This window comes from Ambystoma mexicanum, chromosome 12 (genome assembly GCF_040938575.1).
Source record: "Ambystoma mexicanum isolate Mex_15411 chromosome 12, UKY_AmexF1_1, whole genome shotgun sequence".
NCBI lineage: Eukaryota > Metazoa > Chordata > Amphibia > Caudata > Ambystomatidae > Ambystoma > Ambystoma mexicanum.
In genome coordinates this window covers 975816731-975888819 of record NC_090936.1, presented here as the reverse complement: position 1 = coordinate 975888819, position 72089 = coordinate 975816731, and positions in this window count along the sequence as shown.

Below are 72089 nucleotides of genomic sequence, written 5' to 3'. Positions count from 1 at the left end.
ATCCCCAGGGCTGGTGTCTCTATCATCTCTCTCGTCTCCCGTGACCGTCACAGAGCCTTCTAGCTGCAGCTCTGTGCTGCCTGTAGTTATGCTCGGATTGCCAATGTAGCCAGGCTTGGCTGTGGCAAGGGGAATGGTGCATCGACAATGCTGACAAAATTCAAACAGTTTTGCACACGCCCAATTGTCTTGTCCACAGAACGTCCAGGGAACAGGTGCTGGCAGCCATTTAACAGCATGCAATTCTTGCAGGTCGTTCAAGGACTGCCAGTAGAGCAATGACTCCTTTGTTCTTAGTTCCCTTTGGGGTACTCTTTTCTTTTGCATATGTTTAGACATTTGACAATGGTGGGTGGGCTTTCCATCTGAAATACCCCTCACAGATTGTACCTAGCCAGTAAGGGTCCCCTCATTGTCGAATGCCCAAACATATGCAAAAGGAGAAAAAGCTCTCTTTTAAATGTTAGTCAAGATGGCTGTGACTGTAACTGAAATACAATACATGTACTCCTCTGCGTTAGTTGACAAATGTTCTTCCCACCACAAACAACAGTACTCTGGAGATTTTTGACAGAGGTAATATTTATACAGTGACCTCAGTAAACTTTTAAAGTGATTTAAAGTAGTGTTGGTTCAGGCTTGTATTATTTTGCATTCTCTGACTTCTAGTTTTCTGGGCAGAATGTGGATTATGAAGCTAAAACAATATCCTTTTGGCTGAACATGTTTCTTAAGAATTGTCTTCATTTCAAATGTGTATTTTGCAAGTAACCTATCAGATTTCTCAAGTTTCTTGTGGCCACACTTGAGCCATACAGTCCTCCTTTTTCCATTTGGATTCTGGGACTTGCAGTGTTTTCTGCTGTTTCCCGATTCGTCCCAATCCAACAAAGGGATTTTTCGAGGAGACTGTCATTTGTTGTATCCGGAAGAAATGACTTGTGGTAAAACGCTTTCCGTCTAGTTCAGGTGGCGGCAACGTGGAGGCTCAGGTTTATCAGACGAGCATTGTTCCTGCCACGACCTATAGCTTGGACCTTATTGTCGAAGTACATGTGGCTTGGCTAGAAAAATTAGAGGGGAAACTGTTAAGGTCTATCGTGGCTGTCCCTAAGACCAGGGGTGTTGCTAGGTCTGGAAAAGACCCGGGGCTACGCTGATGTCAGAACTGTCGGGACTGGGGGCTAGCTAGCCTTTTGGTTGTAGCTCCTGAGATTCTATCCGGGGCTACAACCAAAATATCAGGGACTATAGCCCTTGAAACACTTGTTTATAGTCGCATTATAAATGCCATATCATATCTTAGCCCCCCCCCTAGCGACGCCTCTGAGGCCTAACCGGTAAAAGCGCTAAAACTGGAATTGGGGTTTTGGTCACTTCAGGCACATTGGCTGCTTAAACAGTGCAAACTATATTGTGCCCTGTGATTATGTCCTCTGGAGGACCATAAGCTCCTATGTCTGGTCGCACGTAGCCTTGGTGAAACCTGCTAAAACCCCTTCCTTGTAGCACTGACTAAAACGACTGAGGTACATTTTGAAGAGATAGGCTTCCAGCTCTCAAAGTTAATGGACTTCCCTGATTATTTGAACTTATTGAAGAGGAAAACCGGGTACTGGGATCACAGTAATTCTTCACAAACCCGCTCAGAAAAGACGACATGCAGAGTTTGCAGAGCAGGCCTTTCGAATCGATGGCCCTTGCACCAACATAACCAGACCTTGCTCCCAAAAAGTGAGAGAATTCATTCTATACTTATGTTTAAATAATTTACCAACTTACGAGTATATTGAGAGTTGGTCTGGTGTGGTTCTTGGGAAGTGGCTGTGTCGGCTCTGTGGTAAGCACATAAAATCTAGACGCCATATATTTACTCAATGTACCACTCTTGACCATACATATCATAGGAATATCTAGGTTTTGTCTCCAATTGTGATAACATCCAAGGTGACCAATTTTGATGCTCGTTATATGGGGCAAACTCCCTTGTGATCTGACGGGCAGCCTGTTATGTCTGGAAAGAAGCTGTAAAACGCTTGGTTGGTGTAACATGATGAGAATTGTCTTGGGCTCCCCAAAAAGCTACAGTCAACATGATGGGCCATACTGTATGTGTCTGTTTTAAATTTTTGTTTGAAGTTTTATGATGTAATGAATAGAATGGAATTGTGATCTTACTCTGTTTTATGTAATGTTGCACATCTGTTTTATTTATCTTCTGTTAAGGTTATTTGGTTAAACCAAAATGCACAATAAAAATAAAAATAAAAAGGGTTTGTTCTTACTCATTTGACATTTAGGCAGAAAACTACAAGTCAGGGAATTACGAGCATAAACAGGTCTGGTTGACCTTCTCACACATGGCCATGGGAAACTTGAAAGTACTTCTCTATTAGACAGTATTTGTTGTAGGTCTTGAAATCAAAAATGTAAATATTTCAAACAAGTGGAGTTTAGAAGGCATGTGTTCAAGTGCCTGAACTGTAGAGTGTGTTAAAATCCCAGTTTCATTGTTTAACCACAGTGAGTGATCCTGGCCAAGTAATGTAATCCCTTGTAGTATAGAGGAGTAACTTCAGCAGAGCCATCATTAACTTTGTCCCCATTTTGCTACCAGTCACCAAAGTGGCATGGGCCATCCAGAGTACTCTGCCACAGGAGAATGAGTGAAACTCTTTGCTATTCCCCGTTATGCTATCTTATTGAATCTTGTATAGCACATACTCTACCATAATAACAACAAGTGTATGTGTGTGTGTGTGTGTGTGGTGGGATAAAGGGGCAGGAAGATGACAAGAAAGTAGCTTTATACTCAGTGTGCCATAAATCGATGTGCATGCAGCAATGGTAGCCATTGTGTTAATGCACTTACTGCTGAGATCTATGTTTAATCTGTTGGCCACTGGTTCCAATGGCCTCAAGTTTCATCCTTCCAGGGTCAGGTTTGAATGAGGTCCCTTCCTGTGATGTCACTTCCTCTGATGTTACTTCCTGGGATGTTACTTCCTGTGATGCAAATTAAAGGGCCCTGCAATTAATTTCCTGCACTTGGCCCCACAATTCATAGTGCCAGCCCTGCTGGCACCCCTTAACTGGTGCACGTTTAAGTTTCTCTCCGTTGATGTGCGTGTACTGAAACCGGCTGCCAAAAGTGCACATTTGTGTTCAATTATGTCCTTGCGCAAACATGGGCGGTCTTCTACCTCCATTCATTGGTAGTTTTGGGGGATGCGGGCGGGGGGTGGAACTGGCTAACCCTTCAAGAGATTTGTATAGACCTTAGCTGTGGACAAGCACACATATGTTAGCATATGTTCAAGGTAATGACAAGAGCATGTGCATATTCTGATATAGACTGCTTAGTCTCTCACGCGTTGCCCGCACCCTTCTGCAGACGTTAGTCCTCTGCTCATTACTTCAACAACGCTGGGGGCATATATTGTAGTGGTTGTATGTAACATCAATGTGAATGCCTAGCACGCACTCCATATGTCCACTTCTGTAACAATTAAACTTCTAATTGTTCTAGACATATTGATTTATTTATTCATTGGAGTTTTGCAACTTGCCAACCACAGTCGCTTCGTAGTGCGCCTAAAGCAAAGGGAAAGAGGAGTGGCAAATGAGATGGACAGGCTTTTGAGACATTCAAATCAGGTGAGTGCAAGGGAAAACGCAAGGGAAGAAAAGCAAAGGAATAATAAGTGCAGGGTAGTGAGTGCAGAAGAAAAAGGGCAGAGCCACTGAACCTTAAGGGCAAAGGAGCTTGAGGTCATAAAGAATAAGACCATAATGTTCTTAATGTCTATAAAAGGATCAAACATGTAAATCAGGAAAGTTCCTAAGGAGAGTGCTTCATGAACTGAACTGAAAAGTCGCCCTGAAGGGTTTTTTTCTCCAGAACAGCAGATGGTTGCCCACACATTTGGTGGTGGTGGGGAGTTCATTTCAGAGTGGAAGAACCTGCGCTTACAAGAGTTTTACCATCACTGATGCTGTACAGTATAAAGGTATCATATGCAGATCCTAGGAAGTTGTGATTATTTTGAGAAAAACTGGGATATGTATTGTGTTTCTTCTATAAATGAACAAAGCAGCACAATTACAAGGTCTTAATATTGGCTTTTGTGCTTGTGAAGGAACAAGGCAGATGTGGTTGCAGTCAGGTGCCACGACTACATTTGGGAAGTCTCACAATCTACCTATATGTATAAAATGCCAAAGTATTTTTTTGTACTCAGTTGATGCCATTTATCATTGTTAGGTTGCCCTCTGCTGTCCAAATGGCAGAGTGCACCTTTGGATGCCTTCACAGGGACTCTGCAATGGAACTGAATTGATAATTGCGTGTCTACAAAGACACATTATAGAGGCCTGTATAATCAATGGAACTTAGATACTGATCTTATACCGCGCATAATTCTCATTCCATCTGATACAAATAGGCCTTTCAAATTCAACAGAAGACAGTGACCTATACTTTTAGCCTTTAAAATTACCATTAATAAGTCACATGGACCTATGTCGCCTTCCTGGAAATGATCGGTGGTGGCCATTAATGAGTCACAGGGACCTTCCTGGAAGCGATCAGTGGTATTTTCAATATTTAAGAAGGGGGACAGAAGGGACCCTATGAATTACCAACTGATATTGACCTTTAAGATATGCTAGAATGGCATAACGTTACGCCAGGAATGGCTAGTGCCATAGAATTTGCCTTTACTTTCTTATTTTTGGATTCACTCTCGTCAGGAAGTGAATTATAGTATTAATCTTCTTCACATGAATTCCTGATATAGCATGTTGCAGAATGCTGGTTGTGAATTACCAGTAGTCATTTACACTGATCCTTGGTATAAATCTGTTATACAAATATATAAAGCTGCAAATAAATATGTCCAGAGGTGGTACAGCAATGTAGATGTATGTTATTGTTTGGCTCAAATTGTGACTTAACAATATCTGATACATATAGGCATATTTCCTGCTGGAGTCTATAAGCATTTAAAATCTGGTTGTTTAACTTGGTAAACAGGTTTCGTTTAGTCTTCCAGACCGCTTAGCCTTTTCTGGTTTTCACCTTTGCACTGTTCAAATAATTTTTTACCAGATCTCTTGTTTAGACCCTTTTCCATCTGCATGTTGTAATGTTCCTGCAAGAAATGGCAAGAGAATTTTAGCACTGCTGTATTTGAAGGAGTGAAAATCAAATTAACGTCCATGTATTACTGCAGTGTAATGAGTTCTGCACTCCCACCAAAAACAATTTAATGTGCACAATTTTTGGATGCTATACAATTGTCACTATCTAAGCTGAAAAACCATTACAACTTTGCTTCAAAATAGCAGTGTTAGGTAATTTGGATGCCAGTCTGTTCATTTGGAGGTAACCATGGCATTTGTCTCCAGTTGTCAAACCTTATGGCTGAGTAGTATGTCAAAGAAGGCTTGCTGATCCACTGTGTTGATGGCTGTTCAGAGATTAAAAACTACCAAGAGGCAGGGTGGCCTTAACTGAGGTTGCAGAGACCATAGTCTACCACTTGGATGGTGGCCCTTTCTGTGCTGCATCTGGGTCTGAAGCAACATTTGCAAATCTGTAGGAGGTTATTGGTGTAGATGTGTGCTTGTAGTTGAGTGGCTATGGCTCTTTGGATCTTTTGAGGATCTTACCAAGAGAAGGAAGCTTTGTTATGGGCCGCTAATTGCTGAGGCCATCAGGCTCCAGAGTTGTTTTCTTTTTGGAATAGAAGCTTTCATTTGGCTTTGTGGATAGTCGGAAGCATTCTTTGGGTGAGAGACGAATTGCCAATAGCCAGAAATGGATGGAGTGCTTCTGTGGGAAATGTCTTGAGGATTGAAACTTATAAGGATGTCATCCGAGTAGGTGGTAGCTTCGAGGGATCCTAGAATGTTAGTCATATCCTCGATTGATAGAATTTGAATGGGGCTGTTTATGTAATGCATTTGCATCAATGTTTTGGTGGATCTTGCTGATCTTGTCAGTGAAAGGGTTGTTGATGGAGGTGGATTTCTCAGTGATTTCTCCTGACAATGATACAAAGAAATCATCCATGCATTTCTATGCTGGCACAGGGGTCCATAAGATATTCAAATCCTTAAATTTCATAGATGCATTTTATGGGTATCTAAGTGTGCACTATCAGAATATTTCAACCACTAAGCCAACCTTGACTTTGTGTGTTTCCAACTCTGACACGCAAAGCAAGCAGCAAGCCAATAGATGTTTTTCATGTGAGGCTACGACAGCTAGCCTCCTCATGCACCCTCGCTGATGAAACAGATGAAGTACACACTCAACTAATTCAAGGTTGCTTCTGAAACAAACTTTTCAGACAGATACTCAGAGAGTAAACCCTACTACTCCATTGCATCCAGGAGTCAGGCAGCTTGCATGAACAAATAGAAGTAGGAGTGGAGAAAATGGAATCAGCATTCCAATCTTCGGCCCTTCACAAACTTCACACCCACACAAAATTGCAGACATGGAACACCATGGAGCACGACTAGGACACTGAGGGAATACACCAAGCCACCAAACCCATCTAGATCATGCGACTATTTCTGCGCTCCACTGCTGCATGAAGGTCGATGCCTGCCATATTGCATTGAATACTACAAGTGTGGCAGAAACAACCACTTTGTTAAAATTTGCTGTACAAGCACATTCATGCCCCCTTCGTGATCCGACTGACCGTTACGCTTCAGGGTCCTTTAAGTGAATTCGACACAGCTATCTGACCGAGACGACTCAAAGGTTGAACACACAGTGTTCATGATTTCCATTTTTGGTCATAAACCGGGTAAACACCTCCATTCCATGTGCAGAATACTCATCTAAAAAACATGGGTACCGGTGCTCATTGATACAGACGCACCTGTAAATGCCATGAGTAAGGCTCAATTTGCCCATTTAAATTTGTGACCTTCTCTGAAACAAACTAATGTTCACATATACACTTATTGAGTCAACACTGGGTGTTACATAGACTACATTGCAGCATAATGATGTCCAGATGTTGGGTAAAATATATGTCAGACCAAAAAACAGGACAAATCTTCTTTGCTGCAAGTCTGCCAAAGAACTCAAGCTCATTCACTTCACATTCAGAGTGCATGCAGAAGAAACAGAGTAACTCCTCATTTAATTCAGAGACGTATTTGATTGTCTGCCTGCATTCACATGAAGTCTGCCTGCACATCAACAAAACTCTCTGGCCAGTCGCACTCAAACAAAGGTGCATACTGTTCCACCTACATCCAAAAGTGGCAGAAGACCGCCAAAAACTGGAAGAGGCAGAAATAATAGAGAGAACTCACGGTCCCATGCCCTGGGTATCACCCATTGTAGTGACAAGAAAAACCTAAGCGAACAGACCAAGTGTGCATCTGTGTTAACATGCACTTGCCCAACAAAGCAGTCAAATGTGAGCGCCACCCTCCAGTCACCCTTAATAACCTACCTTAAATCTCCTCCTGCTTGATAAGCGTTTCTTTCACCTCATCAATTTCCTTTTATCTCCTGCTAGCCCCTCCTCCCCCCCTTGGCTACCTTGCCCTCTCCTCCCTCATCACTTGCCCCCATTCGGGCTCCTTCCTCACCTGCGCAGGACGTACCTCTGGTCTGTACCCCCCCCCCCAAAAGGCTTTTAAGGCTGGCAACCTTATTCGTCTTGCCACTCTCAACTCTCGCTCTGCTGTCAAACACTCCCCTGACATCTGCCACCTCTTGGAAGAACTTGACCTTGATGTCCTTGGTCTTACCCAGACAAGGTTCATGGTCAGCTCTGTCCCAAGCTTTGACACTGTACTCCCTGATGATTACAAGATCCTCTCCGCACCCAGATCCACCGGGTCCGGGGGGGGGGGGGGGTGTAGCCCTGATCTTTCCTGAGTGGATTCCTACCTCTATCATTCCCACGCAGACTTACTCCTCTTTTGAATGCCTTGTCTGCAGGTTTTCTCTCTCTCCTAGCCACTCTCTTACCGTGGCTACTCTCTACCAGCCCCCTGGTCAGATCACCTAATTTCTCTCTGAGTGGGCAGCCCTCTCCTCTTCCCTTCTTGCCGCCACCACTCAACTCCTTCTTCTTGGAGACCTCAATATTCATCTAGACTCTCCTTGTTCCTCGTCTGTACTCTTCCGTGACCTCTGTGATTCCCTCTCCCTTTATATCCTCCCCTCTGGCCCAACTCACTCTGCAGGGCATACTCTTGATGTCTTGATCTCCTCTAGCCCCCCTCTCTCCATCCCTCTGACCACTCCTCTCTCCTGGAGTGATGACTCCCTCCTCTCCTCCCATCTCTCCCTTTCTACCACCCAGGCCAAGCCAACTCCAGCACTGCCACCTACCTTCTTGGACATCCGACCCATGAAGTGTGTGTCAGGTGAGGCTTTCGCCGCCACCTTCTCTCCCCCTCCACCACTGGCTAACTCACATCCTGACACAGCCCTGTCTATGTTCTACTCTTCCATTTCTGATACTCTTGATTCTCTTGCCCCTGTCAGTGTAGGGTGGCTGAGAGAAAATGGAGGGCTTTGTGTTCTTCCTCTGACAAACTGGCCTGTCGCCTGCTCCAAAGGGAATACTGACTCTCTGCCCACACGAAGAAGAGAGCCCACATCCAAGCCTGTGTCTCTGTGGCATCTAACAACTCGACTAAACTCTTTAAAATCTGTAAGGAGCTGGCCAATCCTGCTGCAGTCTCTTCCTCTCCTGTCGCCTCCCAGGCCCACTGCACGGCCCTTGCCTCTCACTTCATCTAAAAAAGAAACGACATCCTGTCCACCCTCTTGTACCCTCCCCTTGTCCTCCCCTTTCCTTCTTTAAGCTCTGGCCCTCCTACAGCCACCCCCCCACTCACCTCTTTGACCTTTCCTTTTTCCCCTGACAAAGTCTCCAGACAAGTCTGATCTATGAAGGTCTCATCAAAACTGGTTCTTCCATGCTCCTCCAAAACCATCAAGGACCACATTAACACCCTTACTCCTGCCCTTTGCAGATTTCTGCAAACGCTGCTTTGCCTCAGGAGCCTTCCCCTCTGAAGCACTTTCTTGTGCACCATCTTCTCAAAAAACCCACAGCAGACCCTTTTTGCTCGCAGCTTAATCTTCATTCTCACTCCGTTGGTTGTCTCCATGACCATCAGTCTGGCTTAAGAGCAGCCAAGACCACGGAAACTGCTCTCCTGGACATCCATGAAGATCTGCTCTCCAACCTTGACTCTAACATCCCCTCTGTCCTCATCCTACTCAACCTCTCCTCTGCCTTCGACATGGTCAACCATACCATCCTGCTCATCCATCTCCGTGACAACCTGGGTATCATTGATCAGGCTCTGGCCTGGCTTACCTCTTACCTCTCTGATCGACCCTCCCTGGTCCAACTTGGGTCCATCCTGTCAACTATCTCCCTTTCTACATGTGGTGTTCCCCAGAGGTCTAACCTCTCACCCAGGCTTTTCAAACAATACCTGGCAACTCTTGCCCACCACATTGCCATTTTTTGCTCCAATTTCCAGTGCTAAGCCAATGACAATCAACTCATTTTCAGGCTTCCCTCTACCACCTCTTCTCATCTCCGACTGCCTATCTGCCAGTTAGGATTGGTGTGCCGCCAATGATCTCTGCCTGAATGCCAGCAAGATGGAAATCCTCCTGATTGGCATGCCATCACCCTCCTTTCCTGTCACTCTTTGGCTGGCCTCCCTTTGCCCTTCTCCTATCCCCACCTGTGAGGCTAAATACCTCAGGCTCCTCTTTGACACCACACTTTCCTGATCTGCCCACATCTTCAATGTCTCAAAAAATGTAACTTCCTACTGCGCCTCCTTAGAGGTATACTACCTTTCCTCTCCTTCCCCCAGAAGGTCAATGTCTCTCGAGCCCTGGTTCTCTCTAATTTGGACTATTGCAAAAGCCTCTTTCTAAATCTACCTGCTTCTACACTCTGCCCTCTGCAACGTATCCAGAACAGGACTGCGAGATTTGTCCTTGGCCTCAAGCCCTGGGAATTGCATCTCTCCAGCCCTGAAATCTCTCCATTGGCTCCCAGTGGTTGCAAGGATTTACTTCAAGACCCTTTGCATTGTCCACAAGGCTTTCTGGGGCCTGGGCCCAAAATACCTTCAGCTCTCCCTCTGTAAATACCTTCCCTCCTAAGCTCTTTGCTCCTCCACCTCGAACTCCCTCAGGGTCAGTTGTTTTTCTAAGAAACGAGCTGGGGGTAGATCTCTGTCTTCAGCTGGGGCCTCCCTCTGGAACAGCCTCCCTGCCACTCTTAAAATTGAGGGGAACCATCTCCGATTCCGGAAACACCTCAAAACCTTCCTCTTTGCTTCTCCTCTTCCCTGCTGTTCTGTTTTGTCTCGGCATCGTGCACCTCGTCACCCTATGACTTTCGGGCCCAGGTATCTGCTCACCCTGCAACTCACCCGCACTGCCTCCTGGCAATCCATTGCACTGGGGCCTGCATCTGTAACCCTACAGTCCCCCCACCTCTTTTTCTGCACTTATGTGGCACACCCTGTCTGCTGCCTTATACCTAGGACTTGCCACTTGCTGGCTGCACTACCTCTGTTTGTTGCTCTTTTTTATTTATGCTTTATTGATTTTCTCCTTGCTCAGCACTTTTCCTCCTCCCCACCCCATGCCCTTTCCCCTTCTCCCTCTCCCATGCACTTGCATGTTCTCAATGTCACTGGGCCTAGTAAGATCATTGTTGTTCTCCCTTGTTCCCCTACCTCGCCTTGTCGCACTCTGAAACACTTGTGTATGAGCGCAATATCAAAAAAATATCAATATCAATATCAATATCCCCAGAGATCCAAGAAGTGCAACATTTTCCAAGCGAGATCTGAGGGGAGGATACCACCAAATGCCCTTGCATGCAGAATCCAGGTACATCACTAGATTTTCTCACATATCGGACAGCACTGATATAAGAGACTATGCCTCGGCTTATTTTCAGCAACCAGGGTTTTCCAAAGTACTATACAGCGTGTGATTGCAGAGATCCCAGGTGGCATTAATGGCAGTGATGACATTTAAATTTTTGCATAAAATCTTGCGGAACATCATCACAGACTAAGTGCTCTCTTACAAAAACGTAAAGATCATGGGTAAATAGGGACAAGTTCGAATTCCTAAAGGGAAAATTAAAATTGTTTGGACTTGCCATCCAAAAAGAAGGCATGTAGGCAGACCTGCAAAAGGTAAAAGACATTAAATCAGCACCTGCTCCACAAACCAGTTGGAGCTTCCTTGGTATGATCAACTATTGTGGGCGGTTTATACCTCATCTCACCATGCAGTCAGAACCCCTCCGGCGGCTCACCAAAGCAGAAGAAACATGGGAATGGGACGAAGTGAAACACATTGCATTTGATGCCATAAAGAATGCACAGGCTGAAGACACCACAATGGCCCACTTTGATCCAAAAAAGCCCACTGAACTAGTGGTCGACGCCGGCCCCATGGCCTGGATGTAGTTCTGATGCAAAGCTCACCTGAGTGAGAGGTTCAGGACTTTGACCTCACCATTGAGTACAACCCGAGAGTTGGAACCCAGCTGACTTCCTTTCCTGTCACCCTCATGCAGCGACTGCCAGCACATCCTGTGTGGCATCTTGCCTCAAAATGCAAATTAACATGGTGGTGGAGGAGCACTTCCCTTAGGCACTCTCCTTGGAGGAAATCAAGGAAGCAACACTACAAGATGAATGCTTCTGTGCTATAAAGGATGCATTAGCAACATGTTGATGGAATGGATTCATGAGCTCTCCACAACACTGCAATGAATATGCCCAGTTCCACCTCTTAAACCTACTTTGCCACAAGGGCAAGTTTTCAACATCAGAGGAAAGTCTACTACTTAGGGGATCTTGCATCGTTCTCACTGCTTCCTTCACCAATCACATTTCTGGCTCACGTTGGCCATCAAGGCATCTGCCAAACTAAATCTTGACTCCAAGAGAAAGTGTGGTGCCTAGGCTAATAATAAGGGGTAGAAAAGCATAACTAGCTTGGTACATTAGATTCCAAGCAATGTGTGTGGCCTTCCTCAAGCTCCAATATGATCCATGCTCAGAGGGCAAACTCCCTGGGAGAATGTGAGTGCCTATTTTGGGCCTCTTCCCAATGGACATTACTTGCTACTGGTAGTGGATGTGTTCTCTCAATAGCCAGAGGTGGAAATTATCAATTCAACAGTGGCAAGTGCAGTAATCTCCTCAAAGATGGAAAAGATATTTGCTGCTCACAGACTCCCTGCCCCAATCAAAACTGATAACTGCCTTCTCTTCCAAGGCACAGAGTTTTTGGACTGTGAAAATATCAAGCACCACAAGATTACCCTGTGCTGCCTCCAAATAAATTGGAATGCACACACTCAATGAAACTCTCAGAATTGCCACAGAATGCAAGAAAACCAATTATTCCTATTCCTCAGGGTATATAGATCAACAACGTACATGGCCACTGTAGTTCCAGCCTGGAAACCAGCACAAATGGACACAAACTGTGGGCATCAAGAAGGGAGAAATAGAATACGGCAGAAAGTGAAAGACAAGGAATGAAAGAACCAATGCTTGGTATCAGAGACACCGTCCTTGTAAAGATCTCTAGGCCACAAAGACAATGGCCCTCATTACGACACTGGCGGAAAGGGTTTTACGCCAGCGTAATGCATGGCGTACCTTTCCGCCTTACTACGAGTTCCCGTAGCGCCATGGTGGTTTTTTCGCCTGGTTTTTCCGGCCGGAAAAATCCATGGCGCTACGGGACCTGTTGTTAATTACGCCACCGTAATTTACGGTGGCGTAATTAACGCCTTCCCCACTCCCATTATACCCTATGGGGCAAAAATGGGAATGGGGAAGGGTAAATGGGGATTGGGGACTTACCGCCCCGCCAAGGTCGGAATGGGGCGGTAAGTCCGCCAACCCCCATGGCGGAGTTGGCAGCTCTGCGCCATGGACCATGGTGCAAATTGCACCATGGTCCTCCGCCAGGGTCGTAATGAGGGCCAATGTGCCTTATTGTTTAATGGGTATTAGAATAATTGTTCGGTTTTCTTTGATGAATGTTACATTTGACTGAATTTGGCCAGTAACATTTGATTGAATAAAACCTAAAAATTAGGCTAATACATACCAAACACGTGGAGCGGGGTTTTCTCCACTCCCTATGTTCGGTATGTATTAGCCTTTGGGGGGTTACGGGAGTGTCCCCTGCTTCCTTAATATTGGAGGCGAGGAACTGAAAAAAGAAGGAAAAAAAAGAAGAAAAAGGGGCCATGCAGTGTCGGATCCGACCTGCATTAGAGGGATAGATCTGATGCTGCAGGGCTGAAGTGGACCAGGTGGCAAGTGAAGTTTAAGTGGGGAAGGGGGATGGTGGGTGGGTTGAGAAGTGATCGCATGTGGGCTGTTTTTTTTTCGAACAGTTTGCCGCAATCACTTCTCACATGATCAAACACCCCCAAAACATTTAATCCACTTCCACTAATCATCAGAACGGAAGCAGGTTGACAACCCAGAGTGGTTATTCCTGTGTAATCAAGAATTTATCGCAGTTCAAGCATTTTCCAGGAAGCCCATCACAGGACCAACCTAACAGAAAAGAAACAGGAGGTGGAGAACAATATGCGGTGGATTATAGAGGAATACCATCAGACAACGCGACAAATTATGATACTACAAAGAATCAACCAAGGATCTCCAGAGATGCCTGCTCATGAGCTCTGGCTGCCGGATCCTGTGACTCAAGATCATCAGGAGCATCCTAATGATCCTCTAAGGTCCAGGTGATCCAATCACCAGGAGATCTTGCCATTCAGCTGGAGGCCCTGCACAGAAGGCCACTCAAGAATCATATCTGGCCCCTAGAAGATAGGACATAACACCAAGGATGACAAAGAGCCATTTCTGTTCACTGAAGGCGCACTACCTGGGCCCTGGATCAGCAAGAGACTATCAGTACAACCTATGAAGATTTCTGGTCATGATCTCCTACAACCGAGATCTAGAGAAAAGACTGTCAGTGAGAGAGAATGAGAATGAGTGAGAGAGAGAATAAATAAACACTTGTTTTTACACCAAGTCCTTCAGTGGCTGAGTCTTCAGTCTGAAATCTAAAGTCCTGCATACTTTTGGTCTCAGCTACTTCCATTCACACACATTTCAGCGTGATTCAGGATTTGGCTGTTTGCTGTAGCCACATGTCAGCAAACCGGGGAAAAGGAAGAAAAAGGAAGAGATTCTGGGGACAAACAAGCAGCGGTTGCGGCTAAGTTCTGCCACCGCCCTAAAAGCAAATTCACATCCTGGGCTAATCACTGCAGGATGGAGCATCTCTTGGCCAAGGGATTGGCTGGCGGAGATGGAACAGCTGCATGGGCAAACTGCGCTAAGGCAGGAGCCTAATGCCAGCCTGCCTTTGTAGATTTGACATAGAGACGCTTTGGGTTATTCTGGCAGCCGTGTAGACAGTAGACAGGCCACGGTGGCTGCTGATCTTAATGGAGACGTACACTGGCCAGTGAGGCCCAAACGCCCCTCTCCCATAGTCTAACCCAGGGGCGTTGCTAGGTCTGTAAAAGATCCGGAGCTATGCACATTTTTGGACTGTCGGGACTGGGGGCTAGCTACCCTTTTTGGTTGTAACCCCTGAGCTACAAACAAAAGATCCAGGGCTTATAGCCTCATCAGCCCCCCCCACACTAGCAATGCCTCTGGTCTAACCTAATCCTGAGTGCACTAGGAGGTGAGGAACAGGTGTGGCAAAAGTCAGGGGCGAGCCAGGAAGGGGTTTGTGGAACAGGAAGGGGTTGTGCTAACAAACATCAAGGGGCAGGGCTTACCCAGAACTTCAATACAGCATGCAAACCACCCTACCCCCATCCACCTTGTTTGCTCAGCTAATAAAGGAAGGTGAGGTGGAGGAAAAAGTAAGGCAAGAGTTTATTACATGATTTTGGGATTTATACTGTGCCTCTCTGTTCCGTGTATTGTCTCCAGGTGCTCTGCCGGATATGGAGTGAGGGGGTGGAGAATGTTAGTGAGGAGAGTGGGAAATGCAAGCAAGCGTTGCTATTGTGTGGATCCGGGCAGACTATAGTAACCTGAGCGCTGTGTGCAGGTCAGTTTCTAGGTGTTCTGTATCAAGAGCATGGAGGTGTTTGTGTCTGAAGGGGAGCCTGTGCTTTTCTGGGCTGCATTTTGCGAGGCTGTGGTATGTAAGGTGCTTGTGGAGGTGTTGTAGTGTTCTGATGTTTGTAGTCTGTTGGGAAGGTTATTCAATTGCCATGTATGGTTGGCTTAGTTTGTATGCTTATTGTGGGTTGGAACATAGTTTTAACGTTTTAGGGGGGGAAGAGTTTGTCATAGGCCTTGATGGGCAGGTTGGTGCGGGGCACAGACAATACCGAAACCATATATAGCAATCCACTGCATAGCAATGCGTGGCAAAGGTGTGAAAGTAACCCCAAACAAAACTTGAAACAGCTAGACAGTCAACAAGCCAAACCAACATGGTGTCGTCCTCGCACTCCTGCAACTGTCCTCTTGAAGACTTGTCTCATTTAGCATTCTCACATTGCCACTGTCAAATCCTGAATGTCTCGCTCTGCCTCTCAGTCTTTTTCTCTGTCACTCTCTCTCTTTCAAATAGCTACTTCGTAACAAGGATCTGGGAATTGGCAGATGATGGAAGGGGTGGTTTGTTTTCCCCACTCAGTACCATAGACTACATCCTAACAGTAAAGGGGGGCAAGAACCTTTGGTTCAGAGAAAGGGTTGCTTTAGATATGAGAACCCCAGGCACCCATTTCACCTTTCTTGGTATATTTGTTGAAAGGCTGAGAGCCAGCCTATACCTTACTGTAACTTGCTCAAGGGCTCTTCTCAGTGGCAAGCGGACTTTTGCCTGTCTGGGCAGTGAATGGCATTTGTCCGGTGATTGGGGCTGAGGCCAGAATAGTTATCCATGACATAATCATATTTGAAATGTCTGTGGAAGTTATTTGAACGAAAATGACTTTTGTTTTTTTCTCCCAAGGACATTTCTGGCAACCCGCTCACCCCCAAACCTCTTACTTACCTGTTGGCGGCACACCTCGTTGTGTGCCGCCGACTCCATCCCTCTGCATTTGCCCTTTCCCTTCACTTGCGTGCAGGGGAACCAATGCTGCAGGGTCCTGTTTTTTCATTTTTTTTTTTACTTTATACTATTGGGAGCAAGAGACACACCCCCACCCACCACTTTTGCCCCTATAGCGAACATGGGTTGCGGGAGACACCACCACAACCCATGCTTCCCTTGTTCATTATAATGGTCACAAATGGTACAATTGTTTAAAATGTTCAACTGAACGTCATACACAAGTGTTTTAAGGCGGGACGAGGCAAGGGAGGGGTACAAGGGAGGAAAAACAACAATCTTACTAAGCCCAGTGACATTGAGAACCCGCTAGTGCAGGGGAGAGGGAAGGGGGTAGTGCAAGGGGCAGGGGAGAAGTGGAAAGTGCTGAAAACGTGATCAAAACAACGACAGTAGTGCGGACAGCAGGTGGCAAGTGCAGGAATTAAGTGTAGACAGCGGGTGTCAATAAGTGCAAGTAAGGGGGATGTAGGGTTGCTGATACAAACCCAAGTGCAAGGGTTGCCAGGAGGCAGTGCTGGTATGCAGCTGGGTGGGCAGGGATCTGGGCCCTAAGTCAGTGGGTAACCAGGTGCCTACTGCAGAAACAGAGATCAGCAGGGGAGAGGAAGAGAGAAGGCAGAAGCAAAGAGGAAGGTCTTGAGGTGCTTCTGAAGTTTCAGAAAGGAAGGAAGACTGTTCCAGAGGGAGGCATCAGCAGAAGAAAGAGATCTACCACCAACTTGTTGCTTGGACAAGCGAGTGACCCTGAGGGAGTTGGAGGTGGAGGAGTGAAGAGCTCAAGTAGGAAGGTATTTCCGATGGGAGAGTTGAAGGTATTGCGGACCCAGGCCAGAGAAGGCCTTGTGGACAATGCAAAGTGTCTTAAACTTAACCCTTGCAGCCACTGGCAGCCACTGAAGAGATTTCAGGGCTGGCGAGATACGATCCCTGGGCTTGAGGCCAAAGACAAGTCTTGCAGTCCTGTGCTGGATAAGTTGAAAAGAGCGGAGAGTAGTAGCAGGCAGATTTAGAAAGAGGATGTTGCGGTAGTCCAGCCTAGAGAGAACCAGAGCTCTAAAGACAGTGAGCTTGTGGGGGAAGGAGAGGAAAGGAAGACTACATCTGAGGAGGTGCAGTTGGTAATTTGACTTCTTAGAGACGTCAGAGATGTGTGGAGAAAAAGAAAGCGTGGAGTCGAAGATGACCCCGATGTTCTTAGCCTCACAGGTGGTAGCAGGGAGAGGGCCAAGGGAGGCTGGCCAGAGAGTGACAGGAAAGGAAGGTGCAGAAGAGCCCATGAGGAGGATCTGTGTCTTACTGACATTAAGGCAGAGGTCGTTGAAGGCACACCACTCCTGGATTGCAGACAGACAGTCAGAGATGAGAGAGGTAGAAGAGTGGAGCCTAGAAACGAGCTGAGTGTCATCCGCATAGCACTGAAAGTTGGAACAGAGAGCAGCAATGCAGAAGGCGAGGGGTGCGAGGTGTTGGTTGAAAAGACAGAGAGAGAAGTTAGACCCTTGGGGAACACCAGAAGTGGAGAGTGAGATAGAGGAAAGGAAGGACTCAAGTTGGACCTGGGAGGGTCGGTTGGAGAGGAAGGAGGTCAGCCAGGCCAGGGCCTGACCAATGATACCCAGGTTCTCAAGGAGGCAATTGAGCAGGATGTCATGGTTGACCATGTCAACGGCAGAAGAGAGATTGAGTAGCTTGAAGACAGAGGAGAGATTAGAATCAAGGTTGGAGAGCAGGTCTTTATGTATGTTTAGGAGAGCGGTTCCCATGCTTCTGGCTGCTCTGAAGCCAGGCTGATGGTCATGGAGACAACCTACAGAATCAGTGTGAAGATTAAGCTGAGAGATGGCCAGCTTTTCCAGGAGTTTGCCCAGGAAAGGAGTGATAGAAATCATGTGATAGTTAGCTAGGCAGGAGGAGTCGGCTGTGGGTTTCTTGAGAAGAGGGTGCAGAAGAGAGTGCTTCAGAGGGAGGGGAAGGCTCCAGTGGCAAAATAGTGGTTGCTGTTACGGTCACCTGATATCCACGGGGACGCCACATGATGCTGGATGGAGGCTGTGCGCTGTCCTGGACCCCTTTCTGCTTGTTTGTATGTTGGCTGATGGACAGGTCCTATGACCTATGTTCTGAGGGCCTAGTTACTTCACTGGTCCTGTGCCCTTGTGTCTGGTCCAGGCCGGCTGTGACACTGACTTGTTTAATGTGCTCAGGTGAGTGTCTTTAGTCTTTGTTCCTTCTCCTGTCTTCTTTTCATTCCCTGTGCTTTTCTGTGTTCTTTTCCCTTCTTTGCTCTTAATGTCTCATTCTGTCTTCACAGAGATTGTTGTTGTTGCGGAGCTGCAGCGCCGGATGGTTAAGGCTGAGGTAAGTATTTTAGCGCGAAGCGCGGCACTGCATGACATGAGCAAGAGTGCTAACCTGTATTCCTTTCTCTCCTTCACGCAGGATACAGTGCGCTGATGATCCAGAATGCAGTTTGTGACCGGGTATGCAGGTAAGTGGTTAATGATGTTTTTCGAGCTTTTTCATTCACTGTTGAAGATTAGCGCAGCGCGATGTTAGAACCCACTGTTAATGTTGTCCTTTACTTTGCAGGTTGCAGAGCACTCCGGAGATGGTGAAGCCATCGAGCGCAGACGGATGAAGAAGCTTTTACTCATAGGTAATTGTTCCTCGCTAATGCTGCTCTTGTTCTTGCAGGCCGCAGAGCGCTCCGGAGATGGGTGAGTCACTGAGCGTGGACTGATGCACGGATGGATGTTGGAGCTGCTACTCACAGGTTAGTGTTTCTTGATAATGCTGTTCTTGTTCTTGCAGGTTGCCGGTGGACTCCAGGGATGATGCTGCAGATTCAAGCCGCCGGAGAAGCAAATAAGCTGGAGCTGGACACGGTGAGCGTTACGCTGCAGGAGTGCAGAATAACGCAAATCGTGAATCCCAGTTCGGGCGTTGTTTATATAGCCAGCCACAACTGAATATTCGACCACACCCAAAACACTAGCCTGCATGCTTCAGTTCATGGACCGGAGCTGCAGGAAGGGCCTTCATGTTGGATTAAGGCCCAAAGTGGGCTTGCCTTATACTTTATAATGAGCCTGGCGCCAAAGGCGCCAGGACTGTCTCCAGGTCTGCTGTTGATGGGTTCTTAAACCCCTTGGAGTCACTGTGGGGGGCTGTAACCTCACTGTTGTCAGGGGGATGTTGCAACTAAGGGGTTCAGGGATAGGGGTCATGACAGTGGCAGAAATCGGCCATGGCAGGAGCGAGTGTGTCCATTTATTTATTTATTCCTATACTTATGGAGCGCAGAAAGCCTGCAGGCATCAGGGCGCATAACATAAATCATACACATCAACTGACAAGACAGAAAAAAAGATAAACACAAATGGCTGGGCAGGAACAAAACATAGCTTGACTATCAAGCAGTAGTACAAAAGAAAAGAAGCAGAAAAAGCAGAATAGTAGGACAGTACAACTACAGATATATAATGATACTGCGCCAGTTGGCTACTTAATTCAAGACAATTCTCATGGTTGTAGGGGAACATATCTGTTGTTAGGGTGAAATTCTACTCAAGTACATTGGTAAACTACTGAACCCACATCCTGCAATGATGCAATCCATGTTGTCGGTTGGGCACCACTTGCCAATTTGAGTTCTACAGAGAACTTTCAGATCCTATGTTGTCACACAGTATTGCTTTGGCTTGGCAACATTTGTGATAATAAAGTTTCTCGGGTCCAGGACGAAACTCCTCAAGCAGGGGTCCAGAATACTGGCCATTTTGGATTTCCTTTGTCGAGGGTCCTTACAGGGTTGAGAGGCGTCCAACGAAACTGACTTTGTATGCGGCATGGAGACCTCTTGTGATGTATTGCCTCCCTGGCCAACCGTGGGAGTGACAATCTTCGCCTGAAAAGACTCACGAGTATGGCAAGCCTCTACCAGGACTGTTTGGCAACCATTTTGGTATTCTTAGAAGAACATGGGGTTTGTGTGGCATTATCCCTTCTCATGGTTCCCAAAATATTGGGCTTCTTTGGATTAGACAAAGATGAGGTAGAGATGTTAGGACCTACGAGTGCCATCCCTCTCCGTAAGTCCCTAAAATGCGAACAAGCCACAAGGTCCCGTAATAGATGTTCCTGATGTAGCCGCCATGGCTCTGTATTCTTAGAGTTTGCCATCCCCTTTTCCATGTTACACACTACATTTTGACCTAGTTGATCCTCTTTAGGTTTCGGCTGCACTGACACGCATTGGACTCCCAGGTGACCCTCTGAGTGGTCCACTTCCTTGTTCATAATGTCAGACTTGTTTATCCCTTCTTTAGTAACTACAGGGTTAGCTGACCTAGGATGTGCTTGTGAGGGCATTAATATCTGAGGGTCTGCAACATGTTCTTCGAAATAGAGCTCGTTCTGAAGCTCTTTTCTAATATTTAAAAGCTCATAGCAAGCAAGCTGTTCTTGTTGCAGTTTCAGTCTGCGCTTGGCACTTGTGGCTAGAATGTCAGATAGACGATTATTGTTCCTTAGATGTGTCAATATGGTCCTTGATGGTTTTGTACGAACAGGGAGGAACCTGTTTTGACAAGACTTTCATAGATCAGACTTGTCTAGAAATCTCGTCAGGAGAGAACAGAGGAAAGGAAGTGGAAGAGGGAGGAGAGGCAGCTGCATGGAGTCCAGAGGTAGCAGAGCAGAGAGCGAGAGACAGGAAGAGGATGAGAGGACGAGAGGGTGGACAGGATATCATGGGTTTTAGAGATGAAAATAGAAGCCAGGGTGTGCAGAGGGCCTGGGAGGGGACAGGAGAAGTAGAGAATGCATCAGGATTGGCCATCTCCTTTCAGATTTTAAAGAGTTTGGCCGTGTTGTTAGATGCCGCAGAGACACAGGCTTGGATGTGGGCTCTCTTCTTAGTGCGGACAGAGAGTCGATATTGCCTTTGGAGCAGGCGGCAGGCCAGTTTGTCAGAGCATGCACAAGATGCCCGCCATTTCCTCTCAGCCACCCTGCACTTGCATTTAAGGATGATGAGGTCAGAGTCGTACCAAGAGTTGCACTTTGCTTTGGGCTTCATGCAGATGCTCATGATAGGTGCAAGAACATCGAGAGTATCAGAGATAGCAGAATGGAGCATTAAAAGAGCAGTGTCAGGATGAGAGTCAGCCAGAGATGGAGGCGGGGCAGAGAAAGTGGCAGAGAAATCCTCAACTGACACACGCTTCATGGGCCGGGTGACTGAGAAGGTAGGTGGCGTGCTGGAGCTGGCTTGGCCTGCAGAGTAGAGAGGGAGAGATGGGAGGAAAGGAGAATGTGATCGCTCCAGGAGAGAGGAGTGCTGAGAGGGTTAGAGAGGGGGAGGTCAGAGGAGATGAAAACATGCAGAGTGTGTCCTGCAGAGTGAGTCAGGCCAGAGGGAAGACTAGAAAGAGAGCGAGAGTCACAGAAGTCGTGACTCTGCAGAGTGAGTCAGGCCAGAGGGAAGACTAGAAAGAGAGCGAGAGTCGCAGAAGTCGTGAAAGAGTCCAGAGGAGGGACAGGAAGCATCTCGTTAGATGTTGAGGTCTCCAAGGAGGAGCAGTTGAGTGGTCGAGGCCAGGAGGGAGGAGGAGAGGTCAGCCCACCCGGAGAGGAAAGAGGTAGTCTGACCAGGTGGCCGATAGATAGTAGCAATTGTGAGGGAATGGCCAGGAGAGAGAGAAAGCCTACAGACAAGGCATTCAAATGAGGAGCAGGCCTGCATTGGATATATAGAGGCAGGAATCCACTCCAGGAAGATCAAGGCTACACACCCACCAGGACGGTTGGATCTGAGCATAGAGAGAATCTTGTAGCCATCAGGGAGGAGAGTGTCAAAGCTTGTGACAGACCTAGCCGTGAATCATGTCTCAGTGAGACAGAGGACATTGAGGTTAAGTTCTTCCAGGAGGCAGCAGATGTCAGAGGAGTCTTTGACAAATGACCAAGAATTGAGAGTGGCAATATGGAGAAGGTTGCTAACCTTGAAAGACTTCCGGGGAGGGGTACAAATCAGAGGTACACCCTGCAGGGGTGTAGAATGAGCCAGAAGGGTGGCAGAAGAGGAAGGAGGAGAGGGCACGGTAGCCGAGGAGGAGGAAGAGGGGGAAGGCAAGGAAGCCAGAGAGGCGAGAGAGCACAGCGGGAGATGGAGGGAGTTGATGAGGCGTGGGAAGCATCTATCAAAGAGGAGACGTTTGGCCTGAGGACCTTGGACCATGACGGTGCTATTCAGATAGACATTAATGATTACCTTAGAGGAGTTGAAGGGGTCCAGGAGTGCCTCCCGCTGGGTGCCACCATTAATGGGTGAATAGGAGAAAGAATAGAGCACAGAGACCATATGAGGAATGCAAAGGTCTGGAGAAAGAACCACAAAGAGGATGTTCATGAGGGTCTGTCTGGAGGATGCTCTGGTGCAGGTGTTAGCGATAGGGAGACCAGAGTTAGCGACCAAGATATCCTTCTTGAACTTCTTCCGACCAGACTTAGTGAGAAGGTTAGGATAGTCAAAGAAGAAACAGTTAGAGAAGATAGGAGAGACAGAGAGCGCCATAGGTGATGTGGAGAGGGAGATGAGAAGAGGGGGAGGGAAGGGAGTGAGAGAAGAGTGTAGGGGGAAGCAGAAGAGGAGGAACAAGACAGGAAACGCACAGCAGGACAGAGTAGCACAATGCAGTCACAGTGCGCAGCCAACATAAAAAATACAGTACAGCCACAGGGCACAATTAGATTCAAATATTTAGCAAAGGGTAAAACACAGTACAGCCACAGGGCACAGCTAGATTCAAATATTTTGCAAAAGGTGAAACACAGTACAGCCACAAGGGCACAGTTACATTCAAATATTAGCAAAAGGTGAAACACGGTACAGCCACAGGGCACAGCTAGATTCAATTATTAGCAAAAGGTGAAAAACAGCACAGCCACAGGGCACAGCTAAATTCAGATATTAGCAAAAGGTGAAAAACAGCACAGCCACAGGGCACAGCTAAATTCAGATATTAGCAAACAGTGAAACACAGTACAGCCACAGGGCACAGCTAGAATCAAATATTAGTAAAGATAACATTTGAATCTGCAGCTGGAAAGCTTAAATTGAATTTTGCATGCTAAGGTGAAACACAATGCAACAATTTGGGAACAGTGAAAATCGTTTTTGGCATGCTAAGGTGGCTTAACACAAGGCAGCTGGAGGAGGGAGTCGGGACAGTCACGGTGTGGAGAGGATGGTCGATGGCATTAGATTGAGTGAACTGACCTTTGAAAATGAAGAAGTTCAGTGTTCATTGAATTCAGTGTCCCGAATGTATGGAGTTCTCCTCCGCCTCCAAATGCACATTGAGGGGTGGGAGGGGACCCACAGAACCGGCCAGGCAACGGACAGAGCCTTAGAAAGTGGGTTTTTGAGGAGGGGGCTGGCTAAAGCCTGCCAGCCCCCATTGGCCACTTTAGAGTTCTGGGTGGCCTATAGGCTCTGGAGAAACAGGCTGTTAGGCACTTGTGGCAGCCTTTACAGCCAAGCAATGGCAGCGGCCATCTTGGAATTGCCACATTTTTGCATTATTTTCTTTTCTCTATCTTTTATACAGATACCGGCCAGAAGCTGTGGTAATTTCTCCCATACGACTACCTCAGTGTCTGCAATGCACCAACCTCCTCTCGCACATTACGCACAGCCAAAGGCCAAAATGAGATTCCTCCTACACCCACCTGCAACCACTCAGTGATGAAGCCGCACCAGGACTACGGTTTCAGAAAGATAGCTGGTGCTCTTTTCACTGCAAACGTGGGATTAATCGATGTTTATTTCTACTTTTACAGAATTTGGTATGATTTCTTGGATGAGTGTCACAAATGGTGCGTGCATAGTTTTGAAGTGGTTCTGGAAGCTGTGAAGACATGTTTTAGGTAAATGGACTCCTTTTGGTTGCAAGACCCTTTTCCCACTTCTTGTGACACACAGGGCCTTCTTGGTCTCCATCTTTGCCCTTGAGTTCCTATCGCTGGCCTATAACATCTGCACATTTGCTGGCTTCTTTTGGTCTCCAGTTTTACCTTCCTTCTTCATTACCATTTCACCCTTTTCATCTGTGCATGTTCTGACCTCTTGTGACACGCGGGCCCTTCAGAGTCTTCAGCATGTACAAGGTAGGGGGCTAGCTCTGCTGTCTAAAGCCTAATGAGATTATTGGAAAGGAGGGAGCAGTGTGTATGTTTACAGGGTAGCTCTAGGAACCTGATTCTGTAGGGTAGAGTATGTGTAATTTAGGGGGATAGCTATGCTGTCTAAAGATTGAACATGTACAATGCAATTTGAGTGTGATTTAGGGGGATAGATCTGTTGTCTAAATCCTGGCCACTGTCTATGGTGCGGTATTCTCAATTTAGGGGTCAGCTCTACTGTGAAAAATCAGACCATTATGGTGTTGTTTGTTATGTTACAGTGAAGAATGCACAGCACTTCGGCATGTATTTCTTTTTTGGAAGAACAGAAAATGGCAATATTTGAATAGAAATAACTTACATTAATACATGTCCAGATGGCTTAGGCTTTCCTCAGAAGGGTCCCTGCATGATAGCACAAAGATGAGAACAAGTGATGAGTCAGTTTGAGGATGTGAACAAAGTGGCATACAGACAAAGGACAAAAAGAATTAGGAATGGAATGAGCCATCCATTGTGGAACCTGTAAAACATGCCTGAATACTGTGGAAACATGTGACGGGGAGGCTTTCCAAATGCATGATTTAGTTTTGGCAAATCTCATAAGGTTTTTGATCAGTGGCTCCACATTGCAATTCGTACACTTTGTATATCACTATTGCAGCAAGGAGTGCTGTTGCTCCTATTGTAATATACCAGGGACGACTTAGCCTTCGAGGTGGATCAATAGAGAACTTCAAAATGTGGGACTAACGGAAACTGGTATTACAGCGATTAGAAATGGCAGGAGTGCGGCACAGAAGTTCTATATAAGAGAACAAAGTGTCATGAGAGTGGGGGGGTCGACTTGACCTCTTATCCTTGTGACTTCAATAAGTTGAGCATCATTAAATGGAGTAATAATAACCTTTTGAATTAGACAATACAGCAAGAAGTGCTTTATAAGAACAAAAATAGGAACGTTATTTTATTGAACTCAACTAAAGGGCACAGACATGATAACAAGTGTTTAAATTGTGCACTTAATTTGAAGGAAACCCTGGTGACGCTATAAGGTGTTTTGTGCTCTGTTAAAACCAAGGTTGGGGGAGGATCTTTTTGTTTAATGCTTTTTGAATTTGTGCCAGGGTTTTGTATTACTCAAAGGAGGATATATTAAAGGGCTTAAACTCACTCAGGTAGAGTAATGTTTGGAGCACCCGGACCCCGCCCTCTCCCCGCTCTCTCGCTGATGCATGATTATGTAAGGGAGGTAGATGCTCGGGTCAGTGCATGGTAATAGGTTGGGTACCACTATGGTGTTAGTAACCCGTTCCCCAGGCTATACCAGGTGGGAGTAACGGCCCGGTAGCCCGAGTTGATGGGTTACTAACGCCATTAGCACTCTGGGTTGCCAATCCGGTAACCCACGGTGCTGATGTGATGGCGGCGCCTTTTCTATGAATGAACAGGACGCCCCGTTCATTCATAGAAAAGAATGTTTAGAGATGGCCGCCACGAAGCTGGAAGAGGGGTTCCAAGGAGCCCCTCTTCCATTTTCATGGCGGCAGGAAGAAGGAAGACAGAGCAGCAGTGGTGGGCCGCCGCCACCACAGCAATCAGGTTAATGGGGGTGAGAGGGACGGGGAAAATTATGTTAAGGGAAGGGAGGGTGGGAGAAGATGGCAGGGCAGGGGAAGCAATCGCCAGCTTGCTCGGAACACAGCCGGACTTGGATCGTGAGACAAAGCCCACAATCCAAGCAAACTGATTGGTTGCTTCCCCCTTCCCAGTTGCTAATGTATGTAAACGGCGTGTGCATAGGACGGTGAGCCAGGCCGAACAATGGTTACAGGTAGTGCCTTTTAACTCTGAAGTACCCCCTTGCATACTATCTCTTTGCAATATCAATAAGACCAATTCACTATTAACAATCAGTTGTTTTATAAATGTAAAGTGGAAATGGGGTTCAAAATGTCTATTCATCAGGTGGGTGTAAACATGAGGTGAAACGTGGGTGCCAGGTGATAGGCTGAATGTGAAAATTAGAAAGGAAGACTTGGGCATCACGCGGCAGTGCCTGTGAAGCAGCAGACCACACGAAGGTTAACATGAAACTGAATGGATTGCTGGAAAGGGGTTCCACGTCCAAATTGACTAAGGCCGGGGATAAAGGAGGGAGGGGGTCATTGGTTCATGCCCGTCGCCGTAGATATAAAGGTATCACATTAGGATGTCAAGTGGAAGTAACTGATTAAACTGCCTCCTCAGGTTCATGTACTTGGGGAGTAAGCAGGAAGGAATTGTACACTTCTAAGAGGTCATGGTGAGACCTGGGAAAGTCTCAGAGGTCATGATGAGACGTGCAGGAGTGCAAGAGCTCACAACGAGACCCCGGGGGAGTGTAAGGGCTCACAATGAGACCTGGGGAAAAATAAAGTGTAAGAGATCATGGTGAGACATGGGTGTAGGGGACAAGTAAAGTGTAAAATCAGAATAATCCCTCCGGGCAAGTAAAGTGTAAGAGGTGTGGCAGGTTGGCTGAACTCTACAACCTTATATGTGTGGGAAGCGAGCCACCAGGGAATGGGCTGCTCCATTCACTAGCCATTGTGCCTGCCGGAGAGTGGTTGAGGACCAATCCTGCCCGATCACTAACCCCCAAAGACACAACAGTGTCCCTTTAACCCATTAAGTGCCAAGGACGAGCATGCTTGCCCTTTTTGCATAGACTTGCATAATAGCCTGGCACTTAATCCTGCAGAGGGATCATTGCTTAGAACACTACAATGCCCAGAAATCCTTTGTAAGGCTCCCAAATTAGCAAGGAACCAGAAGAATTAACCTGCAGTTGAACTGGGAAAAGATTAACTGCAGACATGACAGTGAACGAGCAAGGAAAGAATCTGGCACATATGCATTGCATTGCATGCAGCGCTGCAGAGAACACACCAAATCAGAGCAGATGTGCAACCATGTAAAGATACTCTACAGGAAGTACAGAATTGCAACATGGTGCTGCATTCCACAAATGCTTCTCAATACTTGCACATAGACGCATTTACGACACGGCTAACTAGGCCCAGACCTATGGAAGTAGATTGCCAGCGTGGCTGCATTTTATTGCAGTTTATTTTCAAATTACTGGTCATTTTTAAACATAAAGCCGATTTTGCTTCTCCAAGTCTATCTGATCCACAACACTTTGGCTCATTTTGGGCTGTTAGCAGTCATTTCATTAAAAGCCTTTTAACAGCCAGACATGTATATATGCTTGATATTTGCAAAAGCTTTACTGTTAGGGTGACTTTTATTTATATATAAAAAAATGTTTAAAAAGGAAACGCATACCAAACCCAGCATGCTTTAGGTCTTTAGTGATTCAGTTATACAACTCCCACAGACATATTTGAAAGATATAAAGCTCTTTGGTCATTCTTATTTTACCAAAATGCTCTTTTATATGCAAAACAGCCAAAACCTCATTGGTCTTTTTAGTGCCACTTCACATTTTCTTTGGAGTTTTTGCTAATCAATACACACATACACTGTGTTAAGCAATCACTTTTATATTCAAATATACATGCATTTTTTTAAACCATTGCAAAAATGAGTGTTTTCCTTCAGAAAAGTAAAGGTTAAAAATGATGCATCAATTAGGCAATATGACCCGAGGAGGGGGGGCATTACTGGTTGGGTAATGCCCCCGGGGCCATAGTTAGAAGCCAGAGCAAAGACTCGAGGAAAAAAAGCTAAAAAAATGGCCGCCAGGGATCAGGGAGAATGGACTACACATAGTCCCTTCACCCTTTCCATGGCAGCCATAAAAAACTATGAAAAAAAAGTAAACAAAAAATGGCCCTCATGAAAGTGGTGAAGGGACTACAAGTAGTCCCTTCTCCCTTTTCCCATGTCGCTCAATCTGGGAAGCCGCACCGGGGAAGCAGAGGCTTCAGATCCTTGTCGGTGAGGTAAGGCCTGGGTGAGGGCCAATGAGCTTGCTTGTAACAAGCTCATTGACCCTCGCTGGGTAGTAATTTACAATATTAAACACATACCTATCTTTAGTCAAGAACAGAGTTCCCACAGGTGGCACTAAAATGATGTTCAGAAGCAAGCACTCTTTTCCTTCCCTAGCCCCTCATTTCACAGTTCTTTGGCTGTCCAAAAGGTGTAAGCATGAAATAGATCAGACGGAAGTTAAAATGGCAAAGAGTGAATCTGAATGTGCAAGTGCATCAAGAAACCCGTGAAAGAATACCCACAGCCATAGAAGCATGATAACAAAAACTATGTGCCAAAGGATCGTACTGTTTCACAACTTTAAAGATGTCCCGTAAAGATATCCATTCCGCGATCTTTACAGAAGCTGCTCAGTGCTAAGCACGCAAATGGCATCCCTGCAGGTTTTATCATGTGTCTTTGATGACATTCTGCTGCACTCTCAGCACTTCCAGGAGAACCACCTTCAACGTATGCCACGCATTGCATAACTGTGATGCTTATAAGTCATCTTTACATTAATTATATTTTAAATACAAGGTAGGTCTTTTACTGCGAAACAGTACTTCAAACAACAACAGGACATTGATATTTCAAGCAACAAATCTCAAAATGTTCCTTTGTATTATACAGTCCAGCCACTGCCACGGAGTTAAAACATTTAAAATTACCTTAAACACCCGATCCATTGCTCAGTTTTACTCTTGGAGTGTTGGATATGTTGAACAATTGCACAAACAGCAATGATGTAAACAGTATGCACCACTTTATTTGTTATAAAAGGAGCCTGCATTGTGCAGCTACAAGGAATGCTGTTACTTCCCACACGTGAATGTTCCTGGTCCCCCTTATTCATTGATTCACTGTGAGAATGCAAAGCCAACCTTCTCCAAATGTCTTTACTGAGGTGTTTATGCCCAGGCAGAGTTTACAAATTTCACTTGTGATTTTGCCATATTTTAATGGCGTTCCAGCCCAAGGGATTGAAGGTACATCGGCTGCAGCAGGTAACTTGAGTTATTACTATAGTGCCTCCCTGCTAACACCAGAGTGGTAACCATGAGAAGGAGGTTGAGTTATTTTTATTCAACATTGTTATAAGCTGTGCCCTTACCACTTGCATTCATTTCATCTGTCAACTTTAACATTTGACAAGACCAGATGTAGAAATGTAGTTGTGTTGCATTTATATTACAGCCCAGTCTAGGTGCTTCTCATAGAGTGACAGCAGGCAATTGGTGAGAGGAACCAGATATTGGCATTGAAACCAGCATTTCTCGATCCAACCATATCTCACTTGTGTCCAGTTGGCAGACAACTTATGTTCTTATCACTTCCTCTAAAAGACTGTTTTCGGACTTAACCGAAAGTAGACAATTAGCCATAACAATTACCTCTAGTGCACTCAACTGTAGAACGCACTGCCGTCTCCAAATCTTGGGCAGCAGAGATCTGAAAACACTCTTTCAACTAACATAACTTAGAAGATGACAGTCTTAAATTAATAGAGGGTAAGTAACAACTTTCTAGTCCCTGCAACCTTAAAAACATCCTTATAATTTTATGGATCCTAAATAGGGGACAAAATAAGGTTGAAGGGGCGCAGTTTGGACAACGCATAGTTTGTTGAAGGAGTAGTATCTGGTGAAGGTGGCGAGTCTGGCAGAGGTGGAGTAAAGTTGTGGGGCATGCACTTATTTGGGTCTACGGCAGCAGAAAGCCTCAATGTGCCACTGCTCGCAGACTCTCATTACAGGCAGCAATAATGACTATCAGGAAAATAACCAATACCGAAGCAGCACTAATAACAATGAGTGGTTAAAGGCTCCGAAGAGAATAACCACTCGAGAATTCAAACAGGAATAGGGACTAAACTACCAGAGGTAAGGTTAGGGGTCCAGATCCAGCCTAGGGACTAAAAAGATGCTGGAAAGAGGAAGAGAAGGAGGGGATCCTGGGAGAGATGGATATGTCTGCTCAAACTACCTCAATACAAATGGAGGGTCCTGGAAGTCAAACCCACGGAAGGAACGTTACTTGGAGCACAGTAGGAATCTTTTGGAAGAAGATCCGCAAGACCAGGTTGGAAGTCGTCCAAGCATGGAGACCCGGGGAGAGCAAATGATCAGGTTGTTGAGAGCCACTTGTCCCACCTTGAGGGAATTGGAAGGCCTAAGCCTCAGGCTATCCACTGGCTATCAACTGGCAAACGCAAAGTAGTGAGAAGCAGGACCTGCCCAGTGGCAGGATGGTGTCATAATATCGACTGCCTGCCAAGTACACTATGGTGCTAGGGGGATGGCAAGTCTCTGCAGTTCTGAAACCTGAAGAACACAAGCTCTCAGGTGGACCACTTGTGAAACCTGAAGAGCCGGAGGTCTGGAGGGACCACAAACATCAGAAAACCCATATGCAGGGGTGGGGATCTCCTTAAAATCTAAGAAAGTGAAGGTCAAAGGGAAACCTATTGTTATCCATGATCAGGTCAAGATCTGGGCGCGAAGGCCTGTTGTGAATCTTGAGAAATTCAAAAGCTATAAAAACTCTTTGATTGATACAAGGTGAAGGAGATGCCTGAAGCAGAGAAGCCCCAAGAAGTCTGAAACTTTTAGAGGACTTGGGGTAAAGGGTGAATTCAGAGAGGCCTGCTGGAAGAGACCGGACTGTAACTGACACAAGAACCTTCGCAGAAAAGTACTTATTTCTTTTTCATATTTGAAGAGTACGTTGTGAACTTTTGCTTTGGGCCATACGATGGACCATTTACGTTATTCGTTTAGAATAACCTGGTGGCTGAGGACTTCCTAAGACTAACGACTAACGTTTTTGTTGCCTATCATTTTGAGACGTTGCTTTGTAAGGTAGGGCATTTCAAGGAGAGAACAGGACATGTTGGTGTAGGCTGAGAACATTACGTTTCAGTCAGAACTATCAGAAGGTGTTGGACACCACTAGAAAAATCTTATTTTATGCTAATACTTCCTGTGCACTGTTTGAGTTGGGAGAAACTCTATTAATTGTTGATTATCCACTAGAAACTATAGGTGTTCATCCACCCACTGATTTGTTAATTAAATTCATTCTTTTAGCACCTAACTTAAGTGTCACATGTTTCATTTTCCAGGGCAACAGAGGTCCAGGGTGGCATATCAGTTTCTAAACCATCAATCTGTCCCACATTTCTAGTACACCAGAAGGGATCCGAACAGATTGGAAATACAAGCAAATTATAAACCTCCTTGTGCAATTTTGTCAACGTGGACGGAACAGCAGGCTTATCTCTGAAAGGTCGTGGAATGTTGGTTATTTGCAACACAGCGAAAATACAATTATTACCCAATGATAAAGGGACTGACCAGTCAAGGTTGTATAGCAATATCTACTTTATTATTGTCACAACAGACAGTGCTAGTACACTACAAAACACAACCTACCATGTTAGGCCACACTACAGAGGTCATGATAAGAGCTAGGTACACGGGAAAAGTAAAGAGCATAAATGAGGCCATAATGACCGCTGAGAACAAGTAAAGTTTGAGGTTGTAATGAGACCTGGGTCAAGTAAAGTGTAAGAGGTCATGATGCGGCCTGGATACGGGGAACAAGTTTCAGAGGTTGTGACGAAACCAGGGAACAAGAGTAGGGCGAGAACTGTGATGAGACCTGGGCACAAGCGAGGCGTGAGAGGTCATGAACATTGAAAATGAGCTGGATTTACAGCTGTGAGTGTGGGAGAGGGATAGCCTGCTAAGTTAAGGTCCTTGATCCACTCAGTAGGGTGACAATTAAACCTATCAAACTAAATTTAGAAAAACTCAGACAGAAAGGTGAAGGGACTCTCTGATAACTCACATTATGTATCCATAGTGGGGAAAGAAAGTGCTGACCGGAACCACAAGGGTACTGTGCAGTCACAAGTTTAGGCTGGCAGGGCTTTGTGATACACGATCTCAGAGAGGCGGTAGGCCCAGAAGGGTGTGGAAGGTGGCCTTGAGCTCCCGCCAGGGCCCCAAAACCCAGGGACTGAATGCCAAAGAATAAAGCAACGATTGTACGTGGTCGTGGAGACCAAGGACCAAGTCTAGAGACAGCTATAGAGTCAAGGAACAAGGCACGCCCCCAGAGGAATAATGATTCCTTATGCAGGGATGCCAGGTCAGTGTAGGACTGAGGCTGAGGAGTCATTGCAGATCACCTGTAAATTAACTCCTGCCAGATAAAGGAGCCATGCACTTCCTCTACCAACACAAATGTTGTCTGGGTCTTATCACCCCCTGGCCCCCTCCCACCAGGTGCTTGAGGAATTAAACAAATATTTTGCTCTGTTTCATTTGTTCGATGTATTTGCCCTGCTGAAGTCCGGATTTGTCAGGGTTGAGGGCAAGAAACTTACCCCACGTGAAGACCACATGAAGGTCTGCTCACAATACCTGCAAAACGCTTTGTTTAAATTTTCTTTTGCAGGGGATATTTAAATCTAGCATTTTAGGTCCAAAAGGTTTGCACCTTGTATACCTTGCCAGCAGTATTATAGGAAACAATACTCTCTTGGGGTGTTTTTCCGGTGTTCGTGATTAATCTTCGTAGACACACTTGTCTTATACTGTTTCTTCGACCAATGTAATGTGCTATGCAGTGGTTTTGCGGTAATGAAGTCATGGTAGGCAAGTTTTTGAAATAAAATACAAGTTTTGCACTGATGAAGACCATATTTATCTGCCAGTGGGCCAAGTGTGTGCTAGCACTGCTGTGCTTCAGGAATCTGTGGAAAGCTCACACACGATAACAATGCTCTCTTCTCCCCGACCTCTCAACACATCCCACAAGAGAATTAAGGGCAGACCCGAGAGTCGCCTGCATGTCCCATAACTGCCCTTTCCAGATCCACACTGCCGAAAGGGGAGAAGGGATCATGGAGACACCAGCAAAGCATCACAGTCACCAGGCTTCCGTGGGCATAACTACCAGCTCTTGCCTTCTCTGAAGGACGTCTCCAAAAAGCATCTTTAATTCTTCACTTTTAACATTGAGGGCTGTGATTAGAAGCAGTTTGTTCGTATTGTGTGCATAACAAGTAAAAAACATATTATATCAACGCACAGAAGCTCATTAAAAAATAACATTGCTGTGGTGGCGTGACGAATCAACTTCTGGGGCACCAGTGGTCCAGGGATGAATATCGGTTTCTAAACCATCAATCAACCCCACACCTCCAGTACACCAGAAGGGATCTGAACAGATTGGAAACACAAGCAAATTATAAACCTCTTAATCCAAGTTTGGTAACGTGGATGGAACGGCAGGCTTATCTCTGCTAGGTCGTGGATCATTGGTTAGTTGCAACACAGCGAAAATACAATTATTACCCAACGACAAAAGGGACTGTCCAGTCAAGGTTGTATAACAATATCTACTTTATTATTATCACAACAGACAGTTCTAGCAACACTACAAAATACAATCCACCCTGTAAAGGAATGCAGCGGACAGACAGTATCAAAGAAGGAAAAGGGATGCACTCTGAAGACTGACAGGAGGGTAGTTGGTATAGTAATTAATCGCAATAGTTCAAGGATACTTGGTTTCAACATAAAGGGACCAATGGATCATAAAATGTCACTAAGGGCCTTCGGAGAAGGACCAGGGGGACAGAAGCACAGTGTACCTTGTTGTTATGAAACCACACTACCGCCCCCTTTGGACGTTCTGGTCCATACAACAACGTGCCAGAATGCTTCCCACACCCTCCCAACATGGCGGACGCCGCTCTCTGATCAGCTGTATAGATTCTAGCTCGGCTAGATAAGTGCCCCACCCCTGCGGTTTGGCGCGTGTCAATCTGCTCACAGTTCCTAGTTCGACTGTTGTTCTTAGCATTCGCTTATAGGAATTTCCCTTGTTTCCATTGTGCCTTCCTGGAATTCCCGACCGCGGTTCTGCCTTGACGCCTTCAGCGGTACTCCTTCCAGGACTGCTCTTCCACAGTTGCCCTCGGACCGCCTTACCTCTTCACCCAGGATTTCCGGAGCCTTCCGGACCCTTGACCGTGGCCGCGCTTCGCCACCTTCGGCGGTCCTCCTTCCAGGACTGCTCTTCCGCGTTGCCCTCGGACCGCCTTACTTCTTCACCCAGGATTTCCAGAGCCTTCCGGACGCTTGACCGTGGCTGTGCCTCACTGCCTTCCGCAGTCCTCCTTCCAGGACTGCTCTTCCGCGGTTGCCCTCAGAGCGCCTTACCTCTTCGCCCACGACATCCAGAGCCTTCCGGACTGCTTGACTGCAACTGTGCCTTACACCCGTCCAGGACAACTCACCTCGCGGTCGCCTTAGGATCGCTCCCTCTCCTCCAGGGCATCTATCTACCTCTTGAACACTGAACTCCAGGCCATCAGTTACCGACAGAGTGATGTCAGAAGAAGCCCGTCCTTACCTCCACGAGACCCACACCTCCAAGAAACACGGACAGCCATAACCAACAAAAAAGAAGCACACAAAGCCAAGTTGTGACAGTTTGACACGCCTACCATCTGACAAGACAACAGAGATGGATCCTACTGTTCAGGATCTCTTACGAGGAATGCAAGAACTCTCCACGGAGGTACAGAATCTTAAGGCAGAAAAGGCAGCCTTGAAACAACTGGTTTTGTCCCGGGATTCGGCCTATCAGGACAGTGCTTCTATGGGTGGAGTAGTGGATAAATACAATGGTTTCCCTAAAATGCTTTGCTCCTTCCTGGACTCCTGTCTGGTACACTTCACCTTCAAGCCATACTACTTTTCCACCCCTAGAGCTATGGTGGGATTTGTCATAGCCCATTTTACAGGCAATGCCCTGGCCTGGGCTACACCATTGGTCTCTGCGGGTGATCCCTTGTTGGACAATTATGATGGATTCATTAAAGCCTTTAAGGAGATGTTTGATCGCCCAGACCAGGTGTATACTGCACAAGAAAGACTGCTGGAGTTCCGTCAAGGATCACAGGATATGTTATCCTATGTTACCAGATTCAAACAACTTGCCAAAGAAGCTGACTGGTCTAATGAGGCATGCTTCACTCTGTTCCGTCGTGGCCTTAAGGATGAAGTAAAAGACGAGCTAGCCAGAATAGCATGTCCAGGTTCCTTCCAGGCCCTCATGGATTTATCCCTGCAAATTGACTTCAGAATTCAAGAAAGAAAAGCAGAAAGGAAAAGAACGCGAAGCTCCCCTCCCAAGATGTCTCAGTCTCCTACCACAAAGGAAAACCCTCCTGCTGAACCTGAACCTATGCAACTGGGAGCTATGAGAGGCCCTATTGCAACCCAGGAGGGAAGCCACAGATTTGACAGTGGGTTGTGCATGTACTGTGCTTCAGACAAACATTTGGTCAGGAACTGTCCCATAGCACCACCAAGGCGTTTGGGAAACGCCAGCTCCCTATCCCGAATGGAGCCCAGTTTTGGGAGACTAAAGGCCGCTCCACCCCCCCCCCCGATCCTGGATCCTTCATCAAGATGTCACCTGGTGGTCCTTGAGGTTACTCTAATCCCTTCCATCGGGGCACCACAGACGGTTCTAGCCTTGGTAAACTGTGGCGCTATGGGTATATTTATGGACGACCAGTGGGCATCCAAGCACGATATTCCAGGAGAACCTAAGGATATCATTCAGACAGTCAAAGGGATCGATGGCTCCCCCCTGTGTTCTGGACAAATCACTCAACAAACCAGGAAAATCATGCTTTCAATTCACAACCATCAAGAAATCATACAGTTCGACATAATCAGAGTCGCACACTATCCAGTGGTCCTGTGCATGCCCTGGTTAAAGAAACATAATCCATATATCAACTGCACTGCCGGCTCTTTGTTTTTGGGTTCAGAGTTTTCCTTTCGCACTGTCTGACATCTGTCACAAAATCAAACGTGTCCAAAGTAGACAAAAGGACTAGTTCTTCTCTTTCCGTTTTCAATATCAATCAAGTACCAGACATCTACCAGCAGTTCTCTGACGTTTTCTCCTCGGCCATTGTGCAAACCCTGCCTCCACACAGACCAGAAGACTGTGCCATCGATACCGAGGAGAATGCTATAATTCCCTTTGGCAGGATGTTTATCCTATCGGTAGCCGAAAAGAAGGCCCTGCGAGAATATTTGGATACCAACCTTGCTAATGGCACCATTCGTCCTACCAAGTACCCCGCAGGGGCATCCTTATTTTTTGTACCCAAGAAAGACACAATGGAGCTACAACCCTGTCTGGATTACAGGGGTCTAAATCAATGTACCCAGAAGGATAGACACCCCTTACCACTGATATCAGACATTTTAGAAGCACTCCGAGGCGCCTTAATATTCACCAAGTTGGACTTGAGAGGAGCCTGCCATCTTGTCCGAATAAAGGAGGGCGATGAATGGAAGACCGCCTTTCGAACACCATTTGGACATTTCGAGCATCTGGTCATGCCATTTGGACTTGCCAATGGCCCAGGTGTGTTCCAGCGATTTATGGATTGGGATTTTTCAGACATGTTGTTCCTCTCTGTTATTGTATATTGGATGACATCCTGGTGTATTCCAGGAAACCGACACAGCATCCAGATCACGTCACTGCCTAGTTACAACGACTCAGGGAACATCACATATTAGCCAAACTCAAAAAGTGCACATTTAATGGTGAATTACCTCGGATTTGTTTTGAACTCCCAAGGAGTGGCTATGGACCCAACCAAGATCGAAGCTATCACATCCTGGCCAGTGTCCTGTTCTGTTAAACAAGTCTAATCCTTCCTGGGCCTTGCAAACTTTTACAGGAAGTTCATTCCTTCTTTTTTAGCCATCATTCAACCAATCGTGGCCTTACTCAAAAAGAACACACCCTTTCTATGGACCTCTTCTCAAGAAGCCGCCTTTAGAAAACTAAAGCAGATGTTCACTCAAGAACCCATTTTGGTACAGCCTGACATTACAAGACCCTTTCTGGTGGAAACAGATGCTTCTGAATATGCGATAGGCGCGGTTCTGAAACAACAAGCCAAAGATGGACTTGAACATCCTGTAGCTTACCTATTCCGGACCTTGCTCCCATGTGAGACACACTATTCAGTCCTAGAAAAAGAATTGCTTGCCATTCGCCAAGTCTTTAAAGACTGGCGTCATCTCCTCCTGGGTGCCACTCATCCTGTACAAGTGTGAACAGATCACAGGAATCTACAAGTCCTTCAATCAATGGAGTGCAGGAACAGTCGACAATCACGGTGGGCCTTCTTCTTTGCTCAATACCAATTCCAGATATCCCACATTCCAGGGACCTCGAATGTCATAGCAGACGCCTTGTCCAGACGTCCTGACTATCCTACTCAGGAAAGGCCCGACCTACCAAAGATGTTTCCCAGCACTGTGTTCATCGCTCAGGCTTCTGACATCTTGGAATCCATTAAGAACGAAACTACAACCTCAGACCTTTGGAAGGATTTTCAAGGACGCAATTCCTGGGGCCTTAAGCACAAGGATGGGCTCCTTTTTTGGGAATCCCAACTAGTCATACCTACCCAGTCGTTACAGGAACGGATAATACATTTATGCCATGACACCTTCCACTCCGGACACCGTGGGGTCAGATGTACCCTTCTCTCCATTCAAAGAAACTTCTGGTGGCCCAAGATGCTGAAAGATGCCCAGATGTATATCCGGGCATGTGCTGTCTGCAATCAGAATAAGACAGATAGCAACAAACCAGCAGGATTGCTCCTCCAACCTGCTCCTCCTTCCCGACCCTGGGAAGCCATAGCAACGGATTTCATTGTCGATCTACCTCCTTCCATGGGACATACAGTCATAATGGTAACCATCGATCTCTTTTCTCACATGGCCCACTTGACGCCATTATCGAAACTGCCTTCTGCTCCAGAGATGGCCGGACTCTTCGTAAAACACATTTTCCGACTACATGGGCTGCCATCTAAAATCATCTCTGATCGTGGACCTCAGTACATCTCCAAGTTTTGGAAAAACCTCTGCAAGGTATTAGGAATCCAACGAGCCCTTTCATCTGGATACCATCGCCAGACCAATGGTATTACAATAAGGGTAAACCAGACCCTTGAACAATATCTACGTTGTTTTTCCACCAAGGTTCACATGACTGGTCTGTTCTGAAGCCAGTCGCAGAATTTGCTTACAACAATTCTGAACATTCCACGATAAAGACCAGCCCCTTCTTTTGCAACCTAGGTTTTCATTCCTCAGTACTTCCTTTGGTACTGCCTTCTCCTAGTCCTATTCCTTCTGTTGATTCCTGGACTGTTCAGTTGGTATCAGTCCATCAAGAGGCCTTGAACCATCTGTCCAAGGCTAGGGTAAACATTAAAAGATTTGCAGATGCCAAAAGACGTCCTGCTCCAACCTATGATGTCGGGGACAAGATCAGGTTGTCCTCCCAATATTTACCCAGACATTTAAGACCAAACAAGCTGGCACCCCGTTACTACAGCTCCTTCATTGTATCCAAGAAGATCAATCCAGTAGCCTATCAACTACGTTTGCCTCCAGCTTGGAGCAGAATTAATCCTGTGTTCCATACCTCCCTGTTAAAACCTTATCACTGCTCTACCAAGAACGCTCCCCATCCTCCTTTTCTACTCGTCCAGGGTCAAATTGAATATGAAGTTTCACGAGTTTGCGATTCCAGATACAGAAGAGGACGTTTACAATACTTGATGGAATGAAAAGGATATCCACCTAGTGATCGTACCGGGTACCAGTCTCCAACTCAATGCCCCCAGACTGGTACAACAATTCCATCAGTTACATCCTGGCAAACCAGGGGGTACGAGGCTTTGGAGGGGGTATACTGTCATGAAACCACACTACCGCCCCCTTTGGACTTCCTGGTCCATACAACAACGTGCCAGAATGCTTCCCACACCCTCCCAACATGGCGGACGCTGCTCTCTGATCAGCGGTATAGTTTCTAGCTTGGCTAAATAAGTGCCCCGCCCCTGCGGTTCAGCGGGTGTCAATCCGCTCACAGTTCCTAGTTCGACTGTTGTTCTTAGCGTTCACTTCCAGGAATTTCCCTTGTTTCCTTTGTGCCTTCCCGACCGCGGTTCTGCCTTGCCGCCTTCCGCGGTACTCGCTCCAGGACTGCTCTTCCACGGTTGCCCCCGGACCGCCTTACCTCTTCGCCCAGGACATCCAGAGCCTTCCGGACTGCTTGACTGCAACTGTGCCTTACACCCGTCCAGAACAACTCACCTCGTAGTCGCCTTAGGATTGCTCCCTCTCCTCCAGGGCATCTATCTATCTCTTGAACACTGAACTCTAGGCCATCAGCTACCAACAGAGTGGCGTCAGAAGAAGCCCGTCCTTACCTCCACGAGACCTGCACCTCCAAGAAACGCGGGCAGCCAGAACCAACAAAAAAGAAGCACACAAAGCCTCAACAGGTGAGCCCTCGAACAAATCATGACACTTGTGCTGTAAGAGTGGGTGGTGCTCAACAGGGTAGAGTCGGTTTCTGGTGCGTTGCAGCTTCTGCAACAGAGTTCAAGACGGGAGACAGCTGTCACGATCCATGCCCCTGACCCCCTCAGGTATAACAGCCCCCTGGCAGCAGTGGGGCTAAAGCCCTTCACACCGGCCCCAATGGCCTTAAAACTCCATCAGAAACATACATGGAGTCAGTCTTGGCGTCTTTGGTGCCAAGCTCATTATCAGTAATAAAGCAATACCAGTTTTGGACCTTAATCCAATATGGAGGCCTATTACACAGCTCAGTTCTTTAGAACCAAGCCATGCGGTCAAGTGTTTTGGGAGTGGCTGGGCCTGGAACTACTTGGCCTGGAACTACTTTACCTAGGCTATTTAAACCATACCCAAACAGCAGAACACACTTCGCGTTATTCTGCACTCCTGGAGCGTAACGCTCACCGTGTCCAGCTCCTGCTCATCTGCTTCTCCGGTGGCCCGATCCTGAAGCCCTAGATCCGGATTCCATTAATAACCTGGAAGAACAAGAACAGGATTAGCGAGCACAAACACTTATCTGTGAAGTAACCAGCCTTGAATCCATCCTGCACTTCACTTACCTCGCCCATCTCCGGAGTTCGCCGCAACCTGCAAAGGTAAATAAACAAGGACAGCACAGAGTCCTGGAAGCACCCTGCGCTTTTCTTACCTCATCCATCTCCGGGTCTCACCGCAACCTGCAAGGGAGAAGGAACAAGGTCAGCATTAACAAAGCACTTACCTGGGCAAGCAGCGCTTCGATCGTTCATCACTCTGGAACATCACCGCAACCTGCACAAAGAAGAGAAGAGAACACAGGTTAGCAATTAACACCAATAAACAGTGCAGCGCTCTGCGCATCAATAACTTGCCATGGTCTTTGTAATCGGTGCGGCAACTCTGAGATCGCAACCATCCCTGTGAAAACAAAAAGAGACATTGTTAGGGAACAGCGTAGTGGAGCAAGACGCAGAGAAGACAGAGAAAACAGAGGGAAAGAAAGAGACAGAATAAAGACAGAAAAGACATTATAACTCACCTGGAAGACAGCAAGCAGAGTCGAGTCACAGCCGATCTGGACCCGACATAAGGGCACATGGACCAGTGAAGCAACTAGGTCCACAGAATGCCCGCACCAACCACGTGCCCCTGCACAGAGACGCAGGATGGAGAGTTCAATGCACAAAAACCTAAGGTGAGCAAAAACCCCAAAGGAGGGGATTTGGACCAGAGGGAGGTGGGAGTCCACCCATCACAGAACCAGTATCTAAACCCTCCATTCACCTGTTATAGGCGCTACCCAACGTCTGGCACATAACCAAGCAGAGAGGGGTCCGGGATAGCGCTTAGACCTCTATCCAGTATCGTGTAGCGCCCCCGTGGATACCAGGTGAGCCTAACAATAGCTGCGGGTATCAGGCAGAAGGCAGTTCGGTGAGAGAAGCTGGACGGGCGGCTGCAGGTCGGCATCAGGAATCGTCTGAGTGCTGATCGATGGTTCTAAAACACTGGTTGAGGCATCTCGGATGGCTTTAGTGACACAGCGTAACATTAGTCCACAGTGCAGTCGATTGCAGCATGAGGGGCTCGACTGCCTTGAAAGTGTCCTTTAAGGCAGATGTCGGTAGATGGTTGTCGATGCACTCCTCCTAGCTTCTTCAGTGGGCTTGTCTCATCCTTTAAGGCGGGCGCCCCATAACAGAGGAGATTGTTGCAGGTAGCTGCCTTGGTTTGGTTCATACACTCTCTGGCACTTCCCACCTAGGAAGCTTGCTGCAGAGCCTAGTATGGCATGCTGTTTGCTGGCTGGGTACCGGTTCTAGAGCTGCTGGAGGGACCTCTGGATTCGGTATCTCCCTCTGTTCCCTGAGAGATCTTTAGGGGAGGGAACTTGCTTCCCTCTTGGAGTTCCTGGCCTTCCTTCACTGGCGGAAGATGTAAGGAAGACTGTAACTTCAACCAGGGTCCAATGATGAGTTCTTCCTTCTGCTTCTGGTGAAGCCTTCCGATGATCTACCAAAAGAGGAGCTTGGCCCTCTTTTAAATCCAAATTGACCACAGGGATTTGTGGCGGCTAAGCCTACCTTAATGATCCAATCCTGGGCCCCCACCAAAAATCTCCTGAATGCATGAGGCCATAACCAGAGTGCTTTGCAACAGAAAAGGTAATGGCGTGAAAACATGTACTACTATGTCCCACCCATCTTCCTGTCTATGGTTCCTGATTAAAGCGACAGGTCTCCATTGAAGCTGTGGTGAGACCAGACTTTCTAGCTTCCCTAAACCACATTCTCGTACCTTCTGAATGGGGTTCCCCTGCGGGGATCACTACTGTAAAACACGCAATAGCAGACATAACATTTCACTGTCAATTGGTACTGAGGGCTGGAGCTGACTTCAGGTTGACACAATGCATATGAAAGGGTGTTGGGGTGTTATGTCTCCTTTGCTAGCTTCTGCAGCCAGGCCCCATGTGGGCCTGTTTTAATTAAACTCTGATTAGTAGGCAAATGGACCCTTTGTTAGTTAATTAGGCTGGACATGGCCGGGGAAAGGTTTGGCTCTCCCCTTTCTGGAGCTGTCTTGTGTACTCCAACTGTCAGATGCCAACTAACTATGACAGAGGCGACTGCGCCTGTAGGCTATGTCCTCCCAAAGTGCACAGGTCTATGCGTATGTCATGCATGAGCATAGGAAAATATGTGCAGATTAGCCCCACACATTTTCCGGAGATTGATCTAACATCATTCAATTTCATTTAAAATGTCAAAAAAGCCCAGGCTAGCGCACACCCACCGTGCAGATGGTTGAATTCCTCACAGGTGGGCAGGGTCATTGTTAAAGAAACCCCCAGCGTTATTGGTCATATCTGTCACAAGGGATAGTCTTCTAAGGTTTGCAGCAGTTTTCTAAACTGGTATTTTGAATTTAAATGTGCTGTTCCGCAGGGCAAGAAAAACGAGATGGCTGCCCCAGAGGGCTGCACTTGGTTGTCTGGTCATTAACTGTTGTGCAACAGGTGAGGCGTACATGACGCTCAACCAGTAAATGGAACAGGGAATGTACACAGTCCCAAGAGTGTGAGCCTGGAGCACCAAGATGAATCTTGTAGTGGCCAGGAGAACCGTTCTGACAGGCCAGTACAAGACTGTTTTGTGAGCCAATGTCGGCCAGTCCGATTGACCAGTATTGCTGACGCAATTTGCTTTCAAATACAACATTTGACACATTTTGACACATTTTCCCATAAATTGGTTGCAGGTAATACTCGAAGGTATGTATGAAAAATCATTTTCGATTTTCAGGAACGAGGGAGGGGCACGTTTTTTGGTGCCTGTCCAACCCTTCCACAAGTGCTAAACGGTGCTCGTTTAAGGGAACCAGATTGTGTGGACGGCTCCCATCAAGGCAGGGGCGGATTTTGAGGGTGACAAGGGGGATGGGGGCCAAGCTGGCCTTACTTGCCTAACCTTGTCACCTTCCTGTTGCCGAAGGAAACCTGAGTGTCCTTAAAAACGTGTACTAGTGCGCCTGACAGGATTATAGCTGTGGCTGCGGCAGTGTGTAGAGGAAGTTCAAACTGTTGAGCTACCTTGATGCAGCCGCTCTTAGGAATTTTTTTTGGGCCTCATTACGACCCTGGCAGTATGGAGAGAACGACGCCGTAAAAGGTGTCGGCGCCGTTCACCCCGTACCGCCGCATTACGAGTTCCCCTTGCGGGACACGGTAAGCACGTCTGGGAAAACCAGGTGTGCTTACCGGGTCCTGCGAGGGGAAGAGGGAGCAAACAACGGGCCATCTCGTAATGGCCCGTTGTTTGCTCCCTCTCCCATTCCTATTCAGCCCTATGGGGGCTGAAATGGGAATGGGGAAGGACTGTGTCCGGGTCCTTGGAGCGTGGAATTACCGGGCCTTCCGAACTCAGAATGGCCCGGTAAGTCCTCATTCAGAGGACACCCGTGTCGGAATCGAAATAATATTATACCTCCTATCGCATTGTTTGAATGTGTGTTGGCCTATGCCAAGTTGTCTAAAAACATTGTGTAAATAGATTCCGCGGCAAGGTCTTGACCTTAATGTACTGTGTAAATCACCATCTTGTATTTAGCCGCCATTTTAGGTTCTCTTGCAATGTGGAAGTCACCCTGAACATCAAAATGGAGGCCGAATGACATATCGAGTGGGATTCTGGCCGTTGTGACCTCCGCATACATGAATGAATAATATGCCTGCAGGCCACTTGTTGGGGTCGCGAACTAAGACCTTGTCCTATCCCTGACCTATGTGTAAATGAACAACTGTATCAGCGAAACTGATCGAAATGCATACATTATGGGATCGACCTGGCGACGAACCCTAGGCCTGGTCCTAAGAATGGTTAACCCGCGAGGGGGTTGGCCAGAGCTGGATAAAAAGTATAAAAGCACAAGTATCCCAATGTACAGTCTCTCACACTAATGCAGTGAACTACCGTTGAAAGTTCGTTCTGTTACTCTGAGAGCCGAATAGCTATACATTTGTCAATTGACTTTGTTGGTAATTGTTGTAGCTTTTGAATAAAGCACTTTGTATGTTCTTTGTAACCTGTGTTGGTGTGTTTCCTTTGGGCTTCCCGGCCTCATATCAGTTTCTTTGTTTCCACAGTTGGCGCCCGAATAGGGACCCTCAAGATTGATGCCGGATCATTGAAGGTTGACGCAGACTATCGAACCGGGATCGGACGGTGTGATTCTGCGGGCCCGACCGATCGAGACGCGATACCTCGGCAGCGCTACACGATCCGATCCTTGGACGATAGTCGTGTGGTCTGACACGGCATCTTGACGAGGGTCCAATTTTTGAGGCGGGCAGATTTGCCGAAACCACCAAACACAAGGTAAAATTCGTTAGGTAAGTTCTTTGATAAACCGTACGGTCCTCCTTAGGTTTGGTCAGGTGCAGTCGTGACCCGGCTCTTAATTTAACCCTGACAATTTGAATTTGGCTTATTGTATCTGCAGACACAATTATTGACCAGGTAACACCAATTTTTTGTGAAATGCCTGGGAAATTGTCTAGCTGCTTTAGGGCTCTGTTCCGCAGCGATCGACAATCCTTGGAATTAAGCCGCCCGGCACCACAGGAGGGGTCGCCGGCGTGTACTATGTACTGTAAGTATGGCATTGGAAGTATAGTATTTAATGATATTTGGCACAGACAGACCAGACATGCCTCCGAATTTCAGTGGCCAATCAACGGTAGTTTTGAGATCCCCCGTATTGAATACTTAGAATCGATCTTGTTAAAGAAGAAGGCTAGACCTGCAGCCTTTGATGTTTTACAGAATTGGAAAAAAGAAGCGTTACAGCAGCTTAAAAGTAGGGATAAACATGCACGTCGTCATAAAACAAACGCCGAAAAAGCATTATTATATGATAAAGAAAAGCGTTCAGAATCAGTTAAAAATATGGATAGAGCTTTTTCACTCGGGATCCAGAAAATTTACCCCTCTAAAGATTTCCATGTTTCTGAGGAATTTATTGAGAAGTTATTAAACGAACGCAGGCCTGATGCCTCAGCGCCACCTCCGTATGCTCCTATCTTGGGCGCTCTGCCCATTCCTGCTGTCACTCCTGTTGTTATTCCTGTTCCTCCTGTACAACCTATTGTTCCTAGTCCTCTGGTTGTTGTTCCTCCACCTATCCCACCGCCCCTTCCTTCTACACTGATAGTTGCACCTTTATTAAATTTACCTGTACCTCCACTCCCGAGTAGCCCCGTATTGACTGAAGTTGATCCAGGTGCAGGATCAAAGATCGTCACCCGTAATACTGTTTCTGCAGATAAGAAACAGGAATTGTTTGCATGGGCTAAGCATTGCATGGAGAAAGGTGATCAAGTTAATGTTTTTTCCACATTATCTAATTTGAATAGTTTTCCCGAGAAAAATGTTTTTATTGAAGGTTTGGGGACTCATTTGTGTGTAATGTGGGGTAGATTACAAAATTCAGATCTTCCACAAGGGGTGAGAGATCTGAATGCTTTGGCACTTTCGAGGGACACAGAGCAGAAAGTATATGGGCATGTTGAAAAATTGTTTGAGTTTAGGAAAGACTTTGAAAAGTCACGAGATGAGGACGACGAAGACGATAGAATATATGTACAGACACGGTTCCTTCCGTGCCGTAGATCGGCACTTGAGGAAGTACGAATTTGTACTAAAGACGCGGTTCGATGGATCTCGGATTCATCGATTCCGCCAGACGAAGTATATGACACGTATAGTCAGTATACAGTAGAAATGCAAAGAAAGGTAATTCAGGTGATGGTACAGCACCTGCAAGAAGAATGTGTAAGAAAGAAAGTTAGTTGCCCCATAGAATTGTTGGGGATTTGTAAAAGGGCTTTTTCGCCCGATACTTCTACAGCTGCCTTAGCGCTCGACCTGGCCCTGTTGCTTAGTAAGCGGCCGGAGGTACCTATATCTCAGTTACCTATGAGAGAGGTTCCTCCGACCTTTGTCCCAAAAGTTGAGCTCCCCGCCAATGCTGGGACTGATGCCCCCGCTGTGGATATCCCTGCACATTATGTATCGCAATTTGTTCACGTCCCGTTTTCACGACAGGAAGTGAACACAATTAGACAATCAGTTCCCGATATCAGGAAAAACCCGACGGGGTTTTACAAAGAAATAGAGTCCGTTTTACAGTCCTCTGTGTTCTCCTTGAGTGACATTGACTTGTTATTCCCTGTACTCCTACCCGTAGATGTATGGAAACAGGTTCGGACAATAGACGATGTGCCGGGGTTGGGAGATACGTGGGCTAATATGATTAGAATTGATGGGGAAAGACCAGCTGGTGAGAAACCACCACAGGTAATACTTACTTTGCCTGATAGAATTGTCGCTAAACTAAAAACTATAATTCCAGAGAAAAGGATTATTTGGGACAAGCTTACGGCCTGTGTCCAAGGGAAAACTGAAGGCGCCACCGAATTTTTTAATAGATTCGAGCAGGTATTTTCTGACTTCAGTGGACAGGATTTAGGTACAGAGTCGGGGAAAAGGTTGTTCGTGGACGAATTTGTGCGTGGATTGTTACCTGACATCCAGTCACAGATTATGTCCTCTGAGAGCGCTTGGCAGGCAAAATCTCAATCTGAGGTTTTGCACATGGCTCAGTATTATGAGAACCGTGTTAATAATGAGAAGGAAAAAATTGAAAAGAGTAAGGGAGATTTGAAAACCAAAGTATTATTACAGCAAATTGTTAGAAACCCCAGAGGAGGTACGACGCAGACTAGAGGTCAGTACGTCCCAAAAGGAAATGCTCCTTTGGGACCTGTGAATATTAATCAATGTGCTTATTGCCGCCAGGAAGGTCATTGGCAAGCACAGTGCCCTGTCCTTCGCCAGAGGTCAAACAGTGCGTTTGGGGGCATGGGTAGACGACCTAGGGGCCGCCCTGGAGCAGGGGGCCCTGATAGAGGTCAGCTTTTACAAGATCCTCAGCAACCTTTTTCACGGGAAAATCAGACCTCGAGTATGGACTCGAGGAACATATTTGATCACCCTTCTGCTGCCTACCTTTCTGAAGAGCTTCCTTTCGATAATACTTTATTTCATTAGGATTGCCCGAAGCAGGGTTTGGAACCTTCACCTATTCCCGTTAATCAGAAAGGCCCCTACGTTGAATTACTAGTAGGGAATAGGAAACACCAGTTTTTGATTGACACTGGAGCACATAAGTGCTCCATTGATCATTCTCGGGTTCCAAACATCCCACTGTCAGGGCAAACAAATGTTTCCGTAGGGTTTTCTGGTATACCAACTGTCTGTCCGGTTTCCGCACCGGTATCCATTTCTTTGGGTCCCTTTACGGACCATTGTCCTTTTCTTCTCACTTCAAACTGTGGAGAGAATTTGCTGGGGTTGAATTTGTTAAAGAAATTGAACGCAGTAATTCATTGTTCTTCGGATGGAGTACGGCTGACGGTTTCACCACAGCAACTTCCTAATTCTCAGTTCTTGATTCGACCTTTACCTCCCGAGTTCAGCATTGTCCCGGAATGTTTGTGGGCGGTGGACGACAATGATGTCGGAGTGCTACAGATTGAGCCCGTTAAAATAGTACTGAAACATGGAGTGAGACTGCCACGCATTCCTCAGTATAAAATATCAGTCGAGGGCGAACGTGCTTTGAAATGCAAAGTCTCCGATTTTGTGCATCGTGGGGTGATCGAGGAGATTACAGGTAGTTTATGTAACAGTCCGATCTTGCCTGTATATAAGAAAGGCGACAATGCAATTCCATATCGGTTCATAATCGATCTTCGTGCTATTAACAGAGTGGTCGCCCCACAATTTCCCATTGTGCCCGATGTGACGACGATATTGACAATGATCCCTGCTACGGCTACGCACTTCAGCATTGTGGATCTAAAAAATGCCTTCTTTAGTATTCCTATACATAAAGAAAGCAGATATCTGTTTGCGTTCACCTTGGGGGGACGCTCGTTTACATTTACAAGGGCACCCCAAGGGTATACTGAAAGTCCCAGCATTTATAGTAGAGCTTTGAAAGAGCAGCTCGACACCCTTGAATTGCCACCTACTTGCACGCTGCTTCAATATGTTGACGATTTGCTTTTGGCTGCAGACTCTGAGAGTGCCTGTAAAGAAGGCACTGTACTGTTGCTTGCTCATCTAGCTAAAAATGGCCACAAAGCTTCGCTTAAAAAATGTCAATATTGTTGTCAGGAGGTTCCCTATCTAGGCTACCTCCTGTCAAGGAGGGGAGAAGATTGACACCTGAAAGAATAAAACACATCTCTGGCATGTCTGTTCCAAATACACAGAAGGAAGTCAGAGCCCTGATAGGTATGGCTTCTTCCTGTAGGTTGTGGATCCCGAATTTCTCACCAGTGATAAAACCGATGTTGGCTTTGACGAAGAAGGGCATTTCTCTGCCACTGCCATGGGAATCGGAACATCAACGATCATTTGAGCTTCTCAAAACCGCGCTATGTTCGGCACCGGTTCTGGGTACTCCAAATTATGACAAGGCCTTTGTGTTGTTTGTGCATGAATGTGATGGATGTGCTTTGGCTGTGTTAACACAGGAACATGGAGGGAAGAATAGGCCGTGCGGCTACTACTCCTCCGCCCTTGATCCTGTCGCATGCGCTTTGCCAAGATGTTTGCGCGCTGTCGCTGCTGCTGCCGCGTCTGTAAAACAGAGTGAGGGAATGGTCCTAGGCCATGATTTGATTTTGATGGTACCTCACTCTGTTGATATTCTATTGAACAAAACCCAAACGCAACACCTCACCTCTGCGCGGTTAACAAGGTATGAACTAATTCTGTTTGCCCGTCATATCCAAATTAAGAGGTGTTGTGTTCTTAATCCGGCTGAACTCTTACCTTTCCCGCAAAACACTGTTTGCAGTGACGAAGAATTACATGACTGCCTGTATACCACTGAACAAGAAACGAAGGGCAGGATAGATCTCATAGATACTCCTTTGGATAATGCAGAATGGGAGCTGTTTTGTGATGGCTCCTGCTTCAAACTTTCGGATGGTACATCTACAGCTGCTTATGCAGTTACTACATTGAGCAAAGTTGTCGAAACTAAGAGAATTTCGCATAACTCTGCGCAGGCCACAGAGATTATAGCGTTGACCCGAGCTTGTGAACTTTCCCAAGGGCGTAGAGTAAATATATATACTGATAGTCAGTACGCATTTGGGGTGGCTCACAACTTTGGAAGGCTCTGGTTGGAAAGAGGGCTCCTGACCTCACATGGGACCAGGATCCAGCATGGCCCCTTGATAGTGCAATTACTCTCGGCACTCTCACTCCCTAAACAGTTAGCGATCATGAAATGTGCAGCACATCGGAAGGTCATAGATGATGTGGGCAAAGGGAACGCTTTTGAAGACTTGATAGCCAGACAAACGGCCACAGACCTTAGCACGGACATGTATGCCTCGAGGGAAATGAGAGATGCTTGCATAATGGATGAAGGTATTGGGTCTGTGCGCGATATTCAAACTGATGCCACGATAGAGGAATCTAAAAGGTGGGCTGAAGGAATGGGGAAACTGGATGATGAAGGGTGTTGGGTGGATACATCCAAAGGGAAATGGTTGCTCTCTGATTCATATGTATTGGAAATGGTTATGATGGCACACGGTCCTACACATGTGTGTGCCCAGCAGATCACGAAAATGCTAGAACAAGTTTGGGTAAATGACAAGATTCTGGAGACTGCAAAGAGGCATGACCAGAACTGTATGATCTGCTTACAGCACAATGTGGGGAAGGGGAGCTTTGGGCCCCCTTCTGTTCCCTTTGAGGTCATTCACTTTGATTTTATTGAGATGGAACGATGTAATAATCTAAAATATGTTCTTGTGATTATTTGTGCCTTCAGTAAGTGGGTCGAGGCTTTCCCCGTCAAAGATGCTACCGCCATGACCACTGCAAAGATTATGGTAAAAGAATTCTTTCCTCGATTTGGGCTCCCGAGGATAATCTGGTCGGATAATGGCCCTCACTTTATTGCAGCAGTAATTTTGCAAATATGTACAGCCCTATGTATTGAGAAACGATTTCATTCAGCTAGACATCCTCAAAGCGCTGGTTTGGTGGAAAGACACAATGGTATTTTAAAGAATAAACTTGCAAAAACATGTGCTGATACCAAACTAAAATGGCCAGATGCCTTACCTATTGTGTTATTAGCTATGTGTACCACACCTCAGACTAGAACTGGGCTTTCTCCATTTGAAGTAGTGATGGGGAGACCTGCTAACATTTGGGGTCTCCCGAAACCTAAAGCCCTGAGAGAGGTGGAAAATGTATTGCTTGTAGACTACTGTAACCAGTTAACTAAAAACCTGTATTTCATTTATCACCAGGCTTACTCAGCTTTACCTGTACGGTTCACAGGCCCAGGACACGATATACAGCCTGGAAGTTGGGTCCTAGTGAAGGCCTACGAGAGGTCTTCCTGTCTCGCGCCTCGCTGGCGGGGACCCCATCAGGTGTTATTGGTCACCAGGACAGCAGTGCGGGTGGCTGGAAAGAAGAACTGGATTCATGCGACGCACGTCAAGAAACTTCCTCACCCGACGCCACACGTTACAGAAGAAGCTGAACCCCTCGCTGACGCTACAGTCTCTGAGATCTTGGAGTAGCAAACAGCGCTGTGAGTGTGTCGGAGAAGTTCTCTGAGCCTGAGGAGCTTGGGGAACAGTCCATTTCGTCTCCGCACTCTCTTGAAAAATCACTTCCAGAAAACACTGTTTCGAGCTCTGTGACTTCCGTCGCCTCCGACACGTCGCTTCCCTCAGGAAGTGACGATACCTTACTTCCGGACCAGTCAATTTTGGGTACCACCAGGTACAACCTTCGACCAAGGAAATAGAACTACGGCACGAGTTTTGCGTGCATTCGGAAAAAGGAAGTGATTGGAAATCCTCTTGTTAGGAGAGAGTTTTGTTGAACAAAAGGGATTCTGCTGGCTAGGGTTGGGAAGGACTAAGAAATCACGCGACCATAGCGTCGCCAGCAACGAACATTGGGGTCGTTGATTGAGGAACTACGATGCCTGTCACCTCCGCTGCTGCCCCCCGCATTGGACTTGTGAATAAGGAGGTGACCAAATTGGACAATGAACAATGTGCCTGGGCCCCGAAAACGTACTGTTGTGTGTTGATAATGATAATTGTTATTTTTGCAACTACTGCTGTAGGACTTTGGTATTTCGAAGAAATCTTTCCTCTGAAACCTTTATCACCGACCGAGATTGTACCAACTGTTTTGTTTTGACTCCCTCTGTACACCTTCACACTCTGTCCCCTAGAGACTCCCAACATAGACAAAAGTATCATAATAACACTCTGATGATAGTAATTAATGCTACTCATGCCATTTTTAATAAGAGTAATTGTTGGATTTGTACTCATTTACCGCAACATGGGAACAAGGGACTGGGATGGTATATACATCCTCTACCTTTAACGACTGCTTGCTATGCCTCTCTTAGACCACTATTCTTTGGCCGATGGAATGATAGCATCTCAGGGAACTTTGATGGAACTAATTTAAATGATTTCGAGAAGCTTGAATTGACTCCCCTGGGATGCTCACTTTTCGCAAATAGAAGTAAACCTAACGTCGCTTCTATTAGGCCGTCTGACAAACTATCTCTTCCTTTTCAAACTCTGATTTCCTTTAAAATGGCTCCGATAGGCAATAAGGACGCTGTACCTCCTTCTTATTCTATAAATCATAGTCCTGACTCAGTTCCCTTCTGTGTACAGAGAAATGGCACTAGGCCAATGGGAGATTTCGAAGCTTGTAAAAACGTTGCAAATTTGACCGGGGAAAACAGGCCTCTGTATGTAGGGGGGCCTGTTTATTTTGTTTGTGGTAGTTTAGCATTTCCCTGGTTGCCCAAGGATTGGCAGGGAACCTGTTATTTAGGAATATTGTTACCGGGGTATTTGTAGCAAGTACATTGGAGGTTTCTAAGGCTCGCCCACGGCGAGACCAGAACGGAGATACCCCTGGGCAAGTATTGGGAGACATAGCGAAATCAGTTGTGCCCTTTAGGGGACAAATAACAAACTCAGAGAACATTAGGGGATTAGCAAGGGTACTGGAGAGAACGATCAACCGGACCACGGACATACTCTACAATATGATCTTAGAGCAAAAGGCAATAAGATTGGAAGCACTTCAAAATAGGATGGCATTAGATGTCATTTTGGCAGAACGAGGTGGAGTATGCAAATTAGTGGGGTCCGCTTGTTGTGTTTTCGTACCAGACTCCTCGCCAACAATTTTTAAAGCAATACAGAACTTGCATACTTTTAGTTCTGAAGTACACATCCCTGTAGGAGACTGGAATCTTAGCACTTGGTTCTGGGATTCTTTACGATCTTGGGGTTGGAAGGTGCTTTCTATTATTCTGGTTATTTTGGGGATCCTGCTATTCCTTTGTTGCTGTTTTCAATGCCTCCCAAGTATATGTGGAATGTTAGGGGGATGTTGTGCCCAAGCAGTGAGCGCAATAGGGCATAAAATATATGCCCCAGAGCATCTAAAGAATTCATGTTACAAGAGGTTTTTATGAACGACCTTATGGCTATAGACATTACAGACAATGATGCGGAATCTATGGATGATAGCACATGGAGATATTTTCAAAAGTATTAGGAATGATGTTTAGCACTTGGCATAGGCCAAAAGGAGGGTCTGTCAGAATCGAAATAATATATACCTCCTATCGCATTGTTTGATTGTGTGTTGGCCTACGCCAAGTTGTCTAAAAACATTGTGTAAATAGATTCCGCGGCAAGATCTTGACCTTAATGTACTGTGTAAATCGCCATCTTGGATTTAGCCGCCATTTTAGGTTCTCTTGCAATGTGGAAGTCACCCTGAACATCAAAATGGAGGCCGAATGACATTTCGAGTGGGATTCTGGCCGTTGTGACCTCCGCATACATGAATGAATAATATGCCTGCAGGCCACTTGTTGGGGTCGCAAACTGAGACCTTGTCCTATCCCTGACCTATGTGTAAATGAACAACTGTATCAGCGAAACTGATCGAAATGCATACATTATGGGATCGACCTGGCGACGAACCCTAGGCCTGTTCCTAAGAATGGTTAACCCGCGAGGGGGTTGGCCAGAGCTGGATAAAAAGTATAAAAGCACGAGTATCCCAATGTACGGTCTCTCACACTAATGCAGTGAACTACCGTTGAAAGTTTGTTCTGTTACTCTGAGAGCCGAATAGCTATCCGTTTGTCAATTGACTTTGTTGGTAATTGTTGTAGCTTTTGAATAAAGCACTTTGTATGTTCTTTGTAACCTGTGTTGGTGTGTTTCCTTTGGGCTTCCCGGCCTCATATCAATTTCTTTGTTTCCACACCCGGACCTCGACGTGATTTCGGCAGGAGCCATGCCACCAATAGCGGCATGGTTACCGCCGAACTCGTAATGAGGGCCTTTGTATTGAACTCCCCAGCCGGCCTCTTAAAGTCACAATATCAAAGAGAGGTACAGAAGCTAGTGAGTGCATGGTGAGGGGAGGAGGGGCAGGGGCAGGGGCTTGTTTATATATGCACACACACTCTCTACACACAAGCACAAGCCTCAGTGCCTTTAATTGTCCAAATAAGCACTGCTCAGAGGATGCAGGCAGTGCTACCTGACACACATAACTTTGTAGTGTGGTAGTTGGAGTCTTTAAATCAAGATGGTGAGGGTCGAAAAAAAAGACAATTTTACTCTTTTTGCTATAACCGGTGGACCCCGTTTTTGACAGCTGAGACAACCCCACCCCCGTGTACCACAGGACACATTGGGTGAGTGTTGGCAATAACAGGCTGTGGGTTTTATTGCACATCATTATGTGATAATAACAAACCATCATAATCATAATAACCATAAAACATAATGTGTACTTTTGGGCACGAGGTCCTGAGGTTGCGCCCTGTGGCCCCTGCTGGCCTCCTTGTCCCAAGACAGTGTGGGCCCCGTACGGGCCCTGTCTTCTCCTCTTTTCCTTTTTTCTGAGGTGGGAGGGTTCTAGGAAAAGAAAAAGAAGTACTCTGCGTGCGCAAGGTACTCGCTGTTTGGGTCCCCGTGCTTTCTTGCTGCAAAGCAGCGCCTTATATTGTCCCAGGGGGTGGCCTTGGGCTTTGTTCTGACTGTGTGGAGGCTGTGTTATCCAGCACCCCGGCCGGCGCCGGTTGCATGTTGCACCCCCAGGTGCTTCTTTTGTTTTTGGCTACCTGCTTCCTGCCTGTCCTGCCCTGGGTTCTTAGCACCTATTTGGGGGAGTGGCCAAGATGTTGTTTTCACCTTGTCCTTCCTCCTGCCTGGCTCCAGGAGTCTTTGTGCCCACAAAGAAATGCGAGGAGCAGGAGAAAAAAGGGGGGAGGTGACACACAGCAGAGGTGTCCTGCCCCCTCTTCCTTTCCTGTCTAACCTGGGGCACAGTTTACTGGCCCGCGCTGTTTAGCTGCGGGGTTTCGCCGTGCAGCGCTTGCTAAAACTATCTCTATGAAAGTTCATATATTTGCCAAGTTCTTTATTGCGATTTGTGTACCTTATAAAAAAAAAAAACATCTCTTCAAAGAAGAGCTTTTTCAAAGCCAAACTTTAACACATTTGTGCCAACTAGACCTGTGAAGGTGAGGGCCAGTCCCCAAAGTTTGGACCGCCTTAAATCCCACTTAACTAAAGTGTGTGACCCTGGGCAAATTATTCGGTCGCACTGTGCCTTAACTGCGGAAATTCCATTGTGAACTATGTAAGTCCTGCTTTTACATAAACGATAGCATAATTCAATAATCAAACAGAACACACGCGTGCGTTGTTTTTTTATTAGGAACAAAACTGAAATGTGAATCTATGCACAGATGGTACTAGCTGTGAGAGTACGCGGCTGTAATCACTAAAAAGGTTCGTTTGGAGGGTACATTTTATACACACTACATTCAACACCCTTTCTTGCCCTGGGGTCAGGCTGTGGCAGAGTTTGAAATACTTGTGGGCAGTGTTCGGATGTATACAGCGGCCTGCGCAGCAAGGCAGGATTTTTGATTCAGAAATGTGAGCAGTTGTGTGCTCTGGCCCCACCTTGTCATTTGGGTGCAGCTAGGCTTCCGCGGGCAACACATGTTACACTGGGCCTAAGAGGACATTGACGAGTTTGAGAGTGACGAGCCTTAGTTTTCGCGCGTCATGGTCCAATATTAGCAGTATTGCTAGCTAACTAGCTAGCTAGCCATCTCTGGGGCCGCCTGGCCTCGCACTACCCGTGTCCTCGTGTGCTCCCAAGGCGGGATGTCTGTCTGCCCTCGCTCCCGGCCCATGGCCTGGCAACCTCCAGTAATAGAACCGTCTCGGCAGCACCTCGCATAATCGTATCTGCATTGACTTGAACATGTTTTGCTTTATTTCTCCGCGGGATCGGATCTAAATTGCAATAAACACTCTTCGCCCTTTGACGGTTCATCTTTCAGACACGTCTGGGTCGATGGTGCCGCGGCTTCTGCTGCAGGCAGCCGCGTCTAATATCGCCTGCCATGAAGCGTGCACTGCCTGAATGTACGAGAACCGGCCCCGCTGCTGCCTGCGGGTAAAGCGATCCGTGGCGATGTGGAGTGAAAGCCGCCTAGGGAGTAGGTGTGCACTTCACTTACACAGCGCGGAGTAGGTGTGCACTTCACTTACACAGCGCGGCGCGTGGAGAGAAGTGTCTCGCCGAATCCGCCCCCGTCTGGCCCCTGGTGGTCTGCCATTCGCACAGTGTGAGATGTGAGCTCCTGCAGTAACCACGCATGTGGTAATGTGCACCCAGAGGCAGCTCATGTCAGCGAGGACACACAAAGCAGAGCTGGAGCCCACCTTCCGGACGCCCGAGGCACCACCCCCCGCCCCCCACTGCTCACTGGCCTTACAGAGTTACAATGAAATGCAGAGCCCCAGCACCTTCCCGCCGCATTCTGAGGGCCCTCCTTCCAGGCTTCTATGTGATCTGGTTGGGTACATTTCATCGAATTCTCTTTTTTTGGGAGGTAGATTTAACTGCAGATATATGTGGGGGAGATCCCTGAAGCCCCCCATAATCCTCCACTTGATCTATCACCTTAAACCCACCCGCACATATATTTGTTGAAAAAAATGGATGAAATATAATTCAATTAATTCTCTCGCACACCCCCTTCCAACACTGCATTACTGTTTCACCGTACTCAAATACAATGCACATGCAGTGACACACAGAACCCCCCAGATCCAGTGTGCCCACCCTCTGAACTGATCAATGTGTTACTGTTCTTGCCTCCCCCTTAAACTAACATACAGTGACGCCCTGGGCCTCCAAGATTTGAAGGCCAATTATTTGCTCTGATCACAGTATTAATGGACACACTGCTTTATCTAACTTAAAATAACATTCAGCGATTCTCGGGACATCCCGGAACCAGCGGGCCCACCCTCTGCTCTGATCACAGTATTACTGGATTCACTGCTTCATCTAACTTAAAATGCAGTCACACACAGAACATCCCAGATCCAGTGGGCCCACCCTCTGCTCTGATCACAGTATTAATGGACACACTGCTTTATCTAACTTAAAATAACATGCAGTGATTCTTAGGACATCCCGGAACCAGCGGCCCACCCACTGCTCTGATCACAGTATTACTGGACTCACTGCTGCATCTGAATTAAAATAACATGCAGTGATTCCCAGGACATTCCGGACCAAGCAGGCCCACCCTCTGCTCCGATCACAGTATTACTGAACACACTGATTTATCTAACTTAAAATAACATGCAGTGATTCTCAGGAAATCCCGGACCCAGCGGGCCCACCCTCTGCTCTGATCACAGTATTACTGGACTGACTGCTTTATCTAACTTAAAATAACATGCAGCGATTCTCAGGACATCCCGGACCCAGCGGGCCCACCCTCTGCTCTGATCACAGTATTACTGGACTCACTGCTGCATCTGAATTAAAATAACATGCAGTGATTCCCAGGACATTCCGGACCAAGCAGGCCCACCCTCTGCTCCGATCACAGTATTACTGAACACACTGATTTATCTAACTTAAAATAACATGCAGTGATTCTCAGGAAATCCCGGACCCAGCGGGCCCACCCTCTGCTCTGATCACAGTATTACTGGACTCACTGCTGCATCTGAATTAAAATAACATGCAGTGATTCCCAGGACATTCCGGACCAAGCAGGCCCACCCTCTGCTCCGATCACAGTATTACTGAACACACTGATTTATCTAACTTAAAATAACATGCAGTGATTCTCAGGAAATCCCGGACCCAGCGGGCCCACCCTCTGCTCTGATCACAGTATTACTGGACTGACTGCTTTATCTAACTTAAAATAACATGCAGCGATTCTCAGGACATCCCGGACCCAGCGGGCCCACCCTCTGCTCTGATCACAGCATTACTGGACTCACTGCTGCATCTAACTTAAAATAATATGCAGTGACATCCAGGACCTCCAGGATTCTAAGGGCCAATCTTTTCTCTGACCACTGTATTACTGCTTCATCCGACTTATATGCAGTGCAAATGCTGTGATTCAGTGGGCCCAGCCACTGCTCTGATAACTTTATTACTGCATTCACTGGTGCATCCGACTTAAAATGCCACACAGTGATACTGGCTCAAATGTTATTAGGGCTGTGAGGAGCAATCAGTTGCTTTGATCACAGTATTACTGGACTCAATGTTGCACCCTACACATATGCAATGCACATGCAGTGACAGCTAGAACCTGCCGGATCCAGTGGGCCCACCCTCTGCTCGGATCACATTATTTCTACACTCACTGCTGCATCAGAATGGAAATGACATGCAGTGACACCCAGGACCTCAAGGAGTCTGAGCGCTCTTCATATAAAAAATTATTCAAATTAATTAAATAATACAAACTGAGAATGTCTTTACACTAAAATATCAAGTATTTCATGTTACAGACAAAACAATATTTAGAAAAGTATGCTATGTTGTAGGCTTTAATGAAAGAAAAAGGGAATTTAACAGTTTTTGTAGATTTTTTGTCATGTCAATGGGGAACATGGTGAAATGTGCAATTTGAATGTTAGTATTCTATAAGGCAATGATTTATAGCAAGTTTATTACAACTCATCTGATAGATCGAGTAAAATCTATTGTTAGGCCTTCACTTTATTAGATTGCATTATAAGTCAAACAAATACAAAGAAAACCTTTTCTTTTTACATGTAACATCAACATTGTCAACTTAGTTTCTATTCTGGAAGGTTTGCTTATGCAGAAGTAGACTCTTTTGAAGCAGGAATGCACAGACCCCCATTATTTATTATTAACCCCTGACCTGGCAGAGCATTAGGCTCCATTAAGCAGCCTAATAAAATTGTCATTTGTTCATAAAAGCAGATGGTTCTGCTGATGCAAGCAACAAGCCGCACAGGTAATTCAAAGTATATTGAATTACAAAATCTGTAATGGCAAAAAGAATATTTTAAGTGACCACAGGAATTACGTATATATAGATTTAACTTCAGAACCCTTGATCCGATACAAAAGACAAATACAGATTTAAATTCAGTGGAAAAACATGGATTACATGCATATGCACATGATATATTAACATGTACGAGTTATCAATTAATTCACATAGTTTTTTTTATTTATTTTTTTACAAATGTTAATATATTTGTTTTTATTAATCTCACATGTCTGTAAAGGGAATAATAAGAACAATTAATATTCCAGTCAATCTGTCTCCTCATTCCTGAGGAAAGGGATATCGCTTAGCTAATACACCCCCTTATGACACATTAAAATACATAGGGCCTCATTACGAGGTGGGTGGTAAGGGTTAACGGGCACCGGTAGGGAGACCAGTGCCGGTAAACCCTTACCGCCCTATTTCGAGGTCCCTTAGCGGGTCCCGCTATGGGTGCCTGGTTTTAACAGGCGCCCTTAGCGGGAGCCGCTAAGGTACCAGGGAGCTAATAACGGGCCCGTTATTAGCGGGCCCGTTATTAGCTCCATCCCCATTCCCATTGAGCCCTATGGGGGGCTCGAATGGGAATGGGGAATGGTTCTCGGAATGGGGACTTACCGGGTCCTCCAAGGTTGGAATGACCCGGTAAGTCCCTATTTCGACAACCCATACCCGGAATGCGGTAAGGGCGTAGCCATGGTGCTAATAGTACCATGGCTACCGCCTACCTCGTAATGAGGCCTATTGGGCTAATAGAAGTCAAGAGAAGGGCCCAAGTGGGTGTGAGAAAATGAAGGGGGCTTATCATATGTTCTGTCCAGTCAAAAATGGCTGCATTAAATGATGGAGTTTGCTTAGTATTTAAACTCAAACACATGAAGAAGAGAGTGTTTTGGGGAAGCAGAAAAGTAAGAGAGATGTCTTACCGGAGAAAAGCAGTTTAGGAAAATAGCTTATGGGAAATCTCCTTAAGAAGCCCTTCTCTAGATGGAACTGAATGCAGAGGCCTTTCCCAAGATGTAACCATATTACCCGAGAGGGATTTTGGGAGTAGGTGCAAAGATTGAAAGTAAGAGCTTACCTGGTGGTACTGCCAGAATCCAAAAATAAATGTCTTTCATAGATAGATAGATGCCATTAAGATCCTCTGCTCTGATCACTGTGTTACTGCACTGTCTGCTACACAATACGCCCATTAACATACTGAGACACCTCCATGATCTGCATGCCTATTCTCTGCTCTGATCACTGTATTTCTAAACTTACTGCTGCATCTGACTTATAATAACATACAGTGACAACAAGGACCTCCTGATCATTCACACCCATCCTCTGTTCTGATCAGCATTACTCCACTTAGTGCTGTATGTGTGTCCCAGGTAGCAAGGGCATATCTAGGTCTTAATTTGCTCACTGCTGCATCTGAATTATAATTCGATATAAAGACCCGGGACCTCCCAGATACTGAGGGTCTATATAATGGTCTGACCACAGTGTCATGGAGGCCAGATGGGATGCACAAACAACTGTGTTTGCATAATGAGGATTAGAGCTTTTATTACCAAACAGAAAGGCAAAATAGTGAACAGAAAGGTGCATGGAATAACAATCTAAATGCTCTCACCTCTTGTTGCCCAGCCCTCTTATCCACAAGGTGGTTGATGCATGCACTTAACTAGCGAGTTGCAGACATCCCTGAGGCTGGTTTCCAAGACAGACTAGCAAATTGCGTCCACAAAAAGTTCTGGTCTTTGCTGGTTACACTGTTGCCATATATTGAGATATCTCTGCACCTACTTCACTAGCTAGAAATAGAATTCTGGTTTCTTGAAGGATTGGAGTTGGAGCCTCCACTACCTGCTGCCACACCACAGGGTTCCTCTCTACCTTCATAGATATTTGACTTGACGTCCTCTCTGATCTGTTCCACTCTATTCTTGCTCTGTACTCCTGCCAGAGTCTTGCACCTCCTCCTGCCTTGGCCCAAAATGCCCCCCTTATCCCCTCCTGCTTGTAATAACTTCCCGACTACCTCATCTAGTTGTTGCCACTGCATTGAATTCTTCTCCACCTCTTTCAGTTGCCAACTCCTCTTGATCTTTCCCACCACCTTCAACTACCACCTCCTTCAGTTTTTCACACCTGTGCCTACTACCTCCCTCACATATCCTTCAGATCTTTGCCACCTCCTCTTACCACCACCTCCTTTAAACCTTCATTTGCTTGTTCATGTCACTTCACCTGTCTTGCCTCCAACAGTCTCCAATCCTCCACAATCTTAGTATTTTGCTCTGAATTCCTATAATCAACATCCATAACCTACTCCAAAAAAGCAACTGAAGGCTCCTGGCTTTAATACTCTCCTATTCCCTCCCACTGGGTGGGATGTTTCCCGATTGTCAGTACCTTTGTGGGTTAATTTTGGGCTGTGATTGGCTCCTGTTATTGATCTCACCTGAGCCAGATTGAGCCTTAGTGGGCTTGGTCAAAATGAGATGAGGCCCAGCTGTCATTATGGAATTCTTTTTCACTTGCTCCCATGACCCCTGTGGCTGCCTGGACTGGGCTGGTGTCTTGGGAACATTCGCCAGCTGAAGTGTGAGCCTAAAGTGCACCCGGCAATAGCGGAAAGATATGCAGGGGATTAGTTGTGTGCTATTTGTGGTCGTTTTCTGACCCAGGAATAGGGTATATCTGTTATGTTACATATGTTACTGTGTTGTTACTAGAACACAGGGAAGCCTTTCACTTAAAGGGTCAGGCTATATCTTCAAGGGCAGGACTGCGGGTGAAAAGCTACAGATTCTGCTAGTGGGAGAGGATAACTAGTGTTAAGGCTTCCAGTGCTTTGGTGCAGTTAGTGTGACCGTCCCCAATTGAGATCTGCCCCATTCTGCCTCCAGACCCACCATTTACTGGTTCAGGGAGGCACACAGCCAAAAAGACACTCTACTGAGGGACCCCAGAGTTATGATAGGCCATCTGGTCTTCTGCACCAATGGGAGTGGAGATAGAAGGGTTTTGGGCACTGCCCTCAAGTCTGAAGGGACCAGCAAGGATCGTGAGGCCAGACAGTGTGGGGCACAAATAACCAATTGCAGTGGATTCATCTAGGTGCCACTGGAGGTGGCACTACAACCCCCGAGGTACCCTCTTTTGACTCCAGTGGCAGCCCTTTTGTTACCTTTATATGATTGACGCGTTATTTATTCATTGTAAACCTATTGCAGTATTATTTATTCCCACATTCTGTGATCTCATAGTTAGAAAAGGCTGTCTGATGTCAGTCAGATAGAACTGCTGTTAGCATTGTATTTCTATCTTGTGAATTTTAGCATATAATTGAATTTTAGTATATTTTAAATTCAGTTTTTAAAATTGTGTAGTGTAAGTATATCATTAACTTTGTGAATATCGTTTTGGTGGACTTGCTGATTGCAACACAGATATAGTGCTAAAGACTACCTTTATTCGCTGAAAACGCAGGATTGTTTAATAGACCTTTCTGGACTTGCCTACCTTCTTGCAAATACATTAACACTGTGGCCGAGGAAAGGAACGGAACAAACTACATCCCCCTTCATCTTGAATACTGAGGTGGCCCGAGCGCTTCATCAAGGCACGACCCCAGGGCATAACTGACTCGCGTCAGCGCGAAGCGCTGACGCAAAGCCTGTTTTGGCCTGTTTTACAGCCTGGAACGGCATTCGGCTGGTGAGGTGGTTGTTTTTTTTACTTGCTTCTACGTGATTATAGCTCCAAACTGTAGGGTGGGTTACACTGTTGGATAAGATGGCTCCATTGCAGGGAGTTGGAGATCATATCTATAACACCTTAACCTTAAAAACTTTAGATAATAACATGGGAAACATTACACAGCGAAGCCTTAATAAATGCAGGGATTGATATCCTTACAGAGACACAGCCACTCCTATTAAAGACATCAGAAGGCATTAAAGCAGCTTTAATTAATGCAAGATCTGTATCTGCACATACAATAGAAATTTTAACACTGATTGAGGAACAAGCGCTGGATATTTTATTTATAATAGAAACATGGTTTACGGAGGTTTCACAAGCAATCTTTCATAATCTGGTTCCTGATAAATGTTATATTCAACACATTGAGCGAGTAGGCAAACGTGGCGGCGGTGTTGCCATTATTTATAGGGATGAGCTTCAGATCTCGCATTTTAAACTACTTGACTGGGGGAATGACTCGCAAGTGGGGCAATGTATGTGCCAGCTATCTCCTAAATCAGCTGTTCATGTGGTTCTGGGATATAGACCTCCAGGAGCATTCAAGGAATTTTTGGAAAATCTTGATCATTTTTTAGTTACGGAGGCTAGTAAACAGGCAGAGACTTTACTGTTAGGAGATTGGAATCTATGGTTAGATGACCAAAGTCACCCAGGATCTACGGAACTTTGGGATATCTTGGGTAACCATGGTATTAATCCATTAAGAATATTATCTACCCATAATAAGAGCCACTGCCTGGATGTGATATTGTCAAGGGGAAGCTGCATCACACTCTTGGATATTATACCTCTTTGCTGGTCAGATCATTTGTTGCAATTATTCACATTAATGGCCAAAATAAATAACTCACACACAAAGCACTATAGAGTCTTTGGGGATATTATATAAGCGTTATAAAGATTTAGATAACATATCAGCCCAGAAGGTGATGAATGCATTGTCAATGATGGACAACACATTGTCCAGTGAAGACTTCTTTCTTGCCGGGACTAAAGTCATGGAGGTCATCTGCTCTAGGGTTGCACCAAGAAAATCCAAGCAGAAGAGAATTTCGAACCCCTGGTTTTCTCAAAACCTGATTCCGCTACAGAAAGAAGTTAGTCTGACACATTGAAGATGGCAAAAGCAAGCTACAGAAGAAAATAGCACTAAAGCTAAAAGGGCACTTACACTTTATAAAAAAGCAATTTTTGAGGCGAAACGTATATTCCTCCATAAGGAAATTAATGATGCTGGTAATCACTCAAGAGAACTTTCTTCTATTATTTCAAAATGCCATCATCCTTGTAGTGGGGACCCCATCGCTGGCACAGGCTAATGCCTTTAATGGCTTTTTTGTGGACAAAATTGTCACAATTAAGAACAATATTGCTACTTTGAATCCTGGTCCATCTGTCACAGTGCTACCAAGTTCCACAGAGGACATGATGGTCCGAGAGCAAATTACTTCACCCCAGAAACAGTTTAACTTTCATCATGTTACAGTGGAGAATATATGTATATTGATGAAAAATGTAAAACCTACAAACAACAGTCTATTTCCGCTACCGGCAGTAGCAGCCAAACGTATGGCCAATACAATTGCTCCTTTTATTACTTCCTTTGTAAATGAATCTTTGGATGAGGGAGTAGTACCATTAATGCTTAAGCATAAAACACTAACTCCGTTGTTGAAAAAATTTAATTTGGATCCTTTAGTCCTTCACAACTATCGCCCCATTGCTGGGATTCCCTGGACAGGCAAAATACTGGCGAAGGTTGTTACCCAACAACATTAGGCGTTTGTTGAGGAGGAATCTCTTCTTGACCCATTACAGTCCGGTTTCCGTCCTAAATTCGGCACGGAAACGGCACTGCTTACAGTCTATGACAAGTTGTTGAGGGTGGCTGATCAGGGCAAACTCTCGCTGTTAGTGATTCTTGACCTGTCAGCCGCCTTCAATATGGTTAATTATGAGACTTTGTTGGAAAGACTGAGGGCTGTTGGAAAGGTTTCGGAACAAGCTATCTGGTGGTTTGAGTCTTTTATGGAGAGGCACCAACAGTGTGTTGAACTGGGGGCTTCTACATCAGTCCCTAGTGGGATGAATTGTGGGGTTCCTCAGGGGTCATCACTGTCACCGTTTCTTTTTAATTTGTATCTCCGACTGCTTATAGAGATTCTGAGACATCATGGAATTAGTTTCCAGTCTTACGCGGACAATACTCCAATTTTTATTACTATAAACAAGGTCAAAGAAACACTGGTTAAAATCGGCGAGTGCCTCCGGGAAGTTAGTGACTGGATGGCCTCCAATCAACTACAATTAAATGCTGCAAAGACAGAGTTTATTCTGTTTGGCCCAGAGCATTTAATGGCCTCCATCAAAATCAATCACTCCCAAAACTATTAGGAGTTGAACTCACATTCTCCTCCAAAGTTAAGAATCTTGGTTGCATCTGCCGAGAAAATGTGGGTAGCGACAGACAGGTTGGTGCAAAGGTAAAAGCTGTCTATTATTCCTTGAGGCTTTTGCAACAAACCCTTTCGTATATCCCAAAAGAAGATCATGCAAAGGTGGTGGGAGCGTTCGCAAATGCCCACCTGGACTATTGTAACATTCAATTGGTGGGCATTCCAAAAAAACAACTTGTTAGATTGCAAAGAGCACAGAATTCAGCAGTAAGGCTGATTCGTGGGCTAAAAAAAAGTTCCCATGTTTCTTCATTTCGTCAGCTTCTTCATTTTCTTCATTGGTTATCAGACCGGATAAAATTTAAAATAGCTTGTCTGGTATTCAAATGCTTGAATAATCTGGCCCGGACTATTTGAAGGATAAACTTAGGTACTACCAATCGTCCAGATGTTTATGATCAAATGACCAAGCACTGTTCATCATCCCATCCTCCACATTTGTATCAAGAGGAGATAGAAGATTCTCAGTGTACGGTCCAAAACCTTGGAATAGGCTACCCCTGGAAATCAGGACCTTGGATACTCTGCCTAAGTATCGCAAAGCACTTAAAACATTCCTGTTCAAATAAAAGGTTATTTACAGGAACTGATTCAATCACTACTGTTCTGGATATACTTATGAATTTTAATCTCATTTAACAGCTTGACGATAAAATACCATCCGCACCACTATAAGGTTGGGTCCATTATATCCATTATCCATTATAAATACTTCAAAATTCAAGTTGTTATGATGTCCCTTCCAATGATTATAACATGGGGTCAAGAGGGGAACAGGATCAATTTACTTTGGTGCACCCTTTTGCCACACCTCTTAACAGGGCCTTACTCTAGTTACGCCTGCTTTTACTGTTCCTCAAAGACTTTGTTCCCTTCTGCCCTCCTTAACACCCCATACCCCCCCTTTTTTATGGTTCTGTCCGGTCTCCTCCTTCTGTGTCACTGATCCTAGGTGTTGAGAATGAATGAAATAGAATGGATGATGTGAGTGAGGTGACATAACTGAAAGTATGGTGAGGAGAGAACAGAGGGCTTTGAGGGTTAGAGGTGGATTCGGGATGACCAGAGGGTTGTTGCAGATGAGTATCATAATTTTTAGATTAAAAAGTAAGTTTACCTTCCCACTAGAGTAAAACTAATCACCTTTATAATACTAGGGCTAAACCATTCTCCATGCCTGGAAGGCAGGTGCTTTACTGGCTGTGCCATGCTTTCCTCTCTCTCCCTCGCACCAGTAACACCCAAGTGAACCCTCTTATTTTTCCTCTTTGCATGGGAGCAGATTGTAGAACCCCATGTTTTTAAACACAACTCCCCATTGTCCCAGTTTGGCGCTACCCTCTTCCACCCACAACATAGTTCTGGACGATTTTAACTAACTAGCAAAACGTGAATGGGTTCTGTGGACAGACATGACAACCCTTTTATTAATTGTTGAAAATCAATTATCATGTAGGTCGCTGTTCTGATTCTTCTATAGCTTGATGTGGTTTACAATATAAAGTAAACTGTACTGAGAATGGGTGTGTGTGGGTGGCTGACATACCCCAGAGCAGACGTTGGGTGGAGACGAGAGTTGGCATGCTGCTGCATACTCGGACCTACTGTGCTCTCTCCCCACCTGTTGCCTCACCATGGCATAGTGCAGTTTGGTGCAGTGCATTGCGGTGCAAATGTCCCAGAAACCCTGCATTCTAGGGTTGAGGACCGGTCTGCCTACAACCACATTGATATTTTGCCTATTTCAGGCAACCATCTCACGTGTGAAGGTGCTGAAATTTGGGGAAAGGGATGGGATGTCCACATTTTATGTAGCCAGTAATGTCCAGAGAATATTAACATGTAACTATGCAAAGTTGGTGCAGAATGGAGAAACAGTGTGGAATTGTAAACGGAACAACACTTCACCAAGCCACAAACAAATTTAGAGTTTTGCTGGAATCCAGGAAAAAGGGTGGGATGTTCAGATGCCATGTAGTCAGTAATGTCCAGATTTTCCAAACTGGCAACTCTGCAAAATGTGGTGAAGATTGGTGAAACGGAGTGGAATCGTATGAAAAACGCTTTGTGAAGTCAGAAACCCACAAACACATTTTTACTTGTGCTGAAATCTGGGGAAAGATGTGGGGTATCCAAATGTTATGCAGCCAGTCATTACTGGAGGGTCCTAATGGGTACCTATGCACAATTTGGTGAATATTGGTGAAACGGTGTGGAATTATATAAGGAACACTGCTTCACCGAGCCACAAACCCACAAACAAATATTGACTTGGGCTGAAATCAGAGGACATTGGTGGGGTGTACACATGCCATGTATCCATTATTGTCCGTAGGGTCCAAACAGGTAACTATGCAAAATTTGGTGCAGATTGGTGAAACAGTGTGAAATTGTATAAGGAACAATGCTTTGCCACACACCCAGCCACCCACACATTTTCACTTTTATAAATATAAATAAATAAAAACGAGGCCTAGAATTAATAAAATGAGAAAGGTCTTATTGGTAGAGGAAGAGGAATGATATGTATAGCCTCTTGCTTGCTGTCACGATTAAAAAGGATGGCTATCAAACTGTGTAGCGTGTCCAAACATTGCAAAATAACTTTTGAACTGCATTTATTTTCGAAGTCAGACTTCACAAAACAAGTGTACAGATATCTATTTTCTTTCAACCATTGTGCAACACACAGAAATTATATAGGAAATGTATTTCCTGTTCAATGCCCATCTTTAATAGGTTTTTCGAAGTACACAGATTTTACAGATTTAGATTGGTAAAGCATATTTCTGTCATGTGTGAATTTCTGAACCGAAAATATCCAGCACAAAATGTGATACACATTGAGTGCATAACGAAATAATGATAAGGTATAAGGCCTAGTACAGATGTACACAGTGAAAACTGCAATATTTAAAGTGACTTTCTTTATTTAGAGTAAAGAGCAAAACTGAAGCAGCCTTTGGCTTTCACTTGTGTTTTCCAAGAAAATTGGAAAGGGAAAGACTTGAAACCTCTGAGAGCAAAACTTGAAAGACTTAGCATGTGTACCTTTCTGGCCCGATACAGTTACAATGCACAGGAAGGGCACACATAATGGTTTATTTCAGTCCAGCATGAGGTGGCTCCTGAAATTGTATCAAAGTACCCTACTCCAAATCCCACGTAATGGGTCCAAAGCGTACCTTCAAAGAAAAATCTGTAAACTATTTTATCATTGTAAAAGATGCATTTGCCATGAGTTTGAGTATGATTTATTTATTTATTTTTACATTTATAAAGCGCACAACATGCATGGGCATCAAGGTGCTGGTTACAGAAGGCAGTCATCAAAAAGGTGGACAGGGTAAGCATAAACAGTTTCAAGGGGAGGGAGAAGGAGGGTCAATTGATGTGCTTGACATTGACATTCAGATGCCTGGCACAAAGACCTCTGCTTTGAATTAGTCAAAGTGAAAGCCCATGTAGAATACCAAGAGCATTTTGCTTTGGATAGTGGTAACATGAAAAGGGGATATTTAGCCAATGTCTCATCTCTGCCCTCCAGTGGAGAACAGTTTTCATTTGCACACCAAAGAAAATTAAAAGCATGTAACATTGTGAAGAAAATCTCACACTAAATGTCCAATCACTAATTGAGTGGTGCATCACAAGACAAGGTCCCATGGACTCCAAATGTGGACAGATTGTAGGTAAGAGTAACCTCTACCATAATCTTATTTAAAAAAACATATGTCGTCATGTTTCAAATTGCCTGAAAATGGTAAAATAAAGTGTAGCATGGTCAACTGTTATTGCACAATATTAATTAACATCTCTAAATGTTTGCCCCTATTTGCAGAATCTGAAAATATAATTTTATCAAGTTAGCACATATTGCTTAGAAATTATATAGAAAAACAAAATTGCCATGTTTTCAAGAAAAGAGCAATTCCCTCCCTCCTTTGTTAGTCATGTAATTAAAGAAACCACAAATCTGTGACAAGGCATGGGTGGGGTTAGATGGTGATATGATGGCATAAAAATAGGAAAGAAAGAGAATGATGGAATATTGGGGCATCCTCACCTCTTTTCCTTCCTGAAGCCGGGTGGGCAGGAATGAGCCATTGCTTTTGGATCCTGACGCTAGAGTTGGATATGTGAGGAAGGATATGCGAGGGAGGATCACCTGCTTGGAGGGAAGTTGGGGACTGGGGAGAGGACGCCCATAGGTGAGACTCCCATTTCCTTTTCATAATGAACCTCTCATCCCACAAGCCTTCATAGGCGATTGTCAGCCTTTTGAATGTTGTTCCCCTAAAACATTCCCCAAGAATACACAGTACTCTACTGAGACAAGGAAGAGACCAGCTAGAGCAACACATCCTCATTCTAATAATGCACACATATATAGAACTCAACTGGGTACTGAGATGAGGAGGAGGAAAGCAAGATACAGGCAGGACTACCGCTTCAGCTGTGAGTGGTCAAGTCCTTTTTGGTCCAACCATGATGGTGGGAACTTTAAAAGGTGGAATGAGTACAGAAATAGAGGCAGGAGCAGCAGCTGGGAAAGCAAATCCAGATCAACGGTGTGGCAGGTGGAGCACTCAAGACCCATTCGGAGATACAGGGTTTGTGCAGCAGGATGCAAAGCTGAGGGAGGCTGGAGGCCGGTAGCAGACTGCGAGAGGGAGACCAGCATGACTGAGCGAAGTGGTCGCAAGAATCCTGACCTGCAGTTGGAGCATCACTGGGGTAGCAATTCCAAAGAGAGCTGCTGGGAGAAGAAGATTCTGCACAGGAAGGCGAAAACCTTTGGCAGCAGAGGACCTTCCAGCACCGTAAAATCTGACCGGTGAATGTGCAAAGAAGGGGGATGTTTGGGCTGGCATGCGAATGTGCGAACCAGGCAATGAGCATTGTTTGGAATAACAAACTAATGAAGGCATTACAGGTACTTTTGAATACCAAATGAAATAAAAAGGCATTACAAGTACTTTTGAATATTGAACAGTGAAAGCAAGTTTTGAGCACTTGTGAATATTGAGTGGAGTGATAATTGGTGAATTTGACACATACCATGAACTGTGTGATATGAGGCACACGTATGGGTAAAGTAAAGAGAATACCAAGAAAGGTATGGCATGAGAAATCAAGTATTGGCCAAAGCCAATAGATTTCAAGGAGTTGCACTATATGAGAAAACGAGTATTGGCAACAGCCAAAGAGTTCAAGGAGCTGCATGTTTTGAGGAAACCTGCATTAGCAAAGGCCAGACGAATACAGTAAGGTGTAACAAGTGCATGGAGGCCAACCAAGCCATGGTGCTGTGTCAGAAGAGTGTGACACAGGTGTATGGAATCAAACCTCACTGTTAAATGGAAGCAGTGGAATAGTGCTGATGGAAAGCAGCCAAGAAAGGGGTGTTTGCTGCGTGACCTGTAATGGGTTAGCCCGTGTTGTCCAACAACTGTGCCGAGACCAAGTTCCCCCCTGTATGGAGAAGCCACTGAAAATATCCATAAAGAAGCTTGTGTTTTACAACAACCTCTTATGTGATTTTGAAGTTAAGAAATTGAACTGCATATGTGAACTGGTGTAAAGAACCAATATCAAAAGAGCTGGGAAGTGTCCCAAGGAACTGTGTTGTTTTTGAAAAGCTGGAAGATTTGAACTATTGGGGACGGGAACCTCAGTGTCTTGTGAACTGTTTTGAACTTGGGAAAGGCAAAGCTGATTACAAGCCAAAAGCTGGAAGAAGGTTTGAACTTTATTTTGAACAATACTCATTTTGATGCTGAAATCCCTACACATTATATGCAGTTAGTTGTGGGGGAAAGTATAGGTTTGGACACAGACAGGCATTTGATTTGGACTTCCTGACACAGACTATTCTTAGTTTTCCTTAGGTAGGGAAATCCCACCTTAGCATAGGGCAAGTTAGGCCTTACTCCATACTGCCTTTTAAGTTAATAAAACCTTTGTGAACCAGATTTGTACCTGTTGTCTATGTCTACTTCATGATGCCTTCACAGAGAGGAAGATTCAGAAGCACTCCTCCCGTACCTGATAATCATAAACAGCTCCCTAACTCAAGGCGTCTTCCCCTCAGCCCTCAAGATCAGACCGATGCTCTCACTTCTCAAGAAACCAACAGTGAACCCTGACGACCTCAGCAACTAACAACACCATCTTCCTTTCCTAGATAAGACACTTGAGAAAGCAGTAGCCACGCAACTCCTCCAGCATGTTGAAGCCAACAACCTCCCTCAGTGCCATTAATCTTGCTTTATACCCAGATGCAGCACAGAAACACCAACCATAAAGGTGACTGACGATTCCCTTAAAATCCTTGATGATGGTCATCTTTGCCTCCTGGTTCTCCTGGACCTCTCAGCAGCATTTGACTCAGTAGACCACCAGATGATCAGTGACAATCTACATTGCTGCATGGGGATCAGCAAGATTGTCCTCAGTTGGTTCATTTTGTACCTTGCTGATCACTACCAGTTTGTACAAATGGATTCCTCCAGATCACCAACTCTACCCATCTCCTGTTGGGTCCTGCAAGGATACATCCCCGCCGCTGTGACCTTCAATCTTTACATGTAACTTCTTGGATCCCTCCTTGCTACATAAGACAGCTATATCCACCAATACGCAGATGACACTCAGCTCTACCTCAAGATATCCTCCATCAAAGACATTCACAGGCTCAAGACCTACTTCTCATTGATCCAATCATTAATGTCCAGTGCTTACCTGAAGCTGAACCCATTCAAGACTTAATTCCTACTGCTGACCAACAACAATAAACACCCGGACATCCAATCCTGGCTCTATGCTCTTTCACACCCCTGCTGGCCATCTGATCCAAGTCCCTTGGGTTTGACATTGACAGACACGTCTCCTTCAAATAGTACATAGCAAGGAAAACACAAACAGCTTGGTACTAACTTTCTCTCCTGCGATAAATCAAATCCTTCATCTCAGAAAACAACGTCAGAT